This window comes from Neolamprologus brichardi, chromosome 11 (assembly GCF_056152115.1).
Source record: "Neolamprologus brichardi isolate AB-2024 chromosome 11, ASM5615211v1, whole genome shotgun sequence".
Lineage (NCBI taxonomy): Eukaryota > Metazoa > Chordata > Actinopteri > Cichliformes > Cichlidae > Neolamprologus > Neolamprologus brichardi.
The window spans coordinates 22,122,621-22,181,996 of NC_142114.1; the positions used below are offsets into that span (position 1 = coordinate 22,122,621).

Here is a 59,376-nt window from a genome sequence, read left to right on the forward strand (position 1 = left end):
GCAAAGAATCCTTGGACTTTTAATAATCTTCCTAAAGCTACTTCAAGAATCATCAGCACCTCAGAGGTTCAGATTATCTGCCAGCCACCAAGGGGCCACAAGAGGAACTGCATTTTTGGTATTTGCTGCTTTATTTGGTGAGAGAAAAATGATTATTAATGTGCAAAGTTTGATGAAGAAATATCACACATTGATTTCACTATAAAGATGTAAACAACTTTGATTACATCTTCATACTTCACACTCTTACCTAATAACAGCTCATCCAAGCTGTCATTAGGCAATAGGTGTGGTAAACCTTAGACAGACGCCAGTCTACTGCAGGGCTTACATATCTCTAAAGTTGATTTAATATCAGTAGTTATTAAGAAATTTACAGCGTGTTTAACATGCTGTGCTACTTTTTGTTTGTGGAAGAATGCACTCGAGCAAACTTTCCCCCTTCACATATCAGAGTCAGTCAGAAGAGTTCTGAATCATCATTCTCAAATCTACCGATGACTGACAGTCCTAAAGTCCGTCTCAAATCAGGCCGACAGGCGTCTGTCAGTTATGAGCACTTCATCATTCCCATCGGCTCCATTAGCGGTAACCTGCATATGCCGACTCAGTCATTACAGAACAAAGTGCAGATACAAAGACAGAGGAGGACTTGACTCAATCACACACCTAAACATTATGAAGACCAGACACATTCAACATGTGTCAAGTAGAACACCAGGGACTGAAGGAAGGGGCGGGACAACACAAACACCCTCTTCTTATCTCTTCTCAGTCCCCTGCCTCCTTTTTTTCTCCTTTTTTTTGAGACTCCCACTCAGATGAGCCTCATCTGTATGTGGGCGTGCGTTTGTCCAAGTGATAGAGGCTGAAGAGTTAGGGTTTGTAAGAGAGGCATGAACAAATAATTCAAACAAAGCACATTATTGTGATCCATGAAGCAACTTTCCACAAGTTTCCAAAAACACTTGTAACCTTTCAAGGAAACATTTCCTGCTGATTAATAGACATTGTTTTTACTCAGGTTATTGTCCTGAGAGTCAAAAGATAACAAAACTCATGCTGCCTGAAATTCACAAGGAAGTGAAGTAAAAGCATAAATTCCTCATTTTCCAGTAATCGTGATTCACAAAATTTCCTCTAGAATTCCTCTCTTTCACATGCCTTCAGTGCAACAATGACGTATTTCTCCCATCCATGTGCATTTCCTTTCTGAATCCCATTACTTTTTCAGGGTAGATCGATGCTCTCATGAGTAAATTTCCACTCGCCATGTCAACAAGTGGAGGATTAAGGTGTCAAGTAGGTAAATAAAGCCTGATACGTAATAGATACTTAGGACCTTTGGTTTGTGTGTTCTGGGTTGTGTCACTCATTCTCCCAAATGAGGTTGTCTTACTCCAATGAGACAAACCCAGAGAGCGCTGCTGTTTCCTGTTTATAGCCTCTGTGGGTAATGCTTTGTCTCTGGAGACAGCTCAGAAACCTCCAGCTGATAAAAGAAAGAGTAGAAGGGTTAAGAATAACAGGAGGACAAACACATTTGGAGTTGCAATGGTGGTTTTTTTTGCCACATCTAATCTCTTATTAGAGATATCAGGACAGTAATCTTGTTCTATCTGAAACATGGTGCTACTTGTATACTAGAAACTTTTTTTAGACTTGTGTGTCTGTTTTGAAGAGTGAGTCCAGCTCCTTATTCACTTTTGAGCGCTTTAAACCAAATCAAAGTGAGTGTGAAAGGGAGCAACGCAAACATAGGTCAAATCAAGTGTGTTGTTTGTGAACTGGAAAATCACACAGTTACGAAAGAAAAATGTGTATAATGGTTTTAAAAGGCACCGGCATCTTCTGTGGATTATAATGGAACAAAGTCCAACAACCCAAAACTGCAGAAGACACAGACCAAAGCAGACATGTGACCTTTGAAAACAACCTGTGACCAGAAACAAAAGTCAAGCCTCATTCAACATTATTCTGAAGCACAAGGGTCTCCAACCAAGACTTAGCTATAGGCCAGCACACGCTGCTGAGTTTCCCCATAAAACTGGACAGCCCTGGATTTTAGCACACACAGTCCCCATGGGAACCAAATTCTTACCTCTCCCTGCTCAAAGATGAACAATAATAGTTTTTAAAAAAGTGTTTTCCAGCCAGTTTATATGGTGTACCCTTCATCAGCACTATTTGTTGTGATTAAGCTCAGCTGGTTTAAATTATGGATTACAGTATTACTAATATCAAATCCGGCATACTGAACATTTCCCTTTCCTTAAGAATGGCTCTTTGACATACGCCCTTCCTCTGAGACCATTTCTGATGAAGTTTCAGTAAAATGTACATCAACTAAAGGGTCAGATGCATCTCTCAGGTCCTGGATGATTTTCCATTTCTTAAGGACATGACTTTCAGATACTGTTCATCTGCTGTAGATATTTTTTCAGGCCTGTCACTTCTTTTTTTCCCTCTTCTCGTACCAATTTCCTCAATTTCCTTTTTTGCTAAAATATCGCATGCTCTTGACTAATAGCTCTTTGAGAATCATCCTGTTGGTGCAAATACAATTGTACGCCTGCGAAATTGTTATATTAGGCAGAACTATTTTGGTAGAACTATAGAAATGTTTTTGTGACAAGCTGATGGCAACAAAGTGCCTAAAGATTCAATTTAAATTTGTTCTTTGCCTATTTTATGTGTCTGGTTCATCACTTAAATTAGGTGCCATTTTTACACATGAATGATTCATTGGCTAGTTTTAAGTAGTTAAACAAAAAGAAATAGTCACATATAAACAATGGACAAAAATTTTGTGAAAAAGCAGCCAATGTCCAAAGAAACAAAGACCTTCAGAAAGCCTGTAGAACAGAGAAGTTTATAAACTTCATAAACTCAAGACCATCTCAAAATCGAAAAGCAGCCTAAGGGTACATCTTTCACCATTTTACAGTGCGATGATTGCAGTCATTCCCCAGCTCTCTGTGACTGGTACTCGTGGCCATAGATCAGTGGTCATGACAATTTGCATATTAATGATAAAGAAACTGACCTCACAGTCAGTGGGCTAGTTTCAGTCACTATGCAAATGTATAAGGCTGGGGAAACCTGCATCCAACAGAGACTTAAGAAGTCACTTGGATGAGTGACGAAACCTTAACCCACTGAAAACGCCACGTCCAGATGAACAGAATCAACAAGGGTTTTACCAAGAGCACTTCAGAAACTCACAAGGAAGTCTGGCTACAAGAGTTTTGCAAAGTACTGTTTGCCGTTGTGCAAAGCAGAGAAACAGGTTTAAACTGCCATATACAACTAACAGTTTAAAGGCAACTATGACTTTATTTTCTTCCAAAATTAAATATATTAATTTTTTAAACTGTGATTATTTTTAATAGTTAGCTTCTGCGCTATCATTTTATATACATCCTGAGAAAAAATGGACTGTAATCTATACAAGATAATCTTTACAATATGGTATACTACGCCTCTGGTCAAGGAGCAGTGTTTTGTTAATTTATCACTGCCCTCAAGCACTGACAAACTTCCCTTATTGTTAACAATTGTGTGCTGGGCAATGGTCCATGTAACGCTCACATAAAGAGTGTCAGTGTGTTAGATCTGGCATCAGAAGCAGTTGTGTCCACTTTAATGGAGGCTCCTTGATTTAATGACCATGTGACATTAGGCATAGGAGTACCCTGAGGTTATCCATGGTTGGAGCCAGACTGTGCGTCTGCCAATCTGGCCTTGTTTTCTCCTTTCAGTCTCACCCCTTAATGCTCACATTATGGGTCAGTGTTCTCTCTGCACCCCTCAGGGAAGCTTGGACTGGTCCATGCACTGCTGATTAGGGGTACTAAAGCTTCCTGCAAGAGCTCTAGTAGATCAAATAGCAGAGTATGGTGGGCAACTCCATCCAACTCCAAAGACCCGGTCTAATCAAAGTTAAAATCAGGATAAACTTCCAAGTCTTACCACGGGCCAATTTCTGTAGACAATGTGATTTTGATTAAGGCTGATGTTACAGGGATTATCCATTCTCTTTCAAACTAAGACCACCTCTTGTGAATGACAGCCGTGAAATATGGGCCCTCACAGACGGCCAACATCAGAATGAAATTTGCCCAACAGCAGAATCAAAGATCTGTGAGCATGGTGAGATCTTGCAAGGTTGCACACAGTTTCTGCCGAAAGCCCCACTGGGACACATGAAAAGCTGCCCTCTCTCTACCCACATGTTTGAGTTGAACAAATTAACATGAAACGTTTGTTAGGGTGGGGACACATCTTTAAGGCAACAGTAAATTTGTTTCCCTGGGGCCACAGACTCATTAGTGACAAACAGATATATTCTCTCAGTGGAACTGACATCATATAAAGCTGTAAATTCAGCTGGTGTGTTTGATAAATGGCTGTCATTTAAAATCACGATCAACCAACAGAAGACTGCAACATTAAAGAGATCCATATCCATGCCCCTGGCTTTGATCCATGGCTTGTGGTTTCATGGTCATTTGGGCACTGGTTGAATTACAACCAAAGCTTGGCACAGATGCTGGTTGCCTGTTGCTGTCGTTGTCAAAACGACAACAAGCGCTCTGGCACCTGGGTGCAAAGCCTCTGGTCTGGCGGCAAGCTGCTGCGCTCCAACCCTCGTTAACTGGAGCAGCGTTTGGTGAACACATGGCCGATCCAAACAGTTGCAAGCCCTCTCTCATTAAAATTTGAACCTCGTTTAACTATACCACACGTTTCAAATTATATCATTCTGCTTACTTCTCGCTTTCATATCAAAAACCCTTTGAGTATGCAGAGCTCTGCTCCAGCTTGTGTGTTAAAGTTTAAATCAAATCCATCAAAGATCTACTTGTGTGAGCCGGATCAATAACAAACTAGAGGCCGGAAATTTGTGCCGCATCATCACAGCTCACGTCCCTACAAGGTACGCCCACTTAGTCTCGTGTTTTGGGACAAGATAGGTGTTGACAAGCAGCTTTTTGTCTACATCCGACCACCTTGATGTTCAAAGAGCCGAGCTGCTCCACAAGGTAAGAGTGAGCCCACGCATGTCACCACAGGCTCAAACTCCTACATGGTAAAAGGAGTGTGTCTCCTGTTGAGGAGCAAGCACAAAGGTAGGGCAGATGTCCATCCCTAAGGGGACAATAGGGGCTTTTGACAGGGCCACTTATGCTCCTCAACACCTTTTGCTAAGGGACACATGATGAGACCTCTGTCTTCCTGCTGAATGAGCATAAATCAGAGAGAACTATTGGACCACTGAGAGATAGACAACATCCTGTTTCAGCTGACTTCATCCAAGGGTGAATTACAACAAGAAAAGTTGTTGGAGCATTACTCTCTGTAGGTGAGGCTTTGTTTAGTTTATTCACTGACTGTGGGATTTGGACTCAATCTGCAAACCATCTTTTCCCAGATGACCCCTGCGCTCAGTGTAGCTCATTAGCAAGCACGGAGAAGCCATATATCACCAGAAACAGAAATACATATGGAAACCATTTTATTTTAACCTGGTTAATCTGCTGACGAAGTACAGTCAAGATGGAAGTGGCCTGTTTGAGATGTTGCACAATCCCTAATGTTCATAAATGGTGGTGTAGATTTAGCATATAGACGCAGGTTTATAGGTTTCGATTTGAGAAGAAGATTGCATTTGTGCAGACTGAGGTGATTAGCTTCAGCGAAATCTGCATCTGTTCTGTGTCAACTGTATGGCAGATTTGTTGTTTCATTTGGGTGGCTGTTGATGACATCTTACATCTGTAATGAAAACCTTTGAAGTATGTTTGCTCTGATTGTTTATTACTGGTACAAAATGAGCAAAAATGTATAAAAAGAAGCAAAAAAACACCAAATACAGTCATTTGCAAAAGAAAGACCAGAAATAAAGTAAAACATTTTTACAGGATTCGAAATAACGTGCACCCTCACTTCCATAAGAATTAAGATGGTAAGTAGCAGCCAGGTGCTGCTGAACAACTGTACTTGATAAACTGATCATTGGCAGGTGTCACCACCTCTACAAAGCAGAATTTCTGTCAGTTTGCCGGACTGGAAAAGGTCACAATCTTCCTAGAAGTAGATGTTCCAGCAAATTCACCCCAATGGTCAGAATGTGCAGTGATGTGGAAAAACCCAAAAGGCTAGCATGTTAAATGCAAAAGTACAATTAGAAAGACTTACAAAAGAAAAGCAGGGCTTAGGTTTGCAAAATTACAACAGAGCAAACCACAAGAATCCTTCACCTTTGGACAGATGGCCCCAGATGGAGAGGTTTGGTCGTAATGCACAGTCCTACATCTAGTGAAAAGCAAACACAGCATACCATACCAACACAAACATATTCATACCAATTGTCAAAGCACAGTGTTGGAGGGGCGATGATGTGGGCTTGTTTTGCAGCCACGGGACCTGAGCACCTGCATTCATGAAGTCTATGAACTCCTCTGTTTACCAAACTATTCTAGATCACGCAACAGGACAATGATCCCAACCAAAAAGACAAAAGCATCAAGGTGTTGCAGATGCTCAGACCTCAACCTGAAAGCACCTTAACAGAACTGTGCTTAAACAAAGGCCTACAAAACTCAACGAAGTGAAGCAACACTGTAAAGAAAAGTTGACCACAAAATTAAAAATGTGGCAAAATTATTTAGAAACATTAAAAAGCTGCTACGTGAACACATTGCTTTCTAAAGGTGCAACAAATGCAGTAATATTCCATGCCTATCTAATATCAATCCCCTACAGTGGTGGATTTAAGAGATTGTTTTTAACTTGTAAAATGCAGACATGATTAGCATAATGCTAACTGTACTCATAGTGTATGTAAAAGATGGACATACCTCTTTGGTATATCAAGGCCCGCTCTGAAGCCTGTATTTTAGCATTTTGTCAGCCGCCATGTTGGCGTTTTAATGAAACTAAAGTTACCATATTGTTGCAAGAAGGCGGCATGCTAAGTTAGCTAGTTTAACCAGACAAAGACACCTGCTTATTAGCACTAAATACAAATACATGTAACAGATACATATAAAACACCAGGATTTTACTCACCATGCCTGTTACTAAATGTGTGAATCTAGCCCATGTTTAGCTGTTATGAAGGGACCACAGCTGTATTTGTAGACTGTAAAAATTTCCATTGTAGCGTTAAGCAGTTTAACATAAAAGCAGCTTCTACCGATGAAACTACAATTTCTTAGCACCTCCCCTTTGGCTTGATTTTCTACCTGGGGGATTCCTGTTTGGTTTTAGTAAATTCAGTATGTTTGACAGATAAGATGCTTCTATACCACATTACTAACACTACAGTTATCTCATGGGATTCAAGATAGACGGGTTTTGCTGTAAATGCTTTACGGATTATAAAGTTTCTGAAGCAAAGTTGTGATTTTGGATTAGAGTGCCACTTTAATATCAGGAATTATGGGGCTTTTAAACCAGCACACTGTCCTAATTTTCAGTCTTGTTCCAACAAATACCTCGACTTTTACAGTGTTCAGTATTATTGCAGGTGGCAGCGCTGCCATCCAGCCATGACATACTCTCTAGCGCTGCAGCTTAAAGACTCTGACCCGCATGCAAACCTTAAACCCTTACTTTCCAGTGTTTGTTTTCATAGACAGCTTGAATGTGTTAGTTCGAGCTGTTTATGTGGAGACCTTTTGGCTGATTGACCTCTAAGTCTCTCTGCAGCTTTTCATAATGCCACCTCCTTCTGTGGTGCAGCCATTCAACTACAGGAAGGGCATTCTGCCAAAGGCTATGAGTCCCCGAGCCAGCTGGAAATACAGGAGAATGTCTCCCTATGAGACACAACAAATAATAAGCTTTTAATATAAGGGAATACTGCACCCTGTCCATCCCTGGCATTCTCATCATACACTTAAGAATTTCCAGTGTTTGCAATGTTATGACTGCCCTCTTTAGTAAACAATATGATAGAGCTCTGAGCTGTCCACACCGTGCCAGCAGATGGCTACGATCCACAACACAGACCTCCACGGCTTGCCAGGATTCAGCCATGACCCAGACATCAATCAGAGCAACGGCACATTGGAGCTAAAGCAAAACAAGACTTCACGTACACCAAGCAGCTGTGGCACTCGATCAACAATTCTGACATGTTTAAGACTTTGTGAACATTGTCCTCTTTTTTTTTTTTACACCGCTGTCCGTCTTCTGTTAGCAAGATTGTGAGCACTAAAACAGAACAATGCTTGTGCATGGTATTCCTCCAACCAGATGTAAACTCCAAACAAAAGGCGTCGTAACTGGCAGAGGAGTGGTGGGGAGAGGGGTAAAGGTCAGCACAGAGAGTTAAATAAACACGAGGAGGACACGACGGTCTGAGCATGTTTAGGTTAACCAGCAGGTCTTAAGACAATACACTCATGGGTGGAAGACAGTGATTGCAAGATCTTATAGTGACTAAAATCTGTGTGTGGCAAAAGACGCTCAGCTGAAACTTCTTAAAAAGTTCTTTAGAGGTCAACAGAGCTGCAGAGTCTGGTGATATTTAAGTTCATTACTGTGCAAGACCCCAAAAGAAATGTACGTCTAAGGAATACACTGAAGATAGCTGTCTGTAAGTTCATCACAGCATGCATGTCTGGCCCATGCACATTTTTACATCTTAGACAATTTAAGCCAAATCATCTGCTCAATCTCAGAGCTTTAACCCTGTGCCACTTATTGTTTAACTTAACCTGCAGAATGCAAAGTGCTGCTACATCAGCAGGCACCTCAGACAGATCACCTCTGTCCAAATAGCCACCACATGGCTCACGACGCCCTCGTCACCCACAGAGATGCCACCAAATGGGCCAAGATGGGCCAGGACAGGAAGCTGGCCACTGAGCAGCTTCCTCCCTTTGAAGTGTCATTAATCCTCAGTCCCACATTGTTTATGTGAGAGTGAGTTTGTGCTTTTATGTTTGCGAGGACCCATTTAACTGTTAAAGTGCATCCATTAATGCGTCCCTATGAAAATTAAAAGGTTGGGTTCAATCAGATGTTCCTTTATTAACCTGCAGGCCATAAAAAGCAGGCAACTTAAATGTAAATGAAGACAAACCTGGCAGTTGTGTTCTGCACATGTGCCACTTTTAACTATGAAGTGATGCTGTACTCATACCCCAAAAATCTCACAACTTCACTGTTAATACCTCCTTGATTTTTCATGGGAGTTAAGCCTTCTTATGCTAGATAATACACGCAAGCAGAAGCTCCAAAGAGGGTCCCGAGGAAACGAGTTCAGAGCTGGCTTAAGGAAAGAGGTACATTCAAATAAGAAGACATAAAAAAGCATTTCAGCTGGGCATGACTCTGTCCATCAATCCTTTAAAGTGTGCTAAAGCAGACACGTCAAGAGTCTTGAGCATTAAAGTTTGTGGGAAAGTGCTTTTATAACCTCTTTCAGGCAGATATATGGGGATTTGACCAAATGCAACCTCTGATATAAGCGCTCCCTAAAGATAGATTTGGTGTACGTTTTCCAGTGTAAAATGAAAAGTATTCAGTGTTATTGAGATAATTTTTTTTCATAAAGAGCCCTTTAGAAGTATTTCAGTCTTTTACAATAATTTTATTGATTTGAGAGGCTTTTTAATATAATTGTTGTTCTTCTGCGTGATATAAATTAGCATAAAGTATCACCTCTAAATTAAAGGAAATTTAAAATAAAGTTAGGCACAGATAGATATAACCACTGTGATGTTACTAACAGTTCAGTGAAGTCCTGTTGAGGCTCAGTGTTTTGGTCATCACTGTCTCGGTTTTGATGATCGAAGGATGGCATTGACTGAGAAAAATATCCTACTTTACCATCTTTTTTTACTCTAGTGTGGACAATAATTTACAAAATGAACATCCTGTTGTATTCACAGAGATTATAACTGCCGAGTGAGCCCATAAACTAATCAGGCAAGTGTCTATGGAGTGCACAGAATAAGGCCTGTTTTCTTATAAAGTGCTATGGAGCCAGACATATTTTTGCTACCACAGCCATTAAACCTTGTTGGCTATTACAAATGATGCAGATTTAACCCAATTATGCATTGGCTTCAGTTTTAAGAAGTTTTATCGTTTACCTACAAACTATAGTATAATCTCAATGCTTTCCTATAATCGTTTACTGACCACTCAATGCTTTTAGAGGGTCCCTGACTGCAGCTTCCTCTGTAGTCTAAGGAGTTAAACTTTGCCCACAGATCAGCTGATCTCAGTACCAACCAACTTCATGGCTCAGCTTACGCAGCCCTACGCAGCATATCAACAAATCTCACCTCTTCACACTGCCGAGGTTGTTTTAGCCTGCCCACAGCTGTTGCACTCTGCAAGCTGCTTTTCAGCCCACCCCCAAGCTGTGTCAGAGTTAATCAGGCTCAGGTCTGCTGTGACTTGTGCAAAATGTAAATAACTACAGATGAAACTATAAATCCTTTTATGACAACAGCCTTTGATATAGTAGTTGCATCTGAAGAGTATTTCTATTTCATGCAGTAGCTCTTCTAGCTGGATGAGCTTAGCTGAAAATGGGTGGTGACACATCTGGTGCAGCAATCAGGATGCATTAACCTTTGAATAAGAATCAGGAGACTGTTGGCGGGTAGTTCTGGTTGTTGTAGTTAAAATAAAAATGTTAAATGTTAAAACTGTCCTAAATGAACAATGCTTGAGTACATAATAATGCTGTTTTAAATTAACAATGGCTTTTAGAGAACAAGACTTTGGGGGCTCAAATAAAAAATAAATAAATAAAAAAAGTATGAGTACGCCTTAGGATGAGAGACTCTCTCACTTCCACGTAGCTCCACCAAAAATAAAACCCACTTTTTCTCAGTTGAAACCTTACGTCTCCTTTTTGAGCCTGGACGCAACCCTGTTGTCTCAGTCACCCTCTCAGTACGTGATGTTTCACAGCTTTTGCAGGATTATCGCCTTGAGTTAACAGGGTCTTAAATAACTCACTGGCACCAGGAATCGTACTGGGAATTTGCCACCTGCTGCATCGGCCATCCACAACCACACAGCAGTGGAGAGAGATGGGTGAGTGTACTCCTGGGTGCGAGGATGGCGTCAAACAAGGCTGAGGGTCACGCGCCGCCTCGCGCACCACGCTCAACAGGAAGTGTGGCTTCCTTGAGTCTTTGCCATGAGGGCAGAGGTCAGAGAACAGGAATGGTAGATCGTGTTACGGCACCCAGATGTGGCAAACAAAAGCCACAGCTCCAATCACAAGGTGCCCCAAATGTACTGTGCAAGCTTAGCTCTGCAGAAACTGGAACTTGTATTCTGGAAGTGTCTTTCCTTTATAATACAATTTCTTGATCTCGTTTTAAAAGATATAACCTTCTAAGGCTTTGTTGAGCCCTTTTGCTATTTTTATGGTTCACATTTGCATATTTTCCTATTTTAAAACATCAGTTTAACACTTACCCTGTGAGCTACATGGAAGCTTGACTGGACGAGTTTTGCTCTGTTGAATGTAAAGTGTTTGCCAAAGCCGGCACAGCACAAATGACTGGAGGAGAGGAGACTCTGCGTATGATTTATACACTCTGGGTGGAGCCTTTTGCACGTCTGTGTTTCAGAGCCTGTTTATGTTCTCAGTAAAATATTTCCAGTGGCTCTCTGCTACACCGCGCTTCCTCACCGGCCTGTCCGCTCCGTCAAGAGTGATGAGCTCGGGAATGAGAAACAGGTGTGCGTGAAATGTGGAGATCACTCCTTTATCTCTCGCTCTCTCTCCCCCTCGCTTGACCTTTCTGAGCAAGTCATGTTGAGCTGCAGAACAAGCAACAAAAACACAGGAGGAGGGAGGATGATAAGAGGGAACGAGCAACAGATCGATCAGCTTTTTAATTTGGTATCAACTGATCACAAACTGTCTACAGCTAAAACAACAAATAAATAAGTGGAACACAAGATGTAAAAAAAAAAAAAAGCAATGTGAATGCACTGAAAAGTAAATATTTCTGAAAATGTCTAAACTTAAGACAACAGGTCACATGTATTACATGGTAATTGCATGTATGTGTTAATTAGTCAGATCCATCTACAAGAAAACAATAATGATTAAAGACTAAATCCAATCAAATGCTGAATTACTGATAACAGTTAACGAGTAGCACAAACAATCATCCTGAATAAAACAACTACTGGCAGTCTTAAGAACTAGTAATAAAAGTGAAGTGATTTAACAGTTTGATGAGATCATCTTAGGACAGGGTGGGGGTTCAGCAGATAACACCTCCCCCTGAAAATCTTTCATATTCCTACCGCACAGATAACATAACTGTCTGAGTCACACTTCTGAGTCTTACATCAGAGGATTTTTTCTTCACGGTCTGCATGTAATGAACTATTATAACTGCGAATTTCAGAAGGTCACAATGTGTACTTCGAGCATGGCTCCTATTAGCATATAAGCATCCACAAATCTGCTAGCATAGTCTCTTTTCACTTGCATTGCAATATTTGTTAGTGTAAGTCAACTTATTAGCAGTTTGCAGGTAAATTAATAAACCGGTGATATTCTCCCTTATGGAAAATAAACTGTGGCCTAATTGTTAACTAGCCTTCCAAATTAAAGCATATATATTCAGCAATGAAGGCGTTTTTTACATCTCTGTTTTATAATTCATATAGCTATAAGGTTGTTTACATGCCAGCCTCCACTCTTCTTGAAAAACACATCAAGCTAAACCTTAAAAGCTATAATTTTATTACTATTTTGCATGTTTCTGCACTTCTTTAATGTGGGTTTTGTAAGTAAAGTTTACTAAAATAACTGCACGATGTCGCTATTTGTCACCATGAGCTTCACTGTAATCCACAACCTGACAGAGCACTGCTCCGCTCAGCTCCCCCAAATCCATTTTCGAACCGCCTCGTCATACCTGCCCACCCCCGCCGCTGTGGGGAGGTCGGGACTCCCTGTTTTACTGCCGCTGCCGTGCGTCTTCCCGTCAGTGCGCCAGCAGACCGCGCAGAGCGAACAGCGCAGCGCCACGCCGACCGTGTGTCCGTCACAGAGCTCCACACCTTCACTGGATTTCAAAGACAACAACAGCAACAGTGGATAAACTGAGCGAATGTGGTGAGTGCGGACAGAACTACGGCTTCCACTGCTCGGTTTTTAATAACATTTTTGTGCTGACGGTGATTTATGACATGTTGCGTTTGGAAGTTTACCGATCAGGCTGACTCGGACAGGAATCGACCATCGAAGTGATTATTTTGTACTCTCAGTGAGTTATTTTAGTAAGCGTGCAGTTACGGGTTAAACAGATGGCAAAGAATAAACAGGCTTTAAATAAGTCGGAATCTATTATGGGTTCCTTATTATTCCTTAACTAAGAATCCAGAGACTCACCTCCCAGATAGCACTTCTGAGGTATTCTTGGATTAAAATAGGTTAAATATTAATAATCCTTAGTAAACAGGGTGTGTGCTTTCCTTTTTATATTTACTACAGGACTTCTTCAAGTCAAGAATTATGTCTGGAAACTTTATGATGTGTTGTTTGGCTTTTTCTGTGATGGACATCTGATTCTAGGTAGCTGTTTGATAAGACCATAAACATTTTTTTTTAAGTTGGCAAGTGCATCCATTGATCGTGTGCTCTGTAAGCCCTATATGTGGACGCCCTGGTTTAACTCAACCTTGAAGTCCAGCTGATAATAACTGCAAATACCACCGGCCTGGAGCAGCAGGTCTTTGCTTAGCTTTGATCTGCACTGAATATTTTCATCTGGATGAAATCAGGAAAATTGCCCAAATGAGGATCTGGTTTCCAAGCATCTAATCAGCAAAGACAAATTTTGTAACCCTAATAAGTTAAGGGGTTTTTTTTCTCTCGTAACCAGCCAATCATTTGAGACCACGACTAAAACTATAGGAGCTCATTTTAAAGACTAAGACGGTGCTACTTGAGAACTTTCAAAAGAATAGGAAAAAAAAGTTGGGGAGGGGCATTATGCAATCCACCCACTCTAAAGTGAAAAAACGGTCTCTTCCAAGGAGACAATCACGTGCCCTCAGGGTCACCTCCACCTTGACCCACCTCCACCCCTGCAGCTCCACCTCTCTTCATAAGGGCTCAAGCATCCTGAGTTGGTTTGATCAGCGTGGGGTCAGGAGCATAAACAACTTAACAGTCAGACTAAACAGACCACACATGTCTTGTAAACACATTCGGATTCATAGGTGAGCATGTGCCGGTTAGGCCTGCGATAAGTGGCTGGAGGTTTGATTCGTGCTTTTTGATGCAGCTCAAATGTTGCTCTCGCTCGTACCTTCTCACAAACACGCTCGGAGCTTTTCGTGGCCATAATGCTGCTGCTGAGCACACTGTGAGTTTTCCTCAGCAGATGTGCTAGCCCTCCTCTCTAACTACTTTAAGGATGTTAGCGAAGATTTAAATATGAGACAAATTTTCCACACAGTCTTTGGTGAATCACTTTCCAGGCCTTCTATTCAATAGGTAGATTGAGCTCCGTCTCCTCCCTACCTTTCACTACCTTACACTTTTGTTTGAATCCCCGAATTCCGTGCTGAACCACGCTGAACCGTGCCCAACGGCTACGGTGATTCATAGGTCTTAAACGCTTACTGACGACATCAATCTTTCAAACCGCATACAGACGATTCAGTGCGCGGCGCAAACATCTCTCTGACTGAATACCTGCTTGCAAAATTACAGTGCAGAGGCGGTCGTAAACAGTCGCAGTTTTGTGCCTGGATTCATGTGGCAGTGTGCTAATTTTCCAGCAGTAATACAGCTGCATCTGTGTTTGATGCTGATCCCAGCAGAGCAGACAAGAATACATCCTGCAGTTACAAAGCGGAAAGAGAGCCCAGGGGCGCTGAGCTGCTCACTGCAGTCTCCGTCTGAGGTGTTGACAGGAGCCCTGACATCATTAACATGACTAAATAAAATGTGATTTGGGTCTTTGCCTTCCCGCTTGGCTCGTAGCACCAGCAGGGATGTTTATGATGATGGTGTTATTGATGCAATGCGTAGAGGAGCATGCAGACTCATGTTCACTTTCTGACTTTTGAGAGAGTTTGGTTTGACGTAATGTGCATGTTCACAATATGAGCATTTAAACAGGAGCTGAGATCCAGCATCTCTCTGCAGCATGGGTGAAAAAGTTGAGCCTATATCACAGGACAGCTAGATTCCTCATCTTTAAGTCTTTTATTTTACAACTTTCTCCGTGTTTTGTTTTTAATGAACAGAGTGTTTTTTTGTCGAGGCTGCACAAGTGCATAATCTGATTGAGTTTTGACCACATTATAGCTGAATGCAGAGAACAAGCGGAAGCCGCAGGATTTTTCATGGTTTTAGTTCACAATGGGCCACTCATGTGTTTCTTATCAAAATTCAAGGCTCGGTTTTGCTTTCCTGCAGAGCCGGGCTTGAAAACGCAGCCTTTTAAGAGGCCATGTCAAACATTTGTTTTCTTTAAACCCTGTTTTGTTGCATGTAAAGACCCCCGAGTTACGGCGTGAAGCTTGAGTTTCTAATTAGAGGGGAAAATGTGCCCTGCTAATGACATCATCTTCCCCCTGGCACTGCGTTAAGTGACTGTGTGTGTGTGTGTGTTGTTTCACAGCAGCTGGTTTTAGACATTTGACGTTTACAACTGTGTGAGACTTCAAACACTCTCACACAAACCGTCGGGCTTATAATTTAGCTTTTATTGCTCCTTGTCGCCTTGTTTGGGCCGTTGCGGCAAAAGTCTCTGGGAACAGTTTTCAGGAGGAACTGCGTGTAAGAGAGGAAGAGCTTGTCGATTAACTCAGCTTCTAAGTTACATCCAGACACAAAACAAACCTTTTCAAACAGGCATGAAGTTGGCTGAAAGGAGAAGTGAAACCTACCATCTATGTAGCGAGCTTCTTCTCTTTTGCAAACTAGTGTGGAATCATATTCACAGAAGTATCAATTTGATGTATTTTTCAGGCTTTTTTTGAGTCTTTGCACTTAATTTTTTGACATAATGATTATTATAATCAGTCTTGCCACTCTCCGAGACCTGAGAACATTACATCGCTTCCATCTCCACGGGCTTCCAAACTCAATTTATAATTCATTGTGAGCAACGAAATCATGAAACATGATCTGACAGATCTCCATCTCCTGACGGTCCCCTGTGTGTGCGTGGGTGACAGCTGTGAGAGCGGCCCTTCTCCCCGCTGCTCTCACATCCCTGTAATTGTTCACAGTCCGACTGGGCGCCTCTGTAGCTCTGCCACATCCCATCACACTCAGCCGTGCCACGCTGTGTCCGCTCGACCGCGAGGAAGACGACACGAGTCTGGACATTCCCTCTGACAGAGGAGGAGGCCGCCGATGCAACTGCACGGACTCTTCCAGATGTTTTCTGATTCTGACAGAAGCGAGGGAGGAGAGGAGGGAAGAGGGACAAATCGAAGGCTGTCTTTCCGTGGCACTCGGGGTGCTGTTAGTGGGGAAGCAGGTCGGTTGATCGGTAATGAGAGAAGGCAGCTGGCAGGTTCAGCAAAGGTTAACAACTAAGTATAGATGGCAGAGAGGACAAACAGAAGAGCTTAGTGTAAGGTCTTTGTGTGGGACGCTGTGGGTGATTCTTGCAGTTTTTAAGGAGGAGTTACCTCATTTTAGTGAGTTTGAAATAGATGAGTGTTGGATTTTGTGGCATCTCACACTGAATATTTCAAACTTATCTGTCCTTTTCGTGGTTTCTTGGGATTGGACGTGCATGTTTTTAGCACGTGCCGTTTCTTTTAATGGCCTAGTTTCTCACTGGGTTTCAGTAGACATCACAAAGCTATAAAAAGATCTCTTTTTAAAAGTTTTTGTGGCAGTCAGGATTTAGCATTTGCAGTATTTCTAGATTTAGGGGGTATTTTGCTTACGTTTCGAGCTGTGTCAGTCAGATTAAATCAAACTGCACCCACACATTCCTGATACAGCCGTCTTGCTGCATTCGCTTTTTGACTGCTCACCCCTAAATAATTAATGATCACTGTTAAACACTGAATATGGGGGATTTTAAACCAGGGATTTTCCTGGCTTAAAGCTGAATTGGATGAGCAGCCTTCAAGTATCCAATCACCAGAAGTGTTTGAGAAAGTTTACATTATAAGAAGTGGCATGCGGAGCGTTTTATTTCAGCTGGAGTTGCAAACTTTTGCGCCCCGCTGCGTTGATTGCAAATCAATGCTGACACATTTAAAGTGGTGGAGAGTGTGTGGGGATGCAGGAGGAGGAAGTAGATGGGCTCGGGGACACCATAGTTACAGATGACCCAGTGTTTGGGGACAAGGCACAGCTGGAGACGCTTTAAGCCTTAACCGACCCCAAACACTCCTGTCACAAGTACTCACAAGTTAGTGCTAACCTTTTACCGCTAACATCAGCAACATGTGTTTAGAATACTTCTGCAAGGGTTTCGTGAGTGTCCTTTTAGCAACCCTGTGTGTGAAAAGAGGGTGTGGTTACGCAGATGCTACTCTGGCTGTCTTTCCTTTTACTTTAACTTGGAGTTCTGGATTGAGTTGCTGTTCGCTCATATGTGGCCCCTGCGCTCTCACACGGCTTTAATCAATTCTTGTGCGCTCTTACTCATCTAGCTGTCAGTAAACTCTTTTAGTCAGTCGTTGTGGAGTGTATATTTCTGCACTGTTTCAGTCAGCAAAAAGGCAGGTAAACCACTGTTTGATGTAACACCGCTTTTGACTTTTTAGTTGCTGCTAAAGCCTCTTTTGTCGCTTTGGTGAAGCCGACGTATGCCTGGCAGAGGGAAAAATGTGCCGACTTTGTGAAATAAAACATCTGGCAGTTGGCCAGACAAAGCTGTCTCTCAGAGCATTCACACCAGCTGAGAGCTTAATGAGGGTTCACAGTGTGAGAACACTGCTTCATAATTTAAGACTCTGGGAGATTGAGGGACATGTCCAGATTTATGCCTCTCTACTGTACTGTATAAACAGCCTCCGGGCAGGCTTTTATTCGGGGTGGGGGGCTGTGTTACCCTGAGTTGCACAGTGCATTCCCAGTCCAGGGATGTGCCGCACACACACTCGCACACACACACTAGGTCACAGTGGTTTGTATTGCTGGTCACATAATCCAGACTGGCATGTGGAGGGAGCAGCAGTGGTGGTTATAGTTTACTAAACAATGCCGTCCAGCGCTGGGATATGTGCGTACTAACTCTATAAACGTAGCTCTTGCACACACTACGCTACACGGTTTCTTTCCCCCTTGAATGTACACGTGTCCCCCACAAAAACAGGTTATGTTTGGATCATAGACAGTATAAAAGATGGATGTAACCATGCTGATGCAACCCAACCCTCGAGGTGAGAGTCTTCACTGTCAATATTTTGGTGTTTTGAAAGTGGACGTGGCAAGAATCCATGTCAAAGCACATTTATTGGCTGACAACAGGTTGTTTAAGAGTCCCTTCAGACTCTTAGAACAGCCACAGTTTATGACATGAACATCATCGTGGATTATTGAGTTGAAGAGAGAAGAGAAGAGAGTGGAAGGCAAAGCGAAGCTTTTACCGGTGGATCTTTGGCCACAAACTGTGGGTCATGACCCAAAAAATGAGATGGTGGATACAAGAGGGGGAAATTTGCTTCCTCCGAAGGCTGTCCCTTAGGCCTTTATTATACATTCTGCATGCACTAGGATTCACTTCGGTCACCTTGGGTTGGAGTGACGTAAATTTTGTCACCAGACAGTGAACGTGAAGGCTGTGCGATGTCCGCCGACGTGCCCTCCTGTCTTTTGTGATGTTTGTGGATTCTTATATGGAGAATTTATAGACTTCAAGAGGATTTCAAAGAAGTATAAGAGAAATGACGACTAGGTCATGGTTTCCCCAGCTGACTGTGTCTGCAACAGAGTATAATCAAGGCTTCAGAGGTAGGGTAAGGAGCTTGGTCATTCTGGATGGGCTCCGAGTAGAGCCACCTACCACTCCATAATGAAAGAAGCAAGTTGAGGTGGTTCTGGCATCTCCTAGGTGAGATCCTTTTAGGCATGTGCAAATGTTAAGAAGCTTCAGGGCAGACCAGGACACTGTGGAGAGATTGGCTTGGGAGTGCCTTGGGATCAAACCACAAAAGGAGGAGGACAGGGCTGGAGAAAGGGAGGTCTGGGAATCTCTGCTTAGACTGATGTTGACTGATGGTAACAAGTGATTAAGCCCATAAAGTAATCAGGAAAGTGTTTATTGAGGCTACAGAACAAGAGATCCAAGGTCTGTTTTCCCAGAGACTCCAATACAACCAGAAATATTTTTGCAAAAAAGTGTCAATGTCAGTATTTGGGAGTATTGTCACTCCTGATTTCCAACATAGTGTATTCCAGTAGTAAAGTTGGAAAACTGAGAAAAAAAAGGGTGTGTTTTGGTTCTTGGGAAGTTCATGTATCACTAGCAGTACAAGGTAATACTTATTTGCAGTTAAAAACACAGCTGCTTCACCTTTGGGTCAGTGCTCTGCATACGGTTTATTTAGCAAATCACAAATACAAAACAGATTAAAAGTTTTACAGTTTTATTACTGTTTATGTTCACTGCAGCCGTCTCGGGTTATTAACTCGGAGTTGGTGGGACTGGTCCGACCTTTTGAGTAGTAACTCCGAGTTGAGGGGGCTTTTCAGATTTAAATTCTGACTGGGAACTCGGAAATTCCGACTTCAACCTAATCTGGAACTCGGCATTAGCGCGAGGGTCGGGGTTTTGTCCACGTGCCTACCAACTTCTCTGTGGAGAATTTACATCACAGTGCACCAACTTCGCATGCTCCCCAGGCGGTCAACTTCAAGTGGAAGTTAAACAGGAATAGCTAATCGGCCGTCGGGCCTCCAGCTGTCAGTGTCCGCAACAGAGTATAATCAAGGCTTAACTCAGTACCTGCACAATTTCCACAATTATTTTGCCTGTCGCTGGATTTCACGGACATTTCATGGTCTCTGCTTACCACATTGCTGCTGCTTCCTTCCTGTGCCCTATATTCACATTTGAGATGTCAGAACAAAGGCCTTTATCAGTCTGACTGCCGGGTGACCTGCCTTTGTAGGACACGTTTTTCATGTGCATAAATAGATCAATGCTCTGAAAACAGGGGCAGTTAAAAATCAATTCTTTGTTAATAACAAAGGCAAAATGGACTATATAACTGTGCTGTTAGCAACTGCTCTCCAAATAACTGGTAATTTCCCCATAAATAAAACAGAGTGCCCATTTACACAATGATTACTTTACTGTACCGCTATGTATTGCAAAACGAATCATTTTAATCCAGTGTCTATGTGGATCCCTGCATGCATTGTCTGGGTATTTCTCTTTGATCATATATTTTCTGTACATTTCTCACAGTGAGGTATCATAAGGCAGCTTAACATTCCTGCATTACTGGCAGGCTCAGGTGTCTCTCTATAGCGTGGATTATTAGATTTCCACGCACTTGGCACCTGGTGGAAGGATCACAGGCCTCTAACTTTAAATCTTTACACTTATAAACTTTCTAAGTTTTAAAATTGGCATTCGGATGATAAAATAGCGTCCTCGTTCTATCTCAATGAAGAGCAGATTTTAAGATGCCTTTTATTTTCAGAGACTTTGACAGGCAAAGCTTGCGTGCGTTTCTCTTTGCTTTGTTGTAATGTTATAGCTGGAAAAGCAAATAGTGATTCATAAAACTTTATGGTTCAGAGCTATTCGGTAATCACAAGTAGCAGAAGCCTTCCTGAGCCCGGTGCTCAAAAGAAAAGGAACTTGCCCTGCCTGTTGATAAAAAAAACAAATAAATATGCACACTTTATCCTGGAGCTGGCCTTATCGGCGTAAGCACTGCTTGGGTGTTACAGCCGTGATAAAGGCTTGGCTTCCAGTATAATGACTGTAATAGGAGGGGGAGATTGCACAATGTTAATTAAATTACTGTAATGTCAGGGCGATAGCTCTCTTACTGATTACCTCAACTTACAATTACAGTCTCTTCTATTAATTAAGCTACTTATGATCATATTTTGACTGATTAGCCAGTGTAGTATAAACAAATAATGCTTGTTACACTTTGCCCGACTCCTATATGCAATATAATACCTTTGCTTTCCACTGCTAAAATGTTTTTCCAATGCTATAAAGTAGAACTGTGTCAACATTTACAAATAGGCTAATTCATTTTATTGATTATGCTGCAGAGCGCAGAGTTAATCGATTGATAATTAGCACTTATGTTCAAAAGGCTCTGTTTTATTGTGAGTCGTTTGCTGCCTTGGGTAGACCTCTGTGCTTTGATTGTGTGCTTAATTTTCTAATACAAGATGATGTAAAATCAGCAAATAAAGGCTTGACTTTAAGTGTAATGAAGTCATAAGTTAATTATTAGCTGTGCTGTTGGCCAGCTGCGATGATGTAAAATAGCAAGTTGAAATCATTTAGGTATGTACGTATATGTGCAATCTTCCTTTATTAGCTGAATTTTAGCTCATAACTATGCTAATGCTCCTAATACCTGATTATCAGATAAGGTCAAATCTTTTTAAAGTCTTCCCTGTTTCGTTTTGGGGGGTTTTGTTTTTTCATTCTTGGCTTTTTTGTATCCAGTTCTCATGTACTTGTACCCACACCCACCATTAGCCTGAGTACATGTTTTTGGCGTGGCTCTCCAATGTTCAGTTGCGCCCACGATGATTAGCATTGAATGACAAAAGAGCCAGAGCAGTGAGTTTAGAGCGCATCTTGTCCAGTTTACAGTTTGCAAAGAGGTCTATTCAGGTTGGGGGTTTCTTAAGCCATCCCAGGTGGCCTGCTGCTGCTCCTCATGAATGTGGAGAAATCCCTTGCGTAGCCTCGAACCGTAGATCACGTGGCTAATAGCACTAAAGGCCTCACAGGCATGATAAGATTTACAGTTGGCTTTGTTTTTGAGGGGGGCAGTAGCCTATCTATCATGTGTCTTAATCTCTTACATTTTATTGTCATCATGTTGTTCTTTTCCCTTCCTGACTAATGAGGCCGACCAAGTCTGACTTACCTATAGGAGACCATTGTTGGAGCCCGTTAATGATGCGAAGACAGCCCAGTTTGTCTCTTTTGTTTGGAGGGGAGAAGTCAACGCCTCCTTTGCTTTGTCCTGGTCCACGACAGACTTCTTGAGTCCTGTGTTTGCAGTGTTGGTTAATGACCGAAGCCTGCGGTCATGAATCGTGGCTCATTAGTGGCAGACACTTTTATCCACACTGTAGAGACACTTATGTGTGCAGATGCTCCATCATGACATAAAGTCTTCTTTGAATGAGCGTTGGTTAACGTTTGAACACTGAGACATTTCAGTCCATTAGGGAGGATTGTTAGTCACTGTCATCCTTAATAGTTGTGCCAGATGTTCATATAAAGAAAGGGAGAAATGCAAGACAGTGAAAGAGAGGGACGATGCTGGAGATGGCCAGTTGGCTCTTTGTCAGCAGCAGATGCCCCTCATCTGTCCAAAGATTAATTTGACAGGTGCAGAATAGCCTCCCGAGAGCTTCAAAGGTGGTCTTTTTGAATTTATTAACATCTTATCATCTGTTTACTTCACTAAATACATAATTCACAGAGAAACTTCCTTTAACCTTCTGATCCAGGACCAGCTGGGTTTTCTCTGGATTTCCAAGCATGCCTCGATGAAGCTATCCTTCTAGAGGCTCGCTTGAAGCAAACAAACACTTCCTGGGTCTTTTTGTGTGTTTAGCTTCTGGGGCAGGACTTTCAGAAGAAGAACCACCTGACAATATAACTGATAACGAGGCCTAAATGTGACCCGCTTTGTTCTCTCACTGGATCAAATGCATGTGGCACAAACAGTGCTGCTGATTAAAAAGACAAACGAACTCCACTGTGCCTTCCCATGACAGGTCTCTGTCCAAGCATTTTGATGTAGCATGACACAAAACATCTGGTTCCTCTTTAGCTGCATGGGGGCGCCTGGGTAAGCCTCCCCTGCAGGATGGTCCATCCGCTTCACAGAGGGGAAATGCGGGAGAGATGAAAGGCCGAGAGAGGAGAGGCAGATAGACAGACAGAGGAGTTTTATTAAAGAACACATCGATGGAAATTGCACAGACATGGAGAGTTGGCGATGTGAGAATTCACTGATGTTTGGTTTTTGGAGCTCTGCTTTCTGCTGCACGTCCCAGGTATTACTTTTGCATCACACGTTTGATGTTTCTGCAGACTCTTCTAGTTTGTTACAACCTTGTAGTTGGATAAAATAGCTGTAGGCTGTTGTAATTATTTGTAATTCATCATTTGTTCACAGTGCCAGAAACATTTGTCCCTACATGTCGGAATCTGGTGAGCAGTGTTTGTAATTTTTGACATTTGGATACGTTTGCAGCCTGACAGAAATTTCCCAAGAGTTTGAACTTCCTTTTCTGGGTTTCATTCTAGCAAAACTAGTTCAGTCAGTTTTTATATGTACAATCTAAACCATCAAACTCCTGTTGTGTCTCAGCTCACTTTTACGATTGTTGGCTTTTCACCCCGTCTTTAAGTTTCTTCTTATTCTTTTTTTGTTTTTCATGTTGTGATGCTTAACATGCATTGCAAAGCCTGTATGTTTGGAGCCCACTTTGCTATACATACACATAGTCAGTTCTGATAAATAGAACAAATATATGTCAGGTTAAGATGGGAAAAAGCTTTTGAAGATCACACTGTAAGTAACAGTAAATGGAGCAGGAGATGGAAAGAGATAGAAAGAGAGAAGGAAAATATATGTTTACAAGAGGAGAGTGATGGAGTAGGGAGTGAAATGAAAGGGCAGAGAAGCCCTGTAGCATGTGCAGAGGAGCTGAAGAGTGGGAAGTAACGCAGGAGAGTGCAGGCAAATGAGCTTGGGTAGCAATAGGAAGGAGAAGGTGGGGTGATGTTCACTGTAGAGACGAGAACAGAAGGGACGGGTTTAGAGGTTAATGACAACCTGCAATGAGAGACAAAAGAAGTCGTGAAACACGAGAGAAAATCCCAAGGCTATCTCACGCTTTGCACAAGCTTCAAGATCACAGGAGAAGGTGCTGGGTACTAATTTGGCTCATTATAGTCAAAAGAACTAATGGCAGCTATTGTTCTCCAGCAAATCCCAGTTGAGTCACTGGTGTCCCCTGTGGTTATGTGCACATGTGTGTTCCTTCTCTCTGGTTTTCCCGATTTCTGTTTTAGTGTTTTATTATATTATGTTCAGATAAATGCCTTAAAAAAATGACCTCTGATGCTACTATTCATATGATTACAGTCATAATGGTTTAATGTGGATATCAAGCACAGTCACATCAGTAAGTGATCCCTGTGAGACAAAAGCTCAGGCTTTGACCTCACGCATTTTTTTCACTCTTGGGTCTGTGTGATGTCATTGTGAGTGGTTAGTATGATCGTCATCATTAGCCGTGAACAGAAGCCTGCTAAACCTTCTGATTGTGAGGGGCAGCCAATGAGTAGAAATTTGGCTTGAAGAGAGGGAGATGAGTTTAGAGGGACTGCACTAAGACCCAGTATGAAACAAATAAGGATTATCTTGAACTGTGAAATCATGCAAAGCTACCCTAAGTCCAAGATTGAAGAAATGGAGCTAAAGATGACCATAAATCCCAACACTTACACCAATGACTGTGTCTTCTTAGTGCAGTTTTTCATACATATATTATGTTCCAAACAAACAACAGCAACCACTGTGACTCACTTAGTCATGTGATGTCCCAGATAGCACTTTGAGCAAGACGTAACCTATGAAAGTGGCTTGTTTTCTTCAGGCTCCTAATGTCACATTCATTGAACGCACACTGGCATCACAAGAGAACACAAAAAGCGTTGGAAGTAGAACAAATACAGATACTGTATATTACTGCGGTTTTCAAGGATTAGCTGACATTTACCAGTTCTTGTATTCATATATTGTCCTTGTTTTCTTCATATTTCTTTCTATATTTAACTCCACCTCATCACTAGAAAGTCACTGTTAGCATTAATAACTTAGTTTAGGCTCCTATGGCGATAATCTTCTTTATTGCTGTGGTAGCATTACTCTCTCAATTTTTCATTTTGAACTCAGATGGGGATCAGAAGAAAGAAGAAGAAAGATGCCTAATAAATACCCCATAACTCTAACCACAGACCATAACCTGCATTTTCCACCAATTTTTCTTGGTTTTTTTAGCTTCCACACCTGTTGTGATTTTTCTCAAAACCTACCAAAACAATAGTTGACTTTCCCGAGCTCCCACATACCCGACATCTGGAAAAACTAGCCGGTATGCCATTTCCCCCATCGTCAGGTAATTTATAGCGCCATTTGACAGGGTCCCTCAGGCATATGGAGACTAAATGAGGGTAGAAGGTTTGGTGAAATTCTAGCTCACCTTCTTAAATATCAACAATTTGATATTAGCAGTTAGAGGCACAAGAGTAAAAAGAAAGAAACATATAAAAAAATTGATTGAAACACAGGAATTGGAAAGTGATGTAATCAGCTATAATGATGTTTATTTAATGTAAGCTAAGTTGCTTATTTTGTAAAACAAAAATATGAAAAAAAAAATTTAACTTATGAATGTTATAATTTAATTTATATAATTTATAGTTATAATTTAATTATAACATTAAGAGGTTAAATAAAATAGACACACATAGAGTAAAAAATTGTTTAAAGTGATATGATTTCAGAAGATTTCAGTTTCAAGAAAATAAGTAATAATAACCTGTGAGTGTGCATGTATGACTATTTCAAGAAACTGCTCCAGTTTTATAAATAGTTGGATAAATTATGTGTGTTATTGTTTTCTTTGTTTCGTGTCACTCTGTTATCTGATTAGTATTAGTCAAAAATATAAGAAAGGAGTGTATGTTGTGGTGTTTTTGCTATTGCCGGTGTCATGTGGTTCATCCTGACTGGAGACATGGATCCTCTTTCCTGGTCATTCATTGTTTTAGCTTTTGTGAAGGAAAAGCCAAAATAGCATTTGATGACACTTGAGGGACCTGAGAGAACAGTAAGCGCAACGGTATAACACCCTCCTGCTGTCCAACACACCACAAGGAGCATTTGTCTCCCCAGATGGACTTTTAATACATTTTGAGGGAAGTTGAATTGAAAACACGCTCCACCTGTGGCCTCAGAGTATAAATACCAGCTCCAGGTTTTAAAGATGGCTTCTTTGGCTTTCCAGCTTGTACTTGGCAGACACTCGCTGCTTTTCAGACAGAAAGGCTTTCACGGCACCCAAACTCTGCATGCACCCCTCTTTCATTTACAGGGCAGCCGCTCGCTGCCTTGTGCTGGCACACACACACAAAGAAATCCTTACAGGAAACAAATACCCATGGCCGCATGCACTAACACGCACATATATACACATACATAGACATATGATAACTGTGCCGGGATGGCGTAAAGCTATAAATACTCGTCAGGCTGAGGCTGTTATAGGCACGTGCACCCTCCTCCCCGCTTGCTCCACCAAATCCTCATATAGCAGGAAAATGTAATATAAAGCAGAGCATGGTAATTAAAAAAAAAAAAAAAAAGCAACATCTGTCACGGTGCCATGCCTCATTAGTTTTACTGGCTTTACTGAACTTTTGTAGTGGCTTTTAATTTAAATAACAAGCAGCATTACTGTGGCTATAAAAGATCCCTTCAAAGGTGTTCACCAGCTTTATTTTGCATTAATTTAAAGAAGTAAGCTACAGCAAGCTGTCGGAAACGGGGTTTTTTTGCCTCTCCAGTTACACATCATGTTATTTGAGTTTAATAGCTGTGACAAAAAGAGGAATTAGTACCGAGACTAGTTTTTTTGTCCTGTGTTTTCGGTGATCAATAATAAAGGATGTTGAGTTTGCAGTCATAAACACAGCTGAAACAATTGTTCTAATAGGAGATCATAATGAGTCTCTCTGCCTTCCTGTTCAGAAAACAGGTGGAGGCGGACATGTCATCATCCTGTCTGGACAGCAAACAGCGCTGTATCCATGTTTCCATTCATTCATCAATGACGGGATATTGTCGCTCCCCCCCCCTCCAGCTTTAAATAATCACAATCTATGATCGGCTTAAGGCACCACTGCCTTTGAAAGCAGCACTGAGAACTAAAACCACTCTCTCTCTCTCTCTGCCTCTTCCAGGGGTCCGCACAGGTGAAGAATGCGAACTGCTTCTCCGCCATCTGTCCATCAACAAATCAAGTGCATCGGTGCCGGCCACCCTCAAGCCAGCTCAACCACGACGGGCGTCAAACAAAAGTCTTGACCTGGCGTCCCTTAAACGCCCTGTGCAAAGCAAATATTTGAGGCTGGTATATCTCATTTCTCCCGGCAGTCGCCACTGAAAAGATCAACAGTGAAGGGTGTTGTTGGTGGAGAAAAAGAGAGAAGAAAAAGTGGGGGAGGAAGAAGTAACCCTTTCAAACTACACCCTGCCTGCTATTTCTGCTGCACTGTGGGCAGGGAGCATCTCATTTGGGAGAGCTTCAGGCTGACAAAAAAGGACTTCCCTGTTCCCTGCCTATCCAGATGCCTTTATAAATACTGGATAGAGATATCAATTTGCCTGGGTTCTTACACTGCCCAACAAAGAGTCAGTTGGCTATCTATAGAAAAAGTTACAACAATCTTGGATTTTGTGGTTTCCTGAATTGCTACTTGGTCTATTATTGTTCAAAAAACATTTAAGAGCTGTGAGTACAGGAATGGGAGCTGCCAGAGTCCTCTATAGTTAGAAACTTTTCTAAACGCTCCCACTAGGCTTGAAATTTCACAGAGCTTACAACAGCTCACTGTGGGACGTCGGGAGCTGTGAGTCAGTTTGGAGGCTGTGGTTTTGATGTCTTTTCCAGCTCGGTGAATTAACATGAAGCCCCTAACGCCAATTGGATCTCCTTCACCTCTGAGGCTTCTCAACAAGGGTCCAGACTACTTGCGTAGGCAGATTGATGGCGGCGGTCACGGCCGCTCAGTCAGCGCCGTGGAGAGACTCGAGGCAGACAAAGCCAAGTATGTTAAAAGCCAGCAGGTGATCAACACCAAGCAAGAGCCTGTACTTGTACCCTGCGCCACCCCACCGCCGCCACCCCGGCGAGCAATCACCATCCCTGGAAGCCTGACGCCTCATCTTCCCCCACGGCGTCCGTCCAACACTCCATTCCCTCCGGTCTGCGGCTCCTTCGCTGCAAGAGACGAAAATGAAAACGACGACTCGAGAAAGGAGAACAGACGGACTTCTGTCGATGTTGAGGCACATAACAGGAGCAATGTGAACAATGCTCCCCCCAGCCCGCGCACACCTGGACTTAACACCTTGGTAGCGCCACACAGCGCTCCCATTCTCCGAAGGAGTACAGGCAAACGCATGCTGAGGCCGGACTCCCTCGTCATCTACCGGCAGAAAAAAGAGTGCAAGAGCCCGAGCAGTACAGCGCTGGGAGAAAACAACAACATGGAGATAAAGGGCTACAGTTTCGTCCGCCGCCTCTTCCAGGGATCCATGAGGGAGAAGAGTAGTGGAGGTGAGAGCAGAATCCAGAAAATGGTCATCGGTGAAGAGAAAGCGTCATCCCGGGATGGCGACTCTCGCATGTCTTGGACCAACGAGAAAGATGCGCCGGACGGGGGACCGGGGAGCAGGAGGTCCAGCAAAACTGACCACGAGCGCAGCCCAGAGTCTGCCCCCAGCTCCGGGTTAAGCAGCACGCTCGAACAGACTAAGAATGGCTTTACAAATGGCACCGGCGATGGAGTTACCAATGGAAACCACTCAAACAAACATGACGATGAGAATGACCCGTGGAAACGAGCGTCACCACCGGCACCCAGAAGACAGTTTGGAGAGTTGCGGCGCTCCAAGTCAGACTTACATCTGCGCTGCTCAGTAGCGTTATCAGAGCAGGAGCATTTCTTTGACTTCTGTGGCCTGGACGTAGATATGGTAGAGCGTCTGGGTCGCCAGAATTTCCTCTCAGGGGCCAGCTCTATAGACACTCTCTCGTTGGCGCTTCGCAGCGTGGGCGGGGACGGCTGTGGAGGCTCGGAGCCCAGTGAGTTCTCCCGCCACTCAGGAGATGGACTGTTTGAGGAGGAGCTGGCTGAGCAGCTTCCCACTGGCGTGTCGATAATTGAGAGAAATGCTCGCGTCATCAAATGGCTTTACGGGTGTAAAAACGCCGCCCGCGAAGGACCCAAAGAATCAACGGTTTGATAGATGGTCGAGGATTCTTGTGCCATTGAGAGCTGTGTAGGTGTTGTGTATTTCACATAAATTTAAAGTACGTTATCCTCTGTGGGCTGCAACAGAGTGCAACATTTGTTTTGAGGAAACTTTTGAGGCTCAAACAGTTTCGTTAATCGAATCTGGCTTCAAAATATGATTTGAATTTTTACATTTCAAACGAGAGTCAAAGACCCTGGATTTGTTTCAGTGGTCAACATTCACAGGATTAGCATTTCATGACACGCATCTACCTTTGCTCTCTTCACTCCAAAGGCACAGCTTCTTTAAATTAGAGAATAACTGCTACTACTTATATCCTGTCAATCTGATTTGTTGTATTTATAAAGCCTGTGGAAGTATTTTGTGACCTTTACGGCAAATGGAGCTATTTTCCGTCGCATTTTTTTCCCCCATTATCATAAATGTGTATGAGTGTGCGTGTGGAGTGGGCGCTGGATTACTGTCCTCTCCATTTGTAGCTTCTTTTCATTTATTTGCATAACCAGATAAGAACTGATTTGAAATGAGCCCCCTGTGAATCCTCACAAGGCACATAAGTGTGTTTGTTTGACACAGTCAACACAGCTTAGCCTCCTTGACATCACCGCTCTCCCTAATGACTAATTTAAAATGGAAAACCACTAAGCTATGTTTTTTTCCAAACAGGAAAAATGCTGTGTGAGTGTGAAGTGAACCATGAGTACCTCATTCGAATCTGTCCCAGTTTAGTTTGTGTGTCGCTTTTTTCCTTTTTTACTCCTTAAACGCAGGCGTTGGAACAAACATGTGAGGCACCCCCATGGGGTTGTTAATGCACTGAACTGGACAGAGTGAGGAAATGACACATAGAAATATAGTTTTGACTCCTTACAGATATTTCATCTCATATAATGTTAATCACTGAGCTGGATTCAAAGAAGCTTCTTTGTCCTGAAAAAAAAGGAGCCATGCTTAGCTAGTTTTCATTATTTGAAATTCATTTTTCAACCCTTAGTTAGGATCAGTGTTCAGGATATTTAATGTGACCCACTCACAGATTTCCACACCTATTCAGTGGTCACTGCTGGGTAAGCTTAAGAGTTTCAGGAATGAAAACAGGGATAAACACCCTGTCTGTCCTGTGACTGTGAACTGGACTTCAGCAGGCGAATATTTGTGTTTCACTGAAATTTCAAGACTGAATATATATAAAAAAGTAATATATTATAAGAGTAAAAGAACTCAAGCTGACAGGCCTTTCCTGCCAGATGCTTTAGGATGTCATTTCCACCATCAGGCAGCTTACAGATGTTAACTCGGTCAACCATTCCCATCACAAAACATGCAAAAGGGGGCTGCTCTCCCTGATAACCGCAGATCCTACCTCACCTTCACCTCATCCATTCTTCAGTTATTCCCGCTTTATCTTAATGAAAGGTCATTTCCATTGCTTGCCCTGGACTGCGCCACTGTAATGTGAACTGCTGAGGTATGTGGAGGTTAGACTGAGAGTATTACTGAACTCAAGGGCATGTTATTTTTGTACACGTGATAAAATAACGCATTTACTTGCAATGTCAATTATTTTCTGTATTTATCATGAGCATGGCACACTCCTGAGAATCTTTCCACCTGGATTTTTTTTCAGATCTCCCTGTTAAGAAAAAAAGAAAAATTTGTTTGCATGTTTTGCAAAGTGGCGACGTAACTTCTGATTCTCCTTTTTTTAATTTCACACACGAGAGGTTCGGCTTTTATTCCAAAGAAGTTTGTGTATGATGTACACAGCAAATAAACACAAAAATGAAACTATCTTCGAGTATGTCATTTCTTGCCACCTTGTTATGGTTTTTTTCTTGGCTAATTTTGGACAGAGTAACCACCGATTGCGGCATAAACACAGGAGAATGAAAGAAATGTGATGCTGTCTCGTCCTTGACTCTTTGTTGCTTTCCTCCGCCACATCACGTCTCATTTTTCCCCATTATCTCAAATGGCTAGGCGCTAATCCTTTTGGCATTCCCTGCATAGCATACTCTTGAGAGAGCAGCAACAGGTTGTGTTTATAGACAAGGAAGCCTCTGTGTGGCCTGATGCTATGTCTACGCTGTCGGAGCGCTCCGCCCTGTCTGCAGCCTCCTCCTGACACTTTTTGTGTCTTCTCTGAGTCAGCGTTTGTTTTCATGCTCCAACTCACAGTGGTCTGAAATCTTAAGAGGAAAATCTAAAAATATTTTGATTTGACAATGACATCCGTCTCCCTAAATCTAGTCACAGCTTTAAAAAAAGCTTTGCTTTTAAAAGCAAAAACGACTGCACGCTGACACTTCTTGGAGACGTCTGTGGACCTACTGAAAGAACACCACAAAGCACAATCTGAGTGGATTCTGCAGAGGGGTTTTTTTATGTAAAACTTTCCCAAAGTCAGAGGAAGTGATTTATGTTTTCATGATGTGAACCCAATGCAGATTCCTGTGCCAAGAGGGGGAAAAAAGCTTTTTGGCTTGTGCACCATGGGATTGCTTTGCAAAACCAATCTGCAAGAACTACTTACACACAGGCCTCAAATGGTGCTGATATGGTGCCATTTTACAAATGATTACTTCCAAATTCTGCGGTCCAGTGGTGCAGGTAGTAGTGGTGTGTTCAGCCAGAAATATGAGGCTGCAAATTCACAGTAAACACGTGCGGATGTGGAAAATCAAGGTTGAGCTGGCCTCAACTTTTTTCATTCCTATAGTGACCGGTGAAGCATCAACCACTCTCTGGCCACTTTATTAATTACACTAGTATCCCTTAATTCTTCATGGCATAAATTCACCAAGGTGACTGAAACATTCCTCAGAATTTGGTTCATGATGACATCACAACATCACACAGTTGCTGCAGATCTGTCGGCTTCGTATCCATCATGAGAATCTCCTGTTCCCATGCATCCCATAAGTGAACATGGAGAGAGGTCTGGTGACTGTGGAGGCCATTTGACTACAGTGAACTGTTTGTCTTACTCAAGAAACCAGTTCTGGTTTGAGCTGAGCTTTGTGACACGGTCATAAAGGGACAGATATGGTGAGCAACAATACTCAGATATGCTGCGATGTTTATACAGTCCCAATCAAAAGTTTAAGGCCATTTGAAAAATGGCAAAAAATCTTATTTTGCATGGTTGGATCTTAACAAGGTTCCAAGGTTCCAAGTAGAGCTTGCAACAAGAAGAAATGGGAGTGAGACAAAACATGCAAAAAGTGAGCATGCAGTTTATTGAAAGCAACGCTTAAACTGAAACAGGCTGTTTTACAGCTGATCAAGGACCACATGCCTTTAAAAAGCTAAATCTGTGCAAAAATGTGTATTCATTGTCATTTTCGGTCAGATAGTCACACTTTCATAACGTTTTGATGGCCAAGGCAAAAAAAACGTTCCCTTTTTAAATGTGGTCAGGTTGTTGAACTGCACAGCAGGTGCAGGGATTTTGGATTTTGGAATTTCGTAACCGATCCTGAGGGTTACGGAAAAAGTCAAGTGGAAGACCCACAAAAATTTCACCAGCACTGAGCCGGAGGATCCAATTGGCTGTCTGTCAAGACACTGGACAATCCTGGACCCAAATTAAGACTGTTACTGGTGCCGACTGCAGCACCATAACCATCAGACGCCATCTGAGACTGGAGGGCTTCAAAAACAAAAAACGTCTTCAAACTTTTGAAGCTCATTTGGTTTTAAGTGTCCGAAAGCGTGCCAAGAAAATATCCCTCACACGTTACACAAACACCAGCAGCCTGAAAACTGTTGATAAAAGGCAGAATGGATCCACACTGTCATGTTGTTTACTGAAAACCTGAATGTTGAACCAGAAATTTGAACTCATCTGACCAGGCAACATTTTTCCAGCCTTCTGTTGTCCAGGTTTAGTGTGAATTGTAGCCTCAGTTTCATGTTCTTAGCTGACAGAAGTGGAACCCTCCTGCTGCTGTAGCCCATCTGTTATGTGCTCCAAGATGCTCATCTGCACGCCTTGGTTATAAGAAGTTGTTATTTGCGTTACTGTTGCCTTCAGCTCCAAGCAGTCTGGTCATTCTCCTCTGACCTCTGGCATCAACGAGGCATTTTCACCCAGAAAACTGCTGCTCACTGGACAGTTTCTCTTTCTTTGGACAATTCTCTGTAAACCATAGAAATGGTTGTGTGGGAAAATCCCAGCAGATCAGCAGTTTCAGAAATACTTAAACCAGCATGTCTGGCTCCAACAACCATGCCTCATTCAAAGTCACCTTTCTTCCCCGTTCGGATGCTCAATTTGAACTTCAGTAAAAATTACAAAAATGCCGTAAGACAGTTTTTTATACTCAGTGTCCTGTCATTACTCCAAAGTAAAAACATTTTGCTACCTTTAACTCTGTGAGCTCTGAGTCATCATCAGTGTTGACCCCAACCCTACCTCCAGTCTTTTGATCTACTGATTGACAGCCTTGATAGCTTTAGCAGAACAATAAATAACAAAAACACACAAAAAAGTGAAAAGAATGCATATTTACAAGGTTACCGTGAGGGTCATCACTGATGATGATGATGACTTCGACCTCTCGGGGTTAAAGGTAACAAAGTCTATCATTTAGCACCTTAAAGCCTCCACGCTAACTAGTGGTTGTCTCCAGGTACATAATTTACCAATCAGATCTGAGATTCATCTTTCTAGCCAAGTGTCCACAGAAAACAGCATATTTCCCCAAACATAATCTATTCCTTTAAGATATCCAGATAAGCTTTCATCATGTGGGCTGTTTTACTGCAAACTGCTCAATTATTCACTGTCCACTGAGCAGCCCCGGGATTAGTCTGCAGATGACTCATTTAGCAGTTTACAGAAAAGAGTTGACCGAATTCACAAAGAGGCTTTTCCCAACATATATGATTTCTATTGTAGGGAGATTCCCTTTAAAGAAGCACAACACAGTGTGAGGATATTTAAGCAAACAAACATCTGACATGTTCACCGGTTTGCACACACTGAACAAAGCTTTTGCAAGGTTGGCAAGTTACAACAGCAGCACTTACACTGTACAATAAGTGCACACACACTCACACACGCTAATCTAATTTCTTTCTTCTAGTATACCACACTTCCTTTCCCTCTTTCTGTCTTTCCCAAAGCAGAGCAAAACAATAGCTCTCCTGTTTGCCTGCGTCTCTGTCAGCTACGCTGACCGGAGGGCCTGCTGTGACATCCTGTTTTGGGTTCACAGGACAAGGTTTAAACATATGGTCATGTTTTGGGTTTGGCTTTTTTTTTTTCTCAGTCTGCCTGGAAATAAACAGACAACAGCTGGAAAAGGACTATTTGGGTCTGATTATTACAGGGTTGACAAGGTTTAGGCTGGTCTAGTGCTGAGCAAGCAGAACGACTGAACTGGTGTACCTGTTAAAGACTTTAGTGTGCTTGCAAAAAAGGGAAAGAAATGCCCAGTAGTTTGAAAAGTGGATGATAAACCAGCAGGAATCCAGCACTCCAGGCTTTGATGCTGCTGCTGATGTGTTTTTTCACTCACTTTAATACAGACACACACACACAGACACAAACACAGTCCAAAGACCTTCCATATCACACTTTTGCCAACCAGCACATGTGGATCAGCAATCTTTTGACCCATTTATGACTTGATAAACTGGATATTTCACTGAATGAAATCTTTTGAACTCCCCTCAAAACTATTTTTGGTAGTTTAATAAGCTGCAAATGTAGACTTTTAGCTTACAAAGGAAGCCGTTGTTGTTCCTCTGCTCAAAGGCCTCCAATACCACTAAAGCATAACAGACTTATTTCTCAGACAGTGGATGGAAATCTGATTCCACTTTACCAGGGGTTTTAAACACTTACAAGGCTTTAATAAAATCTGGCACTACTCGGTGAAACAAAATACAAGTTTCTTTTCCACTAAAGCTTCTAATTCAGCTCTTTGACAACACCTTAGGTCAAACACTTCTGTGCTCGTGTGGCCTCCGACTGCGAACCATTTGTAGCTGGGATCTTTTTTCTGTGCTCTGAGAAGTAATATTGTGTGTCAGGGTTAGCATGGGTTGTGAAGTGTGTCAAATCTGGCCTAGTTCTTCTGCGCCAGCAGCTTCGGCAGACTGCGGATGTCTACGCTTGAGAGAAGCTTGGTTCATGACTCAGAGACTGAGAAAGTAACAGCACACACAACCCTGGCACAAAGTGGTCTGCCAGGAGAGAAGTCAACTATTTCAGCTGTTAGCAAGGCACACCTTCATCACAGATGTGCTAGAAACATCAACAAGCAAAGGTGACCTGTTTGATGCGGTAGTGGTGGTCATCTAAAAGCAGAGGTGTCGGTGCAGGAAAACAGCTCTGTCCTACTTCCACACTGATTCTGGCATGTGTGTCAGAGTATAATCCTTTTAGAGTAGAAAGGGTGATAAAAAAAAAAAAATAGGATGAAATATTTGCCAACAAGTCTTTTGACTAAAAAGAAGAAGAAAAAATAGACCAGGGATAGGTTATGAATTACTATATATATGAATTTTAAACCGTGATTATGATTATGTATTTGTCATTGGTCATTGCTTGCATGAACAGTGGTATCACCATATGTGCACTTTCTTCAAGGCTCATTACAAAATAATACCTTTGTTTTTATGCAAAATGCCTTTTCTTTTCTGTGTCTGTAATAAACAAACAAAACTTGAGGATCCACCAAGAGCTTGAAGCAACTAAAAATGCCAAATTCCCACAAATTCATATTGTAAAGTCAGGGAAGACAGTTTGGTTTCTTCCCGCTGATGATTTGCAGCATAATTCAAAAGTCTCGGTTCACTTCAGTCTAGACCACTTTAGTCAAAACACTATTGCTATTTTCATCTGTAATGATTTATATATGGCAGTATTGTTCTGGGAGAACATAATTCTGCCCTCTTTCCATCTGCATACATGAAAAGACTAAGACAGCTGGTGTAGAACAGAGCAGGCATCACAGACAACAGGTATGGCATCAATTAAGCCAGAAACGGCATAAAAAGAAGGAGCTAGGGTGGAGGTGGGTTGCAAAGCAGCTTGCAGAGGAAGGAGGATCTGTAATTAGGCAAAAGAAAATTAAAGAGTCCTTTCTATATATGAAATTAGCAGATACGGGCTTGCACTGAGTGCAGCCACTTCCAGCTGATGCACGCAGAGTGTGATGTCTAGACATGCCTTCTAAAATTTTGTTGTCAGAAAAGGAAAATTTTGTATTTTTCATCCTCTAATTGCAGTATTACATCCTAAGAAAATGGGAAGACTATAAAATAAATGATTAGATTGATATGAACTGGACACCACAGTTTAGGCTAAAGCATGGGTTGGTTTACAAAGTCAAATAAATTACATGATTAGAATCCACAGCAGGTGAGGTTCACCAGAACTTGGCCCCACAGTTTGACCTGACACAAGCTCAGGCTCCTGACTGACACATCTACTGACAAACTAAAATAAAATCCTTAAAACAGAGTCCAAGGAATGACTGGAATGATCCAGCACAGCAGCAGTCGATTCAGTTATGTAAATCTGTTCCAAGAAAACAGCAGCTGGCTCACATCTGGTAACGAAATCCACCAGGAAATTATTCAAAATATAAACACTTTGTTGTACCTGCCTGTTTTACCTCTTAGCAACTGCATAACTACCCCCAGTAAGGCTGAAATTTTAAGCTAATGCAGTCAGGAGGAGGTAGCAGACTCCACTTTGCTTTGCCCCCATCTCTGTAACAAAAACCATCCCTGAACTAAAGGTATCCCGTAGCACTACTGGGTTATAAATCAGAGGACAGATCCCTTTCATTCCCCTTTGTCAGGCATGACCTCTGCTTCCCAGGGGTTCAGGGAGATGGCCCGAGCATCGGCACTGTGGGAAACCTGACCAGGAGCCACGGACCCTCTACAAATAACCATCTTACGTCAGGAAAAGCTGCAGCAGTACAACAGCAGGACTGCTGGCGGGCCTCTGGTTCAACACCAAATGACATTTACAGAAACAGGAGACAAGAGTTTTATGTGTTTTCTTTTCAGAGAGCAGGGAGGTCAGTTGACCCTCATTGTAGAACAAGAGCAGGGATTGACCACTGCTGAGTTTCCTAGTTCAAGTGTTATGTAGGTTAAACATTTTTCTTTCATCAGTGAAAGAGTCCTTTTATGTAGAATGTAAACTCAATAAAAGAGACTTTGTAGTTCTCCATCCGTGCATCAACATCTCATATCATCTTATATCTCATATCATATCAACATATCGATAATAACTCACGTCCATGAAATCATTTGTTATTATTCTTTTGTGTATAATGTCATGTAAAAATGTTAAATATGTCACATAATTGCAGTTAATTTGTAGCAAATTCCCTGATGATAAACAAAAACATGAATGTGAACATTCATCCATTATTTTTAGGCTTTTAGGCTGTATTGCTTATTGATGGTTTCTCAATAGATGACCATTATGGGGGTTATCTGCTCTTCTATACACATTTTTTCAAGTTTGTCCATAACATTTATGATGAAAATAAACTTAGATGATAAGAACCACCCTGTTTCATGCGCTGGACATTTGCATCTTTTCAACATAAACAAGTGTTTACAGCTTTTTTTTGTAGTTCAAATTCCTTGGAGACGTTTGCATGTCCCTTTGAGAACAAATCGTTTCAAAAACAAGAAGTAAACAGATTTATAATAAAACTATGAAAGTAAATCAGAGCTACAAGGTTACCCACATGACATCTTTGACCAGATGTTGATGCTGGTGAACAAGGCGGCAAAGATGTGCGCTAATCAAAGACGTTTTAATTTTGTACACAAACCATAATTACAGTTCTAAGAATTCATTACATTTAATTAGATTTGAGGTGTAAAGTGCTTTTTTTAAACTTGTCTCTCTTAACTTTACACTATATTGTGCAATTTCTAATTTTGTTGATACTTTTGCAAACTGCTGAATGCATACATTTCATTTAGCAGTAAATATCGCCCCATGTTTTTGTAAGCAGGCACAATTTTTCTATAAGAGCACTATGAACAGCCGCTCTGTGGCAAGTTAACAGTCAGCATAAATTTGCTGATTCATAAACAGTCCCAGCACAGAATTCAGCATATTGCAGTTACCAAACTCTTTGCATCCAAGTAGCACACTGCAACGAGTTCCTTGCTGTGAAAACATTTGTGGCCACATCATGATGAGAAAACACCCCAGTCACACAGTCAGATCTATTCCCAGTCATGTGGGAACAAGACAAGCTGTCAGGCCAACAGCTGGCCCTCGCTCCTCATCTGCATCCATGAAAACATTCATCTACACTTCTCCTGCTCTGATATCCGACTCCCACGAGGGAACAGAGTTCGTAACCCAAACGCCACGAACCGGTCGCTTTATTGGTCACTTTATTGCATCCCTGTGGTTTTTGATTACTCTCTTTCACTTTCAGTTCTTGATGTTTTTCACCAAGCGGGGTAAAACCATCTCCTGGGACCATATGTTCACAATATGGCCAGTGAAAGGCCTGTCCCTTTTTAAGGTGGCAGCTTTGATGTTTTCCACAGTCAGTGAAATTGGTTTGAGAAAATGTATGTTTAAAAAGACAAATCATCTGCAGATTCAAACGCTCTCCTTCATCTTTTTCTCTCCCTCCTCTCCCTCCTCACAAAATCCCCTCTGTTAGTAATGTTCTTTGAGGCACTCAGTTTACATTCAGGTCAAAGCCATGGCTTATAATACATGCTTTCAATCTTTCTATTAAGTGTACTTTGGTGGCATAGATAAGGTGCTACAGGTCAATCGTAGAACCTTTTCACTCCAGCATGATTTCCATTATGTAAGTGGCAATAAAAGGATACATAGTTAATACGTGCTGAATGTCAGAATTCAATTTAATAGTCATTGACCGATCAGGCACCATCATATCTCGGAAAGGTCATATCACCAAGGTTTTCCAACAGAGTCCTTTGCTCTTACTATAGGCTTAGTTGTGGTTTTTAAAGTTGAACTGGAGTTGGGCACTATTCTCTAATTAGGCCAAATACTTGTGCTTATGGCACAAAGTCATATTTTGTCCTGTGAAACACAGATATGTACATATTATGAAAAAATGTCCCTTTTGGAGCTTTTTATTGATCTATTAGTATGGCCAGACAAACAATATCCTACTAACAGCTCAAGAAATTAATTTCCTTTGGCGATTTATTTGTTTAGACAAGAACTTTTCTGCCTCAAGCCAAGGTGAGACCCTTTTTTGTGGCACGGATTAACTTTGAGAAGAGCTATAGCACAGACAGGCTGAGTCCAGGCTTAGACTGTAACCTTGAGGCAGTAGTGAGAGAAAAAATAGGCTCATGTCACAGCAGAGGCAGGGGAGCTGCTGAGTAAATCACTGTCTGGTCTTCATGTCTCTTTCTGTACCACAAATTGACTATTTGCTAAACTCAGTTCCTGTTGCCACAAGTGTCAACCTGTTTTGTTTTTGCACAATCCAAAATGTAACTTGCAGTAAAAGAGAAGCACATTTTAAGTTTTTATTTTTGAAGCAACAAGCCTTTGATTTTCCCCCACAAAAACGCAAGGAAGATACATATTTCTAACCAACAGCTGTTTATTTTGGTCTTGCATGAGGACTGTCAGTTACATATTTCATCATATGACAAGTATTGGGTATCTAAATTAAAGTGTTAGAAAGCTATCTTTCATACAATTTGGTTGTGCACATTGTGACTCCAAATAAAGCATCGCTGCAGACAGTTTTTATTGGGCGACAAGCTAAAAATGTAGCAGAACATTGACCACGTTAGCTTTATTTTTCATGAACATAAAATATGCAAAGATAGCCACTTAAGTTAGTTTGTGATTAATATGATGTAGGAGCATCTTGGCAGTAAAATGTCAATTTTGTTTGGACTGAAAGCAACTTTTTTCTTTCTAAAGGTTAGGCTTTAAAGTAATGCTAGGTTGCTACTGAAGCTAGTAAGCTAGTTACAAAAACAATGCTAACACTTGCTAATTATTCATTTAGAACTCCTGTCCTCTGGTGCTTTTAGATTTTTAAACTTTTCAGACTACCATGTATTTGTTATTAGAGTCTAGTGTGGGCAGTATAGCAGAATCTAAACCCTGACATGCAGCTGATACCACAGAAAATAGTCCTCATTCAAAGCAACTACAGGAGACAGTACACTAAACTTTCAGTGCATATCTCACCAAGCCAGTCTGATGTACAGGAATGGGCATCAAAAAATGCTGCAAACCATTTTGAGAGATGAGAATGAATTTTGACATTTGGCTTATATTTGTGCATATTGTCCCTCTTGCATTATGCACATAACTCAAATCTCCATATGCATGCACCCAGAACAAACAACATTAGCAATTCACTCTCAGCCCATCAGCTGCAGACGAAGAACATCTACTGGATGTGCTCTCCAACATCATCAAAGCAAAGCAAAGCACTTGACCTCGCCCTCGTCTTCACCACACTTCTGGGGTTAGCCTTTCCTAATTTAACCCCAGTCTGGTTGCGAGGGCGAGGGAAGGCCCATCTCTGTGGCGCCATGTTGGGCAGGACCTCCTCTGAGGATTCAGCCAGTGATTTCCCTCAAAACCCACAGAGGATTCCTACCTGATCATCCTCGGTGGGACTTAATTGCAGGATCCATGGTGGAGGGAGGACACCTGTCAATCATAAGCAGTATTGGTGGAGTCTCATTGGATTGTAATGCTTGCATGGTAACATTTTGTACGTTACAATGCAATTATATCGCAGTGGGTTAGATTTTTTCAAAACTTTGTTGAGTGGACATCATCGAAAGTTTTAAGTATTACTGCTTAAGGCATTATTTGCAAGTACAAGCTCCTGTTTCTATAATAATATTACGTGTGAAGATAAATCAAGCTAAAACAAGCTGTTGGAAATAATAGAAAATATATCAAGCTCACTGTAGTAATTCTGACAGCCATCCAATAGCGCCAATCATAACTGGCAGACGACAAACTGGAAAACAAATTATCAGTCAAGAAATTACATGAGAACTGCCAGTTGACCTGGTGAAGTCTAATCTGATCTAATACAAACTGTTTCCTCTAATTACATTCTTCAGTCCATCGGCATGAGCTCTCATGACTTGTTGCCAAGCTTGTGAAGGACTGTGCACAGAGAGGAATGCAGCGCTGTGACGCGCACACTGCAGAGTATCCAAGTTATGTAAAGACGGTGTCATTACATTATTTTCCCCATCGTTTTATTACTAAGCACAAAAAGATTAAAGAAAATCTCTGCAACAGTTTATGCTTTTTCTGCAGCAAATTTTAGTCATTAACAAGAAATAATAAGAGGATCCTGCCACAAAGTTACTAATTAGTCCTAATCCTGTCTAAATTACATACTGGGTGTGGCGTTCAGCTTCAGCTCAAACAAGCAGAGGAAATTACTCGCCTGAAGTGATTTTGCTTTTGTTTTTATACTAACACAGAGGATATGCTGCTTTCTTTTGTGAAGCTTTATGCTCTAAAGCGCTTCAGGCTCAGTGCAGGATTGCATAAAGCTCTGTAACATCATCGTATGTCAGACTGCAAGAGTGAAGGGCACAGGTGAGCTTCCACTGAAAAGTCTATTGTCTTTGATATGGTGCGTGTATCTGACACCCAACTTTGGGACTAGGTCATGAACTTTGACAGCCATATCAGTTCCTCCTGGGAAAAGAGTGATCCAGGTGTCTAACTGGCCGATTAGTGTGCCACCCCCACAGGTGTAAAGGTCCTCAAAGAAGCAGTTTCTCACCATATTAAAAAAGCTGAGTGGTGTTGAGGTTCAGGATTAGGCCTTTGATTCTTTACAGGATTTCTCTGTTAGTAAAACACCAAGTACAGAGAAACCTTTCACCTCCCTCAGTAAATTTACTTGATAAAACATAAGAGCAAACAAAATACCAGCACTCACGTATGCATATATTTCTTACTGTTTTTTATTGAGCTTGAATAGCACAATGTTTTCGTCCACATTCAAACACTCATGCACACGATATCTGACTGTAAAAGTCGAGTTCTACTGTACCATCCTGAGGCATCTGAAGGAGCACATTCAGCAGAGCCAACCATTCATTATACACTGAAAACATGGGAACTTTCTGGCTGCACAAGCATTGTCTTTTTCACTTTCACTCGCCAAGTTAGCATCACCCTCTTCCCCAAAATAAAATTCAAGAAGAAGCAGACATAGCAGAGGTGAGTGTGTGTGATCTAAACCGGTCCAGAGGTGCACAAGGCGATAATACTGGAGAGATCAGCCAGTTATTCATTTTACTGGTGAGGTCTCTGAACATTGATCTCATATGTTGATAGTTTTTTTTGCATCGTGTTCTTACAAAATATGCTTGCTGTTGCAAATTAGAAGCACTAGTGCATGCTCATGCTACAGTAGGATTTTAGTCTGTTATTGGAGGCTTGATAGGCAACATGATGACATCATAATATTTAATGCATGGCAAAGGTTTTGTGGATATAAATGAGAGGTTGTTTTTATGAACTCCAAATTATAAAACGTTTTTAAGGTGTTATATGTGCGTGAATACTACAATTTTAGCCTACTGTAAGGTGGACAGTTTCTAAGGAACATGATGGCTTTATAATATCTGATTTAGATGAGAACCTCCAGGGGCCTACAATGCACATGTGTGCTAGTTTTGATGTTTTCTTGGCAAATGAGCAGGATGGGACTCAAACTTAATGATAACAAACATGGACAAATCTGTGTCAATTAGATAAGATGCAAAAGTGTAGAAGCATTTTCTCAGTTTCATGAAATATGACTGGATACACGATAAGAATAATAATAAGAAGAAGAATAACTTTATTTATCCCGAGGGAAATTCTTTTGTCGTGTACATGCTCAAAGCAGCAGGAGAGACAGAGAAACAGATGAATAAGATATACAATATATACAATAAGAATAGTAGTATACAGTAATATACAGTAGGATAGTGCAAGACATAGTATCAAATAACTCTAACGAAGTAATATATATAACTATATCCTGGAGAATAAATAACTCAACTATCAAGATAGTTGAAACTGCTCGATTTAACTGTCCACACAAACTTACAACACGCTCCAGTGCTCGTAAATCCCAACTGCCCACAACAGCCTTGTCCCACAATAGCTGGACCTCCTGACAGTCTCCATCAACTTCTTATCAAGTGGCACTGTCTCCTTCTCCAGTCTTCTACTCAGACAGCCTGACACCCCAGATTCCCATGTCAGAAATAGAGATGGGCCGAAGGAGGACAACGACTCGAGGAGAAGCAAACATGCAAAAGAGCACAGGAATTTCTGTTTGCAGCGGAGGGGGCAAAAGTCGGAGCGGCCAAAGAGAGACGGAGTAGGATTTAATGACATGTTGATGACAGGCTGGAGGGGAGTATGCAATGCTCCTGCAGGAGCGGAGAAAGAGAAGGGTGTAAGATGAGCCATACTGGCTTGTATAGCTGTGAATAGAGGTCTGCTCTTTTACACTACGACACAGTGTGTCTTCATACCTGCACTGATCATACATGACGAGAAACAGGGGCAGTGAAATCTCCAGCTGTGCATCAATGTGTAATTTCCGCCTTGGCTGGTTATGGGTCACTGGCTCCCCGAGGCTCGATTTGTTCGAGCATGGATGAATGATCAGTCTGTGGTGCATGAGGGTTATTTCTAATGTGGTGGGGGAAAAGAACCATTTTTCTATATTAATGTATTAAAAGTCATACGTCCACCTATCCATCCACCCATATGCACCTGTGACAGAAGCCACTGTGGCCAGGATGATGACGAAAATAAGAGGCATTTTTAAACTGTTAAACGGAAAATTATTTGCTTACTTGTTGAGCACTAGTTGACAAGTCAGACGCTGATTACTTTATAGTTTCATGGAGACTGAAAATTAAGCAGAACAGAATGTAAACATCATTAGTTACAATGTTATAGCTTGTTTTTAGTGAGGTTCTGTCTGCATGTGGCCACTAACCATGTGACGTCAGGCATTTTGAACATGCGATGATCATGATTACAATGCAGGGTCAAGTGAATAAAGCCCAAGTCCCAGAGGCCCGCCCCCTGGCAACCACCAGTTGCTAAGGAAATTGCATGTTCCCCAGCTGGTTGACAAAAATCTCCTTGAAATTGCTTTAGTTGCTACCAAATTGCCACCATATACACAGAAGATGGCAACTCATCCATAAACACTCACCAGCCATAGGGAAACTGTGAAAGTGCAACTCAAACATAAAATAAAACATAAATAAAAAAACGTTTGCCTTCAAAGTAAAAGTTGGACCTTTTAAAATGTCCTACCTGATAGTGCAGATAAGTGAGCATCTTCCACGCAAACCGCAGCAATTGTTTAATGACCAAAGCAATCACAAGGAGGTTTTTGGCGCAGCATCTTCTTTGCAGCTGATTTCACCTGGAGGAGCCACTCGCCTCTCAGTTGAGGAGTAGCAATGTGCCCACGGCGTCACACGAGAAATCTTTATCATTTAAAAAACAAAGCAAAAGTTGTAGTTTAACAGGAGGGAAGTTTTCTACTACCTGTTCTTAGAGAACAGTGATTTCCTGTGCTTCACACAGGTAGCTAGCATCTACTGTCTAAACCTTTATATTTACCCAATAGAGTGCTTGTTTGAATCTCATGTTTCCACCTAATGCATCCAACTGAGGTTCGCTCTTGTTTTATTTTCAGCTTCCTTCACTCTTTAATTTTTTTTTCTTTTATCAGTAAGAATTTTTACAGTTACTTCTGTTGTTCCAGCATCCATCATTTCATCCACCTGGGAAGGTTAACAGTCTCTCCTCTTTCTGTTTTTTTGTTTGTTTGTTTTTTTGATATCATATCCAGTGAGAGGCAGAACTGCAGAGTGAAAGAAACGGTTACAGGGAAGCAGTGCTTCTATACTGCCAACATTGTGAAACTTTTTTGGATTTTTCAGTAACAAATTTGAAACACAAAGCTTTTGGGGTCTTCTATAATTTAACAACAAAGGTATTTGAAGGATGCTGCGATTAAATATGAATACTCATTCAAAACCAGGTGACTATTTCTGAGTGCCAAGACTGATTAAAGTATTTTAAAAAGCATATTTTACTATGAAAATAACAGAAGTTTTACATTGTTTTTTTTAAACACAATATCTTTCTTTCTTTTTTTTAAAAAAAAAAAAAACACTACATGAGACGACATTTTTTGTGCCCATCAGCCTCTAAAATTAAGAATTCAGAATGCATTTTTCAGATGCCTTCTTAGCGTCTTGTTGGAGTCTGCTGGTTCTCACGGTGAGCTGCGTGTGTGTGTGTCTGGTGTGTGTTTGTATGTGTGTGTTTAGGCTTAGCTGCAGGTCGGGAGCAAAAGCAAAGAACAACAGCCATAACAGCTGTAGAAACAGTAACTCGAGCCCGACAGAGACTTTGTGGAGGGCCAAAGAATCAATTTGCATTCCAGCAACTATACAATACAATATAAAGATATAACACAAACCATCACTTTTACTGCACGTGAGTGACCGCTACAGCCAGTGACCCGTGGCATCGAGCTGACAAACCAGCTTTCAAAATCAGCACGACACGGTGGATCGTGGGCCTCCTGCGTATCGCTCCCTTAAAAATAACTCAGCAAACTATAATTTCAGAAGAGAAACATCGCAGCTGCCGAGTTATATTTTCTGTGCCGTGTGTGGAAATCCCACGGCTCGAGTTCTTCGGGCTCAGCACTCCTCCTGCTAGGTGGCCACTTTTATCTGAAAATAATCAATGGAGCCAACGAGTACAAACATGACCCAAGAAATAAACACACATATTGGCTGAAAATGTACTGAGCTCTTGTTAGAAAGTATGAATGAGAGCAGAAAAATCGATCTATTTTCAGGCAGGCCTGCCTTTGGAGATGGGTGATCAGATTTCAGCAGAGATACAGATGGATGATGGGTGCCGGGACGTATGCATGCATGTGTGTGGTTGCGTGTCTGTGCCTGCGTGAGTTTTACTGGGTCGTGGTGTGGCCGTGGGGGTGTATGGGGGGGGGAGCTTTGCAGAGAGATTACCCTGTTTTCTGGGAAATAGAGGGGGCAGGAGGCAGATTTTATTTTCTAAGGGGGTCCCAAATCCATTCCTAAAGAGTCACAAGATTATAAAGCCTAGATTGAGCTAGTAGATTACAGGGACGAGACACCATGTGAACGTCTGATGTGAGGTGAGGGACTGTGGCTCATTTATACTTCTAAACCTTTTGGGCATTTTGTTCAGTTTAACTGTTTCCGAAATGTTTAGGAGAATCCCAAAAAGTTGATTCTGTTCATCCTGGACGTTTTTTTGGAATCAACTTCTTGAGATTTCCTTACCAGGATGATCGAGCATGCATCAAAACATTCAGGAGAATCATAAAAGTGCATAGTTTCTCGGGATTAACATCTTGTTTCTGAATGACACGAGTCGCTCCACACTAACAGTTTAGGCAGGTCAGCTTTTTTAAAACACGCAGACATCCACACATTATCACTTGAGGATTAACAAGGCCACTGAAACGGAGGTCATAACAACCCTGCAGAGAGCTGAGTCTAACTTCAAAAAAGTCAAGTCGCCACCTTATCTATGCAGACACACTGCAAACAGTGGAGATTAACCCTGAAAACTGCTTTGTCTGCCTGTTTGTTTGGTGGATCTCCTCCTTTTAGCTGATAAACCTATCAGGGTGATGTCTGGTGCAAAGTTACAGCTAATCTGTCAAAGTTTCCTCCCTGAAAATGACCTCTGTGCAGTGATTCTGAAATGTCCACTCACTTAAATATACTAATGGCCATTACTTTGGGGCATTAGTGTAATTTCTGTAAACAAGAAGGGCCATTAGGGAGCAGATAAGCAGCCTTGGAGGACGTTTTATATTGTGACCGCTGCTGGCTGCGATTTCATGTTAAATCGACAGGAACAAATGAGCAGTGCTTTTGCAAATCAAAAAAGAGAAAAGAACTATTGCACGGTTAATTTAGAAGTGGAGCAGGTTTTGTAAACGAGAAAATAATTGTCGCATTTACTCACACCAAAATGGATGGTGTGTATTCCTTTTTCATAAAACAATGGAGAAGGAAAAATCTCCCCTAGACTACACTGTATATACAGTAAGTGTTCATGTGCCTCCCTCACATAAGCCACAATTTCGCCTCAAGCAGGTGTGCTGTGGTAAGCTGCTGACAGAGACCAGTCATTGTTTTTGCGAGAACATCTTTGGTCCCGTAGCTCGACTTCCAGATGTGCCCGCTGTGCCGCGTGTGACTCACCTCGTTTGTTGAGACACCCGACACAACAGCGTCATACCTGAGCGCTACCAGACATTTCTGTCTGCCTGTGAGGGCTTTCATAAGCGCTATGTCTATTTTGCTTTTACAACCCTTTTCATAATTTTGCTGATAAATCGTCTCTTCCCCCCCTGTGTCTGATCTTAGATTTTTTTTGGCCCATGTTTCTTTTACTGATTAACCTCATTTGATAATCTCACTATAACATTTGAGACCTTGAGCTGTAATCTTGAAGACAAACTTCTTAGGCTCTGGCACAGTCCGGTCACTTTGGCCGGCTGATTTATGGACTGGTGTTGGCCAAGCGAGGTCACAAAGGGACGGACGATGGAAACGCAACAGCTTACAACATAATCACATGGTAGTTTGTTCCAAAGTCATCAGACTGTGCTACATATTAAAACTTGTTCCACTGACCTCATGTGATGCTATTTTAAGTCTGTTAGCAAATCCATAAAGAAAATAGTTTGTGGATAACCAGATTTGCCTCTGCGGATTGAGAAAGCATCTATATATATATATATATATATATATATATATATATATATAATACAAATTTAATCTTTTTGTATTTTAAATTGCCTAACCTTCTAGAGTCCTACTCAGAGTATGTAAACCTTTGTAACATTAACCTGGGTCCTTAATTACCACCATTATTGCTATACACCATCATGGTTACAAAGGTAACCCCCTCTACAAAAAGAGATCTTGGATATAAACACAATTAACTCATCTTCTCTCAGGTTTGGGCTTTTGTTATATAATTAAGGCAGGCTCACAGATCTTTGTGGGGTTGCTTTTCTCTTAGGTAATTGCAGTGTGTGGCACAGAGCCCAAGGCAAGCAATGAAGAAGAGTGAAGAAACAAGAAAATAGTGTGTTCTCGTCTGTGTTTTGTCTCTGTGGATGAGGGGGATGGTGAGATATTTGTGTTGCACTGTGAGCCAAAAAGTGAACCAAATGGCAAAGGCCTACGGGACTTTGAGAGTGTGGCGGTCACACACCTGTCTGACAGGACCACAAGTGATAAAAGAGTTTTACGCTATGGGACCAATATGAGCATGTGTGCATGAGTGAGTTGGATTAACGGTCGAGTCCCCAGAGCTGAAAGTGCTCCTGCTCTGTGTATATGGGCGCACTGCATGAAAGCAAGTTGTTTTGGCATCCGTCAGATTATTTTGTTTAAACTTCTCGCAGAACTGAAATTACAGCAGGTTAACGAGAAGCCGTGGCAGCGAACCAGCGTCCACAAAGGCAGGATATACTCTAAGTGGAGTGACTCCCTTATTAATTTGCCTGTGCTTTTCCTGCTTTGACACATGAATGCCTGCTTGCTGAGGAAGGTCTTGCCCAAAACCACACTGGTGCTGAGATGAGATCTTATCAGGCAGACTAAGAGAAAACACCTGTGAGAGTCTACTGAGGGTCTTAAGTGCATATAAAAAAACATGAACCATGATCACATGAGGGAAAAATCAGATTTAAAAAAAAAAAACTGGTACCGACTCTACCTGAAATCCAACATCCCCACAGACGTTCCCATGCTTTGACTTTCAGAAAAGGACTCTGTCACCGTGACTTTACCCACTTGTTTTTGTTTTTAATGCGTTTTCATTTTTATTGTTTAAGCATTTTAAGCCTTAATGCACTTAAAACTTATGAGATACTCAAAATAAATCCACTATAGCACTGCGTTGAAAGGAAAAAGTGGCAATAGAGTCCAAAACCATTTTTGGCTGCAGGCTGTAAATATGTGCTGTAAAGTTAAGCATTATGTCACTGCAACATCCAGGGACTGACCCACATTTTGAGTCAGCCTGAAGTGGTCATTTGAGGAACTGTGTTGGCTACCTTTTCACCCCAGATGTTGCTTATTGTGTCCCCAGTGGGTGATGCATGTGTATCTAGCAAGTAGCAACAATGTAGCCATGAACCTCAAGTCTTTCAAGAGCACGTCGTCGTGCATAAACATCTGTTCTTTCTAACTCAACGTGCACAGACTTCTATATTTTTTAACTCTGGGTTTTCAGAGCTAACAGAGGCTGACAAAATTGCATTACCAAACAGCTTGTATGGATTAAAGTAGCCTTATCCCTAAGACCTGTGAACAGACATCTTTGAGTAAAATCAGTAGTGCTCTTTGGTCTCACTGTTCATCAGTTTTGTGACAGCTTTACTGTGTGTAGTTGTTACATTTAAAGAAAGAAAGCTCTGATAAACCAGTCTCCAAGGAGTCAACAGAGACCACAAAGCTAACCTTAAATAATGATAGCCTTTCAGCTTTTGTCTGGGAAGAGATTTGGTAACTTAATCTACTGCCAAAGCGACTGAAAATCTTTAACCTATGCCACTTTAGCCTTTTCCTCTTGAAGATATCCACATAAATAAAGTCAGAACTCGTGAAAACTGCAGTACATGCAGTACTTGTGTGTTGTTGTTTTCGCTTCAGCTTGTGATCTCAGCAAAAATGGTTTGGAAATAAGCAGTTCATTATTTCTGAGCTCCCCGAGATGCATTTTAAACAAAACTACCAGACATCACAGATCCCTTAGGTACCCAGTTGTGGCTCTGTGCACTCTCCCTCGTCTCCCCCCGCGTAAACTGCCAGCCCTGCCTGCTCGCCTTCTGATGCTTTCATGCTCTACAAACCTCATTTCCACCGAGCATTGCTGACTTGATGTCATGAAACTAAAATATGGACCTCAAAACATCATGACAGCAGTCCCCGCCCATCAGCCCAAAAATCAGCCCTTTTGGAATAAATGTTCAGTCTGAGTTTGTTTTAAATATGCAAGAAACACGAGTTTGTCACTGAGCTGCGAGTGGGGAAAGATCTCTTCTGACTCAAACAGAGACTGCTGATGCGAAAGTCTGCACACAGCTAGTGAAACTCCCTGATTTCCCATGTCCCATTATGACAGGATAAAATCTGACTGACAGTATAAACACATGGAAATGGCACGAAACCATGGGGTTGAGTTCGGGCTACACTCACTTGCATCACTTTCGCATCATATAGAAATGCCAAGAAAGACTCCTAAATTTAAAAAGGAAGCTCTGTTCTATCTGAGGAAACATGACACAGTAAGAGAGAGGAAGTGGGTGTGAAAAACAGGACACGAAAGAGATGAAGGAAGTGGGATATGAGGAGGAAAATGGGCTATTTTTGACAGGGTATCTAATCAGGCTGTTGTCATGTTTATAAAAGACTGATTTGATGTAAATGTGAAGGACATGAAGGCAGAAAAAAAGGACAGTTGAATATATGCTATACTAAATTTAAGAGGTGAAGAGAACCCCCTGCTGGCCAGAGGCAGAATTTCGTGTTCTAGATTTTTAAAAAAGGTTCGAGTCAAAGAACAACCATCCCAGAGATCAGCAAATGAAGATGATACGCGTCAGAATTTTTTTCCAATATTGCTCAAAAGTTACAATTTTTCAGTCATGTGTTCATACCTTACAAGAATTTCAGTGCAATAGTCTTTATTATTATATACCGAAAACAGCAGAATAAAACATGGAATAAGGCACAAACCACAAAAGAACAGAAATAATACCATAATAAGTCAATTTTTTTTTTAAATCACAACATTTTAAAAGTCAAAAAACTCACACATTTCAGTCTCAGTCACAATCACAAAATCCAAGTCATCGGTTTCACCGGCTTTATCTCACCAGGCGTGCATACGTGTCAAATAAATGTGCTCCACATTTTGCATTCCTGACGTTTAAGGGAAACTCGAAAGATTATGTAGTATCTACATCACACTGCCAAATTACCTTTCTATAATCCGCTGGCCTCTGAACAGGTTAAGTGAGATAATCCTTGTCTAATCCTGCTATCACTGCCTCTAATCTCTTAATCCGGTTTTTGTTAAACTACAGATTAGATCAAGTTTGCTGACAGGTGTGGAGGCACATGTTCGTGGTGAAAGAAGCACTTTAGGGAAGTAAGTGTAGTCATACAACTGCAAAAACAAAACACTGCCGTGTGCTGCCTAAACCAGTGTGGTCGTCACCAAAATTCTGCCTTACTGCATTCTCTGTGCTGCGGGGTTAGATGGTAAAGAGACAACTCAGGTCTGGGTGCCCACCTCATCTCCCAGAAATAATTCAGAATTTATTAAATTAGCATAGTGACTTTTAATACAGGCAACTTTAAAAGTTTTTTTCATAAGTAGTAGTGGTTGGAGTTCAATCACTGGTCCGGGTTATAAACACTACCTCTGGCTCTGTGCAGGCAGAGAAATGGAAAGCTCTCTTTGTTAGGTGTCACCTATGACCTATACTTCTTTACTCTTACATAAATAGACTGACCTTTAAGTAATGGGGAACCAAAGATTACAAAAAAATAAATAAACAAGAACACTGATTTTCTTTTTATGTCTCAACCAGCAATCAGGCCATTGGTAGTAATGTGGCTGTGAACACACGTTTTCTGGAGCGTATAATAGCTGACAATACAGAGGGACTTCAAGAGGCGCCAGTTTAGTTACAGGATATCCTTTGCGAAATTTACCCTCCTCCTACATCTACCACCCTCCTCATGTTGTTTATTTTCTTTTACTTTCTCCTCCACCATGTTTCTAATTGGTCTTGGTCTTCAGCTCTGCCAGCTTGCTGGTAACAAAGTTCCATTTGAAAGACGCATCCTCGTTGCCTCCTCCCAGCGAGACGTACTTGGAGAAGCTATTGTTGCTCCTTCCTCCCCCTTCACTCTGCTCTCCCTCAGTGACCTGCCCATCCTGCTGACTTTCCGCCCCTCCAGCCTCTATCACCCCTTCCTCACCTTCCCCTGTTGCTGCCTCGTTCTCAGCAGCAGCGGCGGCGGCGGCCGCAGCAGCTTCGGCCTGTTTCTTGGCTGCCCAGTTGGACGCGAAGCTATCCCAGAATCCCGTGCGCCTGGTGGGTCGCGGAGGCTCCTCGGGCTTTGCTGCAAGCGGACTGAGAATTTAGACAAAGCAGTAGGTGCTTTAAATTATGAAACAACAGACAAAGATTTTAGATTTTAAATAACTTAAGTTTTAAAATTACATGTAAACACAAAGACTTTATAAGAAAGGCTTCAATAGTGATTAATCCAACAATCATTCCTTTATGAATATGACAAAAAAGCCAGATTTTGGCCAGTAAGTATCCTAGATTTTCAGAAAATAAGAATTTATGTCTTCCAGTAATTATCTTCACTTCTATTTGTTTTTATTAAACCTCATTTTTTCCCTTTCAGTTCAGTCTGTACACCAATTTCTGCCAAAACTTTTCTTTGGGTCAGTGCAACGAAAGTAAAACTTCAACCTTATGAGTTACAAAATCTGATAAAGGTGTGATCTCAGTTGGAAAGTGTAAAGCTCTGTTTCACCAGCAACATCAATGTTCATGAATGCATGTGAGAAGATCGACGATTAAAAACTCACTGGTCAGCGACAGGGGGGCACTCAGTCTCCTCTAGGAGCTGGTGTTCATCATCTTTGTTGAAGAGCGCCGATAGCCGATTCCAGCTTTTAGCTCCTGCCCCCTGCATCTTGACAAGGTCAGAGGTCAAAGTAGGGATTTAGTGCTGTCAAATATCACTTGACTAACGCTCCTCTGTCATATCTTTAGACATATGCTTAGCATGAACCTTTGCATGGATATTCTCACTTCACTCACTGCATCTGTGACCATTTTATAAAGTATTTGTGAAGCCTGTGTGATTAGTAAACGGACAGAAAATACCCTACAAGATTTACAAGCGCTGCCAGGGTTCACATACTTTCCTGGCCAGCTGGGAGACAGCATTGGGCCCCTCATCCTCCTGCACTGGACTCATATCGTTCTCCACCTCTGTGACCTGCAACACCAGTAAACAGAACAATATTTCATTAACCTGTCCACACACAGCGGTTTCCCAGTCTGGTCACAACAAACTGTCTGAGTTTAATGCACAACACAGAATCTGTGCACAGCAGTCGCCATCTGGTGCGTATTGTGGGTACTGCAAGCTGAAGCAGACCTAGCTTAAACACACATGACACTATTATATGAACTACTGGAGACTAAAAATAAATTGCCACCATAGAAAAATGTTTAATATTTCTTTATTAAAACTAACTTTAACATTTTGCACATTGTGTTTTAATTGCTTGTTTTATCTCTTGACCAACTCACTAATTACTTAACAGCAGTATTTCCACATCAGTGGATGTTTTGACATAAGGAAGACTGATAGTCAAACGCTTTAGCAGTCTCTAATTTCACTAGAACGTGTGAAGCAATGGCAGCTCAAATAGCAGTGATGACATCTCTGCATATCTATCTAGATGGAAACTATCTCTCCGGATTCCCTGTCGTCCTTGCAAAGGCCCGGGCAGCTCAAGAGGCCACAATGTGAAGCAGTCAGCTGGCAGATCTGAATACGCCAGTGAGGAACCTGGCTATCTGTCTCGTCCGCCTGTCAGCCCGTCACTCACTGGAATGCCAACTAATCCGTTTGTTCAGCTCCTGTGCAGGATCGAATTTCTCAGCTCTCTGGAGATCTGGGTCAACGCAACACTGTTTCACGAGAACCAAGTCCTGCATTGAGTGCAGGTGTTGCCGTGAATATGAGCAGTGGGAAAAGTCCAATCCAACAAAAACCACTAAAAAGAAAGTAAAATTACAGTTACTGATGCAAGGTACCATCCTTATTTTACTGCTGCATGTGTTCAAAGTGAAGCTTGTTTCAACCGTTTCATTTACAGCACGGATGTCTGACCCTTGGAAAAGGTCACAGCGTAACTCCAAGACGTTCTGAGAGCTTTAAAAAGGTAGAAAAGAAAACTAAGAAAGTTCTGCTTCACATGAGTGTAATCGTCTATTAGTCCTTTCTCTGACTTCTTTCTTTTTGCGATAAAATGTTTTTATGTTTACTTAAGTCACCACAGGCATCTGAAATATGACTACAGACCAAGATTCAATAATGATTTTATGTAAGAAGATACCAAGCAAAAGGGCCTTCGGTGACTGCTGAAAATATCCCATATTGCTTGCAGTGTTGCCTGTATTTTGGTTAAAAGCTGTTTTATTATTGCTGTGACTGCTCTTATGTATCTGGATTTCATTTTAAGTCCACATTTGTCTAACAGAAACTAATAAAAAAGTAGATTTGATGCATGTAGATTTGTATGCACATGTCAGTAAACACAGTTTCATCAGAGTCGACTTGCCAGCAGCATTAAGGCCAGCATTGCTGTTCCCAGGCCGAACATCTGTCTTAAAGTTCCCATTGCATGGAAAACAAATCAGCCCTGCAAGCTCATCTAACGCTGTGATGAATAAGAAATGATCAGCAAAACAAAACCAGCTGACTGTCTGACTTCCGTGCCAACAATTGTGTCAGCTTTCTTGCACTTTAAAGTGTTTCTGACAAACAAATTAATGAGTAACATGTGGAGAAACGTGTATGTATATTCTGTACCTCCTCGGCAGTGTCCTCCTCATATTCGGGATTAATAGTCTTCAGCACTTTGCTTTTATAAACCTTCCACACTGGATTCATACTTGCAGAAATAGATGCTCAACACTTGAGGGCAAGACCTGTGAAGATGCCTCTGCGCTCCACCCTCCACCGAGTCTCCACGTCCACCTTCAGCTCAGTTGGGCCGACTTTGGCCTGTTTCCATGCGTAACGTTCTCAGCAGATTATAAATGCAGGGAACTTGTTCAGAGCTGAGGCCCAAACCTTGTCATGCTGCTTCTCCTGGTCAGATTATGTCTGTCTCATTAAGCCAGCAGGGCTGACAGCTGCTTTCATCCCCACAGAGTGTCTGAACAGGTAAAGCTAGGAAGTTGCGCTGCTTGTGCATCCGCCTACGCAGGTATACACACACACACACACACACACACTAATTGTCAGCGTCACGGTACTGCCTTGGTTACCTGGAAACAGGTGTGGATTTCCTCATTCATATTTCAGAGGGTTTCTTTTGCAGAGCCAGAGGTCCATTGTCATCCTGTGCTGGTAGGATGGCTCCTATAACCTTGCCACACAAACACACCAATACAAACTAGTTTTTAAGAAAGCTGGAACTACTGTCTAAAAGGTAAATAAAATAATATAAATTCCACACGTATTTATTTAAATTAGACCAAAGACCGCTTAATAAATGTTCAAAAGTGAAAAAGAAATCTAAAATGTCTTTATGATCTTTGCAGTTTACATGTGCAAACATAATTGCAAATGTTTCCCTGAACACAGGGTGTGCAGGTTGTCAGTGCTATACAAATGCAAAAGGTTGTACATTTCCACCTTGATCTATTCTGTGTACATGAGCACAGAGCTTTGAGAAATTCATGTTCTGATAACATCCTCCCCCTCCTTCCATTCAAGTAGCGAGCTGGAGGGGGGGTTGTGTAAAAACGTGCAACAGTCGCTTGTAATGTGAACTGCATTTGAATTAACGCTACACACAGGCGCTCATGTCTGCTTTATTTATGGCAACTCATCTTTATACCATCCGTATTAACAAGTAACTCCTCTTTCACTGTCACCTGGCCACTTCCTCGCTGTCCTCCTCTCTGCCGCTGCTATTGGCTGCCGTGACAGATGAGACGAACACCAATCAAATTCAGGCGCCATGCAAGGGGGGGGGGGTTCTGTTTTTTGTGACTGGTCGCCTGGCAACCCAAGCGGGCTAGTTTCATGTAGATAAAGAGAGAAGTATAAAGCTCTGATGACAGATTGGATTTCACCAGCCACAACACAAACAGCCGACTACAGAAACACGCCATGGTTTCCTCACCTGGCTCAAACTGACAGAATTTTAACTGCGGTGATAAACTCAAACATCAGTAGCACAACTGATCGCTATAAACGATCGCTGCAGAGAACGATTGATCATGATCTTGATTATCAGCAGAGAAATTTGACCTATGCTGTTCTGTTGCCCTCCTGATCCTGGTTTTGATTACCATACAGACTTCCACAGTAATGAAGCTGTAAGGTCGGGTAGATCCATACGATCGGCGTGAATTATGAATGCAAGTCTATGGACGACACATCTACACATAAAGACGGGTGGAATTTAGTAATTTGAACAGCAGCAAGTTTGGGCAGCCTGAGGAGCTCAGGTTTCAGATGGGAAAGGTCACACCCAGGGATTTATCAGTTACCGCAGCACACACAGGCAGTAGATTATTATGTATGACTGATATGTTATGACCTACATATCTTTTGAAGCATTACAAAGGAAGCTGGAGAGTATTGTAACCAGTATGTGTGATATTAAAATAGATCAAATTAATCTGGGTGTTGCTGATAAACTCTATCCGGATTTAAAGTGCATATCACTCCCCAAACTACAGTTTTGAGACGTTTACATCAGACATATTTTTCTGAAATAAACTTGTCAGAGGAGAAATACGAGCACAAATCTATCTACCTGAGTACTGTACTTCAATAAAATCTTGAAATATTAGAACGTGTTTGGGATATTTTACATTCCTAACCCCTTACATTTCAATTCAGTTTGTTTGTAAAAGAAAATAGACACGTATAGCTGCAGATCATTGCACTGATAATACCCCTAAGCTTTTAGACCACAGGTGCTTGGCTCAGTTATCATTTTTATCTCTTTATAACCTTATAACAAGATACATTTTTATAAATAAATTAAAACTGATCAGAACTGAGTTCAGCTTACTGGTGTGCGGCCTTCCACAACAGTCCCAGTTTTCCATGTGGTCCATAGGAAAATTAATTGCCTAACCTTGTTTTAGACTATTTAAAAACACAGCACTAACTGGGGCTTTCCAGCCCTGTGAAGGACTGGCAACTTGCACAGTGTATACTCTGCATGTGGCCCTGAGTCAGCTCCAGCCCTCATCGTGAACTGGATAAGTGGTTTATAAAATAGATACATGGAGGCTTTCCCATTGAATATCAAGAATTCTAAAGTTAGAGAGGCAAAGTCGAGATGAGTAGAGCAGGGATAGTGGATATAATGAAAAAAGGATGTTGAATATGGACCTGTGAGGTAAGAGGAGAAACATCACAGAGGAGGTTTATGGGGAAAGGACACGGAGAGGATAGGGTGAGTTGGAGGCAGGTGATCTGCAGTGGGAGCAGCCGAAAGAAGAAAAATAGAACTACAAATTCATTTTGATTATATATTTTAATAAGTTTATTATCTCCTCTATCAGTTCTCCACATTAAACACAGACAACCTCAGATCACCACTAGGTGGCTCAAGAATCCTCAACAATGGTGGACATCAGTTTCAGAGAATCCTGAAGTCGCACTCATTTCCTTTATTTCAAATGCTTAATGATTAAGGCCGTGATTTTATCCCACACAAGCACAAAAAAACGGAATAAATAAGAATGCAATGCAATATAAAGAGGATACCAACTAGTAGGGAGTGTGATTGCATCAAATAGATTGTTGTTATTGAAAGCGGGAACAATAGGATTTGGTTGCTTTACTAGTCACCCTATTTGCATTGCAAATAAACTCAGTACAGGTAAAGGCTGAAGTCAGGGTTCTGATGGTTGATTTCACCTTCTTGACACTGTTCGTTTAAGTTAATTCCAATTTCTGTTAGGCCCATTGTATTTGTATGGTCTTCTGACAGAGGACCAACTTTTTGTATTGTGTATATATACACACAATCCAGAAAAGCTTTCTACCTAAATTTAGGCCACAGGTCTTTGTCTCAGAGCAGTTTATTTTGCATTTGAATTTCAGAGAGAAGTATATTTGCATTTCAGCGTGTCTTCCTTAACAGAGGGTGGCTACCCAAAGACAGGAACTGGTCTTTTCTATCATCAAAGCATAAAACCGATAAAAATGGACTAAAGCCTGTTTTGATACTTTGAGTGCTCACAATAGTTGACCTATGCGACTCTCATGAATAGCTAGCAAGACAAAAACATGAAAATAAATCTACTATTCTTGATTTCATGATACCAAAGAAGGTTTACCTATGTGGAGCTAGATAAATACTGCTTCCGTTCGGTTCTTGTGAACACTGTGTGGTCTGGTCCCTGAGTTCCTCCATATGCGTATCATATCACTTTTGACCACTGGGGGGCGACATATGAAATAATTTCCTGCTTCAGTGGGTTATTTGAGAGATTAGGAACACAAAGTACAGAACACAGTGTACTGAATGTCATCCATATACAGCCTCTGCATGCATGCTATAGTGTTAACATGCAAGCCTCTCAAAGATCAGAGATATTAACAAGTGATTTGCAGCATCGTTAATAATCTAAATGGAGCTGCACAGGAGATGCTTCACCACATTAAGTTTTCTGTGCATGATGCTACATTTTCCTTTGCAATGCCTGAAATCACAGCCAACTGAAATTAGTAAGATTTTGATATATGTAAGCTAAACAAAAGGCTCTGGATATGCTGAAGCTCTATTGTCTGAGCAGACATCCCACCACACAGGAATGTCATTCATTTCAGTGACTAAGCTTAAAGCTGGTTTCCTCTGTCAAGCTTCTCATTGTTGTAAAGCTGATATCATAATCCCCTTTTCATTTTATCATACAGGAATTTAACTGTAGTGATATTAAAGAAGTTTGCATCTTAATGCTGAGATGTTCTCACTTTATAACCCAACACATTTAATTAACCTGCATTCATACTGTAGGTATGTAGTATATTATTTATTGTGTATTTTATTAATTGTCCTTAACCAAAGTTAAATGACAAAATATTTGTGCATATTTATGCAAAACGTCCCGGAGTAACTTCATTGTAGAGCCTGTGCAAAGAACATTTCACTGCATTTGTACTTATTGACACTGCCCTGTTACA

At 41.6% G+C, this 59,376-nt stretch overlaps 2 protein-coding genes across 2 annotated transcripts; one reads left to right on the plus strand and one right to left on the minus strand.

The window, feature by feature from the left end:
• The first annotated feature begins 13,001 nt into the window (after positions 1–13,001).
• Positions 13,002–31,053, plus strand: fam110d (family with sequence similarity 110 member D). Its single transcript, XM_087848345.1, has 2 exons — positions 13,002–13,123; positions 27,195–31,053. Exon 2 carries the CDS (start codon positions 27,919–27,921, stop codon positions 29,260–29,262), a length of 1,344 nt encoding a protein of 447 aa, XP_087704471.1. The 5' UTR covers positions 13,002–13,123; positions 27,195–27,918; the 3' UTR covers positions 29,263–31,053.
• Positions 31,054–51,779: 20,726 nt separating this feature from the next.
• LOC102787865 (uncharacterized protein C1orf232) lies at positions 51,780–55,367 on the minus strand. Its single transcript, XM_006791712.3, has 4 exons — positions 55,027–55,367; positions 53,344–53,421; positions 53,006–53,112; positions 51,780–52,535 (listed from the first exon to the last, which is right to left on the minus strand). Exons 1-4 carry the CDS (start codon positions 55,105–55,107, stop codon positions 52,178–52,180), a joined length of 624 nt encoding a protein of 207 aa, XP_006791775.1. The 5' UTR covers positions 55,108–55,367; the 3' UTR covers positions 51,780–52,177.
• Positions 55,368–59,376: the final 4,009 nt, after the last annotated feature.

Excerpts from the sequence above, each read along its gene's own strand:
- fam110d (XM_087848345.1), top strand. The coding sequence starts at position 27,919 with ATGAAGCCCCTAACGCCAATTGGATCTCCTTCACCTCTGAGGCTTCTC.
- LOC102787865 (XM_006791712.3), bottom strand. The coding sequence starts at position 55,107 with ATGAATCCAGTGTGGAAGGTTTATAAAAGCAAAGTGCTGAAGACTATT. Across the intron at positions 53,113-53,343 it reads TCTCCCAGCTGGCCAGGAAA|ATGCAGGGGGCAGGAGCTAA; the intron begins GTATGTGAACCC and ends GACCTTGTCAAG. Across the intron at positions 52,536-53,005 it reads TGCCCCCCTGTCGCTGACCA|TCCGCTTGCAGCAAAGCCCG; the intron begins GTGAGTTTTTAA and ends CTAAATTCTCAG.